General features: G+C 34.2%; 6 protein-coding genes across 8 annotated transcripts in view; 3 read left to right on the forward strand and 3 right to left on the reverse strand.

Annotated features, from left to right (window-relative positions):
* LOC147539129 (oxidoreductase/transition metal ion-binding protein (DUF3531)) overlaps positions 1 to 3,665 on the reverse strand; it is a 3,680-nt gene extending 15 nt beyond the window's left edge. Inside the window, exons 1-8 of one of the 2 annotated variants that reach the window (XM_086642661.1) lie at positions 3,439 to 3,665; positions 2,005 to 2,540; positions 1,830 to 1,915; positions 1,453 to 1,531; positions 1,316 to 1,375; positions 952 to 1,073; positions 680 to 751; positions 1 to 269 (exon numbers count right to left, since the gene is read on the reverse strand). The exon at positions 1 to 269 is cut by the window's left edge and continues 15 nt beyond it. In XM_086642661.1, the coding sequence (XP_086498787.1) occupies positions 167 to 269; positions 680 to 751; positions 952 to 1,073; positions 1,316 to 1,375; positions 1,453 to 1,531; positions 1,830 to 1,915; positions 2,005 to 2,355 (873 nt within the window). In that variant the 5' untranslated portion in view covers positions 2,356 to 2,540; positions 3,439 to 3,665 and the 3' untranslated portion in view covers positions 1 to 166. Of the gene's footprint in view, positions 270 to 679; positions 752 to 951; positions 1,074 to 1,315; positions 1,376 to 1,452; positions 1,532 to 1,829; positions 1,916 to 2,004; positions 2,541 to 3,408 lie in introns of both variants that reach the window. The other variant, XM_086642660.1, reaches the window with a different exon arrangement.
* Positions 3,666 to 34,551: 30,886 nt separating this feature from the next.
* On the forward strand, positions 34,552 to 36,665 carry LOC147539130 (putative protein phosphatase 2C 12). Its single transcript, XM_086638850.1, has 5 exons — positions 34,552 to 34,865; positions 34,996 to 35,325; positions 35,411 to 35,528; positions 35,636 to 35,859; positions 36,073 to 36,665. The coding sequence occupies exons 1-5, from the start codon at positions 34,695 to 34,697 to the stop codon at positions 36,244 to 36,246; spliced, it is 1,017 nt and encodes a 338-aa protein (XP_086494976.1). The 5' UTR covers positions 34,552 to 34,694; the 3' UTR covers positions 36,247 to 36,665.
* Positions 36,666 to 40,654: 3,989 nt separating this feature from the next.
* On the forward strand, positions 40,655 to 42,695 carry LOC147539131 (putative protein phosphatase 2C 12). The gene is made up of 5 exons (XM_086638851.1): positions 40,655 to 40,926; positions 41,056 to 41,385; positions 41,471 to 41,588; positions 41,689 to 41,912; positions 42,126 to 42,695. Exons 1-5 carry the CDS (start codon positions 40,759 to 40,761, stop codon positions 42,297 to 42,299), a joined length of 1,014 nt encoding a protein of 337 aa, XP_086494977.1. The 5' UTR covers positions 40,655 to 40,758; the 3' UTR covers positions 42,300 to 42,695.
* Positions 42,696 to 45,905: 3,210 nt separating this feature from the next.
* LOC147539132 (uncharacterized) lies at positions 45,906 to 50,611 on the forward strand. Of its 2 annotated transcripts, none has more exons than XM_086638852.1 (5): positions 45,906 to 46,015; positions 48,835 to 49,148; positions 49,250 to 49,355; positions 49,625 to 49,768; positions 50,154 to 50,611. In XM_086638852.1, the coding sequence occupies exons 2-5, from the start codon at positions 48,880 to 48,882 to the stop codon at positions 50,412 to 50,414; spliced, it is 780 nt and encodes a 259-aa protein (XP_086494978.1). In that variant the 5' UTR covers positions 45,906 to 46,015; positions 48,835 to 48,879; the 3' UTR covers positions 50,415 to 50,611. The 2 variants fall into 2 exon arrangements, with proteins under 2 accessions (XP_086494978.1, XP_086494979.1); XM_086638853.1 differs by having other exon boundaries at positions 45,935 to 46,015; positions 48,875 to 49,148.
* On the reverse strand, positions 50,481 to 52,368 carry LOC147539133 (jacalin-related lectin 19-like). The gene is made up of 3 exons (XM_086638854.1): positions 52,139 to 52,368; positions 51,747 to 51,965; positions 50,481 to 51,152 (listed from the first exon to the last, which is right to left on the reverse strand). Exons 1-3 carry the CDS (start codon positions 52,256 to 52,258, stop codon positions 50,769 to 50,771), a joined length of 723 nt encoding a protein of 240 aa, XP_086494980.1. The 5' UTR covers positions 52,259 to 52,368; the 3' UTR covers positions 50,481 to 50,768.
* A 2,586-nt stretch (positions 52,369 to 54,954) lies between these two features.
* Positions 54,955 to 56,842, reverse strand: LOC147539134 (Ribosomal protein S30 family protein). Its single transcript, XM_086642139.1, has 3 exons — positions 56,663 to 56,842; positions 56,436 to 56,573; positions 54,955 to 55,217 (listed from the first exon to the last, which is right to left on the reverse strand). The coding sequence occupies exons 1-3, from the start codon at positions 56,664 to 56,666 to the stop codon at positions 55,171 to 55,173; spliced, it is 189 nt and encodes a 62-aa protein (XP_086498265.1). The 5' UTR covers positions 56,667 to 56,842; the 3' UTR covers positions 54,955 to 55,170.
* Positions 56,843 to 60,948: the final 4,106 nt, after the last annotated feature.

Raw genomic sequence — 60,948 nt, forward strand, 5'->3', positions numbered from 1 at the left:
TAGATCGTTGCAACGTCAAATAAGATATTATCAATACTTTACAAGATTTGTAAGCAAATCTATTTGGAAACACAACTTAATAGGAGATACAAATGGATTGTTACAGAAGCCTGTGGATTTTACATCCAAGTTACAAAACTAAAATCAAACAGGTAATAGGAGATAGCTAGATCTTGTGAACACTGTAACCAGCATCTTCTGATTTCAAATTCTCTTTCCAATTCTCAAATTCAGATCCACCAAATACAAGTTGCTTTATTCCGACATAACTGTTACAATAAACAGGAAAACAGAACCCGGACAGGGATCAGTAAAGATTGATATATCAAAGTTTACATATGACTAGATAAGCTCATCAAGATTGTCAACTGTACTATATATGTCGGATTCAAAAGGTTCCAAGATCAATTAAATTGGGGTTCTCTCTCTGCCAATCGCAGAAGGCTTACTCTGTCGGCAACATGTTCATTGTTCCCTAACTTCTTGCTCTCTTTCTAACTTGCACAACGCAAAGTAATGATGGCCTGGCCGCGTGGGCATGATTGAAAATGTAAAAACAATTTTCGAACAGAATTATCAATTTTGAAGGGCAAATGGTCTACTAGTCAAAATATGGGAGTGCAATGGGAACTTAAAAGAACATACTGAATACGAAAGGGGAAGGTAATTGGGAGCTTACTCAGAGCTGATCTGTGATAAAGCATTTATCAAGACATCCAGCAGAAGTGGTTCACTTGTCCCAATATCCATCCTGAAATAAAGCATCAGTCCAACTCTCAGTAGTTAGATACAATCTGCTTGAAAGCATCTATTTTACTTTATGATATTCACCAGCACATAATCCTGGTATTGGATTTGGCAACTTCCGGCAACCTTAGCCCGAGGTTTACAATAATAAACTAGAGAAACAAATAATAGGTTTTTCTTTGAATAGAGGGGCTCGTGGTATACCATATCCGTGCTAAATTGTCTTGAATCTCAAGGTCTCCAATGTTGTAAAATGTGGTTGGTGACACATTTGCTCCTTGAATTGCGTCATAACTTGGTTTTTTATCCATAGGAGATTGTGATAACTGCAAGGATAGGAAGGAAAAGTGTTCAAGGTTTTAACTTGTATTTCCACTATTAAGAACAATAAATGTAGTTAAGACCCTCCCATTTTATCCTTCCGAGTGTAAACGGAGTGTAACAACAGCGAAGTAAAGTTAGTATTAACAAGAAGGAAAGATCCTATCTTACTAATACTATCTATTCTTCGCCTTTGTTATAGGGTTCACACTCCTTACCCCCAAATTTTTTTACTTCAAAATGCTACCTGCATGTTCATGGAATTGCATCCACCAAGACGTCCGATGATATGCCACGATCTAATTGTCTGCATATAAGTCAGAACTAGATTACAATTATGTCTATTTAAAGGATATTGATAATAATCTTGATGGTGCTACTTACATCACAAATTAAGGATACATCGTTTGGTAGAGGTGCATTATAGAATTCAAACCATATGTATGAGTTCGAAAAATCAAATCTGGCAGAGAATTGGACATAAAAGTTAGCAATGGTGGAAACAAGAAACACAGAATACAAGTTTCCCCACTGTGGGAAATATTCCGTGTCAGAGCAAAAAGAGAGGAAAAGTAACTGCTGGATACCACTTCTCAACTTGCAATATCCACATATCACAAATGTACATACATTATACACACAATTAAACACATTACGATCATTGAATTCAGGGCTTATATATTTAGTATTCAATGTCGAGTTTCTTAGCTTTTGTAGGTCATAAATCATAGCATGTCCTCTACATTAGTTCTAGGACTTACTTGTTGAATGTCACTTTCATGGGTAACGATGAACCGGTTTTAGCCTGCAATATTTTGTTTCTCTTTTGCCTTATTCTTTCTTCCACCTAAAACAAATACAAATCAGGCACAAGGCCAAAATATACCTAACTTAAATGTTTAGAATGAACGAAGGATAATCAGTGGGGCTGCTTACACGGGACTGTGCCTTCAGTGGGTCGTCAAAACAATTACCAAGGATTTCTGCAAACTCCGGATCTCGATCGTAGTCTTTCTCTTTATCACCCATGAATTTGGGCTGAAATGGAAAATCCTCTTCTTTGTTGTCATCACCAAGGTCATCAACTTCTAACGGAAAATCGTGAGTTCCATTCTGATCACTTAGATTTGTTTTTGCAACTAAGAGAGACATTTTAGGTTGAAAACTAGATAGACTAACAGAAATAGATGAAAATGGCATTGGAACTTTAGTTTCGTGGAGGAGGTAGCTCGATGTAATCTTTGGCGATTGGAGTAGCAGTGGGAAGCAAGAGCTTAGGACGAGCATTTTGTCTAGGAAAAATTCTACTTTCAAGAAGACCAGTGGTTTGCAGCAACAAAAGTTAGTTTGACCATATAAAACCCTCTTTATGGAATCTTTCTCTCAAGATGCTAATTTTTGCCTCTCTCGATAAACTCGGAAATGTAAAGGAGCTCTTTGAGGTGGGAAAATTGAGGGTGATCAGATACATTCTGAAAAGTATTAAGATAGTATTAGTACGATAAGATGTTTTATAGTCAACTCAATTCAAATGTAGCGAAAATAGTCTGGTTTACCGTTCCCAGTGTAAGGAGTGCTAACAGAGAGAGTAATGAGTCATAGCAACAATTACGAACACGGCAATCCAAAAATAATCAGAACATATCAAGTAGTAGTAACTAGTAAGTGATCGTATTCGTCAAAAGTTGAATTAAAACATAGGCATTGCAGCTTGTAATAGACGATTATGTGAATGCTACAAAAAGGTGGGAAAGAAATCCGAGGTCTTAATCGCAGATTGTAATAGACGATTATGAATGCAGAACTTTAGTTCGTCAAACTAAACATAATCTGTACATGGATAAAAAATATTAATATCAATATTTATGTTTAACTCAATTGTTTACACAACCCAATCCACAAACACAAATGAGACGGTTCAGAAAAGGATTTTTTTCGTTCACAGTAAAGTTGTGAGCAAGATGATAACTTTTTTCGTTCTATCATTCGAAATTTATTTTCATTCACCTTGGTGCCTACCTTATCAATGCTATGGTAATCCTGATCAAACCTACCCACCTCAAGGATTGAGGGGTTCTTAAGATTTGTGAAATATATGATTAGGTTTTGAATTCGACTTCAAGTAAGCTTACGCGTGAACTCGAGGTTGAGCTTTACCTTATCAAATCAAACAACCTCAAGGTTTGAAATTGTGTTATAAATAAACCATTCTCCATAACTACAAAATCTAAGTTGTATACTCAAGATTGTCATATTCTTGAGTAATTCAACTGAACTTAAAGTAGACAAGATCTAAGCTTTAAATCCAAGATAATATTTTTTAATGCTATCAAAACTAACCAGGGAAAAGTTGTGTATTTGAATGCTTACCAGCCATGAAGGCGCTTGTGAAGATTGACAGTCCAGTAACCAACTCTTCCTTTCTGCTCTTAATCTGAATTCAGAACCCTAGTAAAACAATCTTAATATGAAATGAAGATGCCTAGGTTAAAGGAAAATTCTAGAGCTAGAAAGAGAGAGAATGAGGGAGAGTAGGAAACGAAAACCCTTGCAATTTGCAAAAACCCTTTCACAGGCTGGGCGGACCAGTGTTGTTTACCTGTTCCGGGCTGGACCAGTGGTGTTTACATGTAGGGTCCGTTTGTTACGTGGGAAAATAAGGATTACAAAGTTGTTTTTGCGGGAAAGTTGATTTTCTGTTGTTTGTATAATAGTCCCACAATGCTCGCAAGAGTGTCCAAATACTGGGCTATAGGTGTACGCTCAAGCTTAGTAAGTACTGAGTCCTTTTGAGTGAGATCGTGGTGCCTTCGCCAAGAACATAGCCCCGTACTTGTGCGAGGTGGTCAAAGCGGGGACAATATCGATAACTGTTAAGGCTTGGGGCGTTAATGTGGTATCAGAGCCGAGGACGACTCTTCGCAGAGGGTGGGGGATTGTAATAGTCCCACATTCCTCGCAAGAGTGTCCAGAGACTGGGCTATAGGTGTACGCTCAAGTTTATTAAGTACCGAGGCCTTTCCGGGGGCTCGTGGAGCCTTCGCCAAGAACAAAACCCCGTACCTATGTGAGATGGTTAAAGCGAGGACAATATCGATAACTGCTGCTAAGGTTTGGGGTGTACAGTTTGATACACCAAAAATGTGTGAAAACTGATTTTCCACGGGAAAAAAATACGAAAATGAGATGATTTATTTTACCACCAAAAAGATGGTAAAACCTTTTTCCCACCCTCTTCATCAACAGGCTCTCTCTCCCGAAACTCTCCTCTAACCAGAAATATTCTCTCTCTTCAACAATAAAAAACCTAAAAATTCTCTCTCACTACTTCTCTTCTGTGCTTAGCTCTCTCATTCCTGGTAAGGGTTTAAACCTATTCCCGTTCTTCATCTCTACTTAAGAAAAAATCAAACCATCTTGCTCGTTAACTTCTTGAAATTCTGATGCAGGAGATTTTCAGAAGATACTCCAAGTATCTTAGATATCTTAGGACCTAGTTATTTTAGTAGTATAATATTTTTGTTAGTAGAGAATTACTATTTTTTCCACTTTTATATTTTTAGGTAACCTTTCTAAGTTTTAGATTTTGTATTTTGTTTATTTCGAAGTTCTTAATTAGAGTTTGATTTGGTTAAGGAAACTAGTATTTTATTTATTTAGAAGTTACTAATTAGAGTTTGATTAGGTTTAAGAAATCTCTAATGCTATAAAGAGTAGTTGTTTAATTCAAAAAGTTTTGATCAATAAAATTAAGTATTTAGTTTAATCTTGCTAGTTTCATGTTTTATAAGTCTTAGAGGAGATCTAAGGTCATGTTTAGCGCACGGGAATCACGTGGGGATGGAATGTGATTCCTAAGAATCATAATCCCGTTTACTGTTTGGCTCGCAGGAATGCAGAAGGAAACCGATTCTCGGGGGAATATGATTCCCCTTAAAACGGGGTAATAGCAAACCCAGGGTGCGGGTGAGTTTGTAATTCCCATTCTCAAGAATGATTTTTTTTAATATTTACGGACAAATTTATCCTTCATAAAATATTAGAATGAATATAATTGATATCGTCCTTAAAATAATATCACAACTACAAGAATTAAAAATCTAGGGTTTTAGCCACAACCATAACATCTCCCTCTCTCGCTCGTATGTTACTCTCTCTAATTTTTTCCTTCTCTCTAGTTCTTCGTTTATTTCAATCGATTTCATAATGTTTAAAAAGAAAAAAGAACTTAGCCAAGACCTTTTTCTATTTTAATTAAATTTTTTGAATATTACTTAAATTGGTGTATCTCATTATTAATTCATATCTACAAATTTGAATCGATAGTACTGATTAAATTACATAACAAAGTTGACGTTAAGTTTATGTAGTTTAAGTAAAAGGATATAACAAGACTTTTACAAAAATTAACAAGCATATTCATGTACGCACCAAACACCAAGTTAGGAATCTATAGGAAATCAAATTTCTATTCCTGGTCAACCCAAACATCAAACTAAAATAATCTGATTCACAAGAATCGCGTTGTGGGAATGCAAATCCCTGTAATCACATTCCATTCCGGGCGCCAAACATGACCTAAAGGCATTTTTCAGAGTTTTTTGCTCCGCCAAATTCCCCAAGGGGTTTTAGGTACCAAATACTGGAAAACCATTTGATCCTCTTACTCTTGTTCCTGGTGAGGGTCGTTCAAATTAAACCCAAAACACATTTGATCTTCCCTTTTTGATTAAATTGTTTGATTAGCTTTAACATATGTAGGTAATGGAGTAATAAGATACACGAATGTTAGACTTCATCATCCAAGGGGCCTTGAATACCAAATTTACAAAAAACTAAACTTTAAATTTGTCACCCTAAAACCCCAATTGATGTATTAAACCTCTAAATCGAAGAACTCAAAGCCCAAAATTAGTAAATCTAGAACCTATATAAATTTATCGTGTTTGCTTTAAAAGGGGGTGATTTTTACACTCTCTTATTGATTTAGTTAGTTAAACCTGCAATACTTGACTAACTTGAGCGTTTAATTAATTGTCCTTTTTGCGCGTCCCTTCCCCCCGTATTTCAAACATCATCATATCTCCTATTGTATTTTTAATTAACACTTATGTAGCTATAGGCGTTAAATAAAATAAACATAGTTTAAATGGACTATAACGGGCTTTAAGGGTCATTATACGACCTTTAATATAATGCAGTAAATGCTTACGTTGTATTTCAATATTAAGAATATACGCAGTATGTGTTTACCTAAGTTGTGAGTTGAGCTCTGTAAATACGACTGTAGTTAAATTAGTTTTGGGTAAATTTTGTTTTGGCCCTTTAAAGATGACCAACTCATCATAATGGCTCCCTAAAGATGACCAGCTTCCATTTTGGTCTTTTATTTTCATATTTTCGTCAGTCAACTTTAACAATTGACTTGTCTTTTCTTTTTTTACTTTCTTTTCAAAACTTTTTTTCGTCCTATTCCTTTTTCATTTATTTCTTACCAGTCGCTAATCGTCGGAGGTCGACCGTTCACTCGCCGACTACCATCATTAATTTTTTTTTTTATACTTCTGCTCTTTGAGTCTTTTCTTCCCTAAAACCATCACCACCACTTCCTCCCCCCAACCACTACCATCTCTCTTATATTGCTTCTTCTTTCTTTCTTCTTCTCTCTCCTGATTTATTTTGCTTCTAGTTCACTGTAATCCAAAATAATCATTTAATTACTAGGTATCTTCCAAATCAAATGTTAAGATAACAATATGAACAGCTTATTAAAGTTAAACTAATGGTGTGTTTGGATGACGAAATCATGAATTTGCGATTCCATGAGTCCTTCGGATTCGGATTTATGAATCCAAGTAATATTTTTTAGTTTGTTTGGCAACTTAAGAATCTTGTGATTTATTATTAATTTAGGTATTTTTAGACGCTTCTTTTAAAAAATATTGAAGAAACGTTTTTCTCGAAACTCGTTTTTTCAAATAGCAATTCATTCGAGAACTCTTTTTTTTCTTCATAATTTTTTTTCGAAAATCGTTTTTCCATTTTTTTTTTCGTAAACAAATTTCTTTTTTCAAAAACCCTTTTTCCCGAAAACAAATTTTCTCCCGAAATTACTATTTTTCGAAAACCATTTTTTTTCAGTAACAGAGGTTTTACGAAACCATTTTTTTTTTCACGAAAACATTTTTTTTCCCGAAGACCGATTTTTTTCAAAAATGAAAGAATGATTTTCGAGAAAGAAAATAACGGTTTTCGAGAAGGAAAAGTGATTTTCGAGAAAGAAAATAACGGTTTTCGAGAAAGAAAAATGATTTTCGAGAAAAAAATATTTTTTCGGTAAAAAACGTGTTTGGAGAAAAAACAGTTTTCAAGGAAAAATATATTTTCGGGAAAAAAAATCGGATTTTCAAAAAAATGTTATGTAGGGAAGAATCTGGTTTTGGGAGTAAAGTTTGTTAGCGGAAAATTCGGGTTTTGGGGAAAAAAATGAATTTTTGGGAAAAACACTTTCTAAAAAAAAAACGATTGTTGAAAAAAAAAAATTTATCATTATTTTGTTGAAGGAAATATATTTTGTTGATTTTAAGTTTGAAATCTAGTTTATTAATCTAAAATCCTAGCAAATCTTAGGGGATAGGGTGAGATTTTGGTCCGATACAAATTTTGGAATTAGGATTCAAGAGTCTTAGGATTCTTGGTAGCCAAATAGACCAAGAATTTTTTATTCCTGTCAAATCTCACTTTTGATAGGAATCCTACAACCAAACACACCATAAAAGAACAAACATTCTTAGTTCAGCAGGAACATGGATTTGATGGAAGAAACAGGTTTTCCCGGTGAATCTTCTGAAGTTCTCATGGTAAAAACTTCAAAACCATGACTTTCAATCTTACAATTCTAATTAACATCTTTAATTTGTCTGAATCCCTAAATTCTTATTTACAAAGTTTAGGTTTGTGCCCCAGAGTTGAAGATCAAAGCAAACCCTAAAATCTTCATCATTTTTGCTCTTCTAACGAATCCAAAATTAATTTCACCCATTTTTGAATCCATCCTAAGTTTACTTGTGATTTCAGCCATTACCAAAAGTTATTTATTCTTCCTCTAACAGTCACAGAAATCTTCCATTTTTTTGTTATTGGGTTTAATTAGCTTTTATGGAGATGACTTTTTCAATTTGTCACCTACCCAAGTAGTAATGAGTTTTCCAAATATCAATAAACTATATTTACCACTTACTTTGAGATTTGTTCAAATTTCTTTTGATAAATTGAATTGATTTAGTTATCTTTAACAACAAAGCTTGCAAACGTAAATCTGATTACAAAAAATGCAGTCTCTTTAGCCTTCTGATTATGACGTCGCGATTTGTAAACCCAATTAACGTTCATATCTTACTAGAGCCCTTTCTCTCTCTACTGTGATAAGAGATTGGCAGATTCAATCTCAATGGAAGGTTTCTTCTTCTCTCGTCTATTGTGTTCGAAAATGACACGAGGGAGAGAAAAGAAGCAGAGAGACAGAAAAAAAAAATTATAGTGATAGTCACTAGCGAGTGACAGCACTAACAGGTAAACTTCTAGCGTCTGGTAAGAAAAAAATGATAAAAGGATAAAGAGGGAAAGATTTTTGAAGAGAAGGTAAAATGGGAAAAGGTAAGTCAGCAGTTAAAGTTGATTGATGAAAATATGAAAAAGGAGGTCAAAATGGAAGTTAGTCATCTTATCATTTTGGTGAATTGGACATCTTTAAGGGCCAAAATAGAACTAACCAATTAGTTTTTGGGTTATTTCTCAAATGGCCCCCAACTTTGTGACCAGCTTCCTGCCTGGCCCCCTACTTTAGCAAATATTCCCCTATGCCCCCTTTTTCCGTTATCTTTAACTGTCCGTTACTCTCTCTCCTCCATTTCATTTTCTCTCTCTGCCAAGTCACCTATCACGGCCACATCATCATCTTCTCCGGCAGTGGTCGCCGGCCGGCCAAATTTCCGGCCGGCGACCTTCAAATATTAAAAAAAAAAAAAAAAAAATTTATTTTCTCTGTCTTCTCTCTCTCTAGAAAAAAAAAATTTCCTCACCCTCTCTCTCTCTCTAAAACTCCGGCGAAGGGGTTTCCCTTCGCCGGAGTTTTAGAGAGAGAAAGGGTGAGGAAAAAAAATTTTCTAGAGAGAGAGAGGAGAGAGAAATTTTTTTTTTTTTTTTTTATATTTGAAGGTCGCCGGCCGGAAATTTGGCCGGCCGGCGACCACTGCCGAAGAAGATGATGATGGTCGTGATATGTGACTTGGCAGAGAGAGAAAATGAAATGGAAGAGAAAGAGTAACGGACAGTTAAAGATAACGGAAAAAGGGGGTCATACGGGAATATTTGCTAAAGTAGGGAGCCAGGCAGGAAGCTGGTCACAAAGTTGGGGGCCATTTGGAAAATAACCCTTAGTTTTTCTATACTTTTCCGTTGCCTTGGGTGACTTCTTTTCATGCTTTATACTTGTCTATAATCAACAAAAAAAAAATGTTTGAGGTATTTTGAGTTTTGAGTCCACATACTAAAATCCATTTCTTAACAAAAACTTCAAATATAAGAGAAATATTCATGTTAAATTCACGATTATATAATAATCGGAGATATGATAAAGTCACGATTATATAAGAATCGGATATCTAAACATAAATGAAAGACACAATGTTTAATGTGGTTCGGTCGGATACTCTAGACCTACATCCACGGAGAAATACTTTATTTATTAATAATCACCACATACAATTGTATGTGGGGTTGATCGGTTACATAACTCAATAACTCGATAATTTAAACTTTGTAACCCAACTCATATTTATAGAGTGATTCGGGTTATCTAGTTTCCTAAGTTTCCTAACTAAACTTAGGAAAGAATACAATATAAGAGATATCTTGAATATATGAATATATCTTCTATTCTTCATATATCTTGGTCTCTTCTTTTATCGTCGGATCTCTTCATCTCGATCCGTCTCATATATTTTGTATCTTCCGATATCTTTCATATTTGATATATTAGTAGTCACCATATCTAATATATCATCCATATCTCAATACCCCACGCAAGTTGGAGCACGTAAATTTGAAGTGTCTGACTTGGAGAGAAGAAAAACTTGTTGACTTTTCTTATTTTTCTTCTTGCAATTCTTCGATTTTAGATGATTGGTGAAGATGATTGAATGATGATAAAGTCACAACGAAAACGTTGGTAAATACGGTCATAGATTGAACGAATAACAATGACAACGATAGTAAATTTATTGTTGTCATGTATTAGAATATGTCATTGTATAAACAATGGGAAGAAAATGTCGACAACAAAGTTGTGTTTGAAATTGACAAGGAAATCATTGTCAATTTGTCAAAAATGTGTAGAAATAACCATAATGATGGTTTCAGAAAAATTGTCGACAAAAAATTTCTTGTCTTAAAAATGTCGAAGTCGCGGGTATAATTCCGGAAGAAAACCAAAATAGATGAAACAAGTCTAATTTGGAGAAAAATATAAGTCATCACAAAGTAGGATCTTAAAAATGTCACGGTTGAATCCGAAATTAAAATCAAAATAGAGATTCCATTCGTTGAAAGAAAAATTCTATTCGGTGAAGAAATATTGCAAAATGTAATTTGGTAAGAACGACAAGTCATCACAAACAAAGTATGAGTTGGAAAATGTCACGGGAGAATCCGGAAATAAAGGTCAAAATAGATATACTCTATTCGTGGTAGGAAAAGTCCAAAATATAATTGGAAGAAAGAAAAGAATCATAAGAAAAATATGATTATGAAAATGTCGCGAGTTGAATTCCGGAATGAAAATCCAAAATAAGAATTCTTTTTCCGGGAAAGTCCAAAATTTGGTAGAGAAATGGAAGTCATCATATAGATTAAAACCGAGTTTTCTTTGTTCCGGAACGGGAAAAAATTGGTTTTGGTTAGTTGAAAGTGAACCAGTTCCCTGAATTGGTTCCGAACCTTCTATTTTTAGTTTCAGACCTATTTTAGGTCTAAAAAATTCGAAAAAAATTCGAAAATAAATGTAGAATCATACCTTTGTTGGATAAGAAGTGCGTCTTTGATGAATCTTTAATAGTCCCGTAAAATCATTGATAATCTGGGGCCTCCTATTCTTAGTTGAAAAAATCTTCTACTTTTACTTGATTTTCTCGTTATAATCACAAGACTAATCTTGGAAAAGTTAAAACAAATTGTATACGCGATTGAACAATAATATAATCACAACTAAAAAAAATAGTTGGAATTTTGACACAACAATGTAGAAATTGTGGGAAAAGCGGAAGCTAAAAAAAACACGAACAAATAACCTGCTCATGATACCATATTAAATTCACGATTATAAATCGGAGATAAATGAATATGAAATAGATGACACAATATTTAATGTGGTTCGGTCGGATGGTATCATGAGATGGATCTCTTCATCTCGATCTGTCTCATATATTTTGTATCTTCCAGTATCTTCCATATTTGATATATTAGTAATCACCATATCTAATATTTGATATATTAGTAATCACCATATCTAATATTTGATATATTAGTAATCACCATATCTAATATATCATCCATATCTCAGTAGTTCACTATGTGCCTCTCCCTTCAAGGAATATATTTCTCTCTTATGTTGTAATATTGGTCTCCCTAAGACCACTTCTCCCAAGAATGGAGGAGTGACGGATTCCCTTACCTATTATTTTTTGTGTCTCATGTAATATATAACTTATCAGCATATATGGATGATGAGATTTGAAATTCCTTATCTTATAGAATATTCATTTGAGATTTGAAATTCCTTATCTTATAGAATATTCATTTTATAATTACTAAAAAAAATAAAAAAAGAAGAAGAAGAAGAAGAAGTTGTAATGCCCCTCTTCGATTTCATTTGAGCCTTAGCTTTTATTTAATATTAAGTTACAACTTTGTTTCTTCTACAATTTTATCATATATGGTTTATCGGTTCAAATGAACAAAATAACACAAACAATAATTTTTGTTGTGAAAATAATTTTTTTTTTGTCATTAAATAAAAAACCTATGATTTTCAACTTCAAATTTGTTTGTTATTACCTTCACAAATAATGATTTGGAAAAAATATATATATATTTAGTGAACTTATGAGTCATCTCCACACGGAAACTTAATAAAATCTCATAAAACAAAGAAAAGAATACGTGCTGGCATATCATCTATAAATAAGTTACAATTTATGTCAAATAAAATATGTGTCCAAGTAGTTTATCAATTAATTTGTTTTTTCAAAATGTCTTGAATAATCATATTTCAGTTTAACAAGAGTTTCAATTTATGCTACAAAACATTTAAGACATCATAAACTTTATCAATTCCAACCATTGATGGAAAATAGTAATAAAGAGAGTTTGAAAATGGAACTAATTGTATTAACAAAATAGTCAATGGTTTCTTGAGATCCCAAAAGGCAAAGTTGGAAAGCTCATATTCATCAAATACAAAAAATCATAAAAGTAAATAATATTCATATGTTCGGACCGCCTGATATAAAATATTATCTCTGTATATATTATGGAGTAACAAATATATTTATATAAAAAACGTAGTAATAACTTCTTTTATGTGTTTAGGAAGAAATCAATCTCAATTTTTTATTTTTGGAAACCGATTATTACATTGTCGTACAATTGGCGTTGAATACATCAAAGATGTGATAAGCTTGCTACCCTCCCACTCAAACTCTAACATGACATGGCCTATAGCCCACTCAAACATAACCTGGCCTGTAGCCCAACTACACTATATTATTTATACCCTAATAATCCCAATTCAAATAACCAAAGATTCCACCTTCTCTGGGATTCGAACCTGGGACCTCCAGGGATTTTTGGAGTTTATGTCAACACCTTAGAACCACTTGGGCTACCAACTGTTGACCAATCTCAACTTTTTTAGTCCACAATATACAGGGCCGGCCCTGAACTTTAGGTGGCCCGAAGCAAAGTCAAAAAATGAGGCCCCTTAAATTATTAAATTCAAAATTTACCCTAGACCCTCATTAAACTACGTCGACTCCTAGGCAATCCCACAATATGTAGAAACTAAACATTTTTCCCCTTCATTCAAAAACACTTATGGGTGCAGTTTTTGGGATGTTAAAATGAGACCAGAGGATATTAGGACGATTTTATCTTTGGCATTTGAGACCACTTGCTTTAGGCATCACAGTCTTTTCCCCCTAGAGTGACTTCTTAAAACATTGAGTTTGATGAGATCTCATATTGAATTAAAATGAGATGTCTCCCAATAAAGGTGGTTAAGATAAAATAAAATTTATCAAAATTTATTTTGTTAACTATATTACGTATAAAAACAGTTTTACGTTTTATATTATCAGAAAGAAGACCAAAAAACATTTTCCAAGCGCCAAATTTCCCGACCTCCATTGATGACAGAATATAATTTGCTTGTAAATAGTAGTATTCGGAAGAGTTGAAAATTCCTAGTTTTTTGACAACTCTCATTTGACGTAACTTTAATAAGATAATGATGGAAACCATCCAAAAATAATAATTAAATTAATTGTACTTTGCAAGTAACGTTTCTGCGGAAAAAAAATAACAATAACAGTATAGAGAGATAAATTTAGTAATGAAGTCAAATTTAAAAAAAGAAAAGAAAAGAAAAGGTAAAACTACATATATTCTAAACCTATGTATTTTGTATCGATTTAAAAAACAATAAGAAATATTTAATATCATAGATAACAACTTAACTAATAAACACATACAGCTAAAAATGTGTGAGAGATGAAGCTGGGTGGAAAAGAATGAAACTAAAGAGTGGTGAGAAGTTAAAGTGGAGATAGAAGATGAAGAGCAAGGACTATATGTGCCAACTCAAGAGGCTAGAGAATATGGTGAAAAGTTGTATAATTTGGTGGGGCCCATTTGTTGAGTTACACGGCCAAGTGCCAACACATCCTGAACGTTGGCGCTCTCATGCTAGTTACGGGTTGGGCCAAGTTTAAAACATTTAGTTTGTAGAAATTCTTATGGACGCCCTCACAGATGTGGCCCCCAAATTTTGGTGGCCCAAAGCGAGGCATTGCTCGCTTTGGGCCAGGGCCGGCTCTGACAATATATTGATAATAAGGCGTCCCTAAAGCATCTGGTTTTTGTGCTATAAGCAGGTTTGACCACCCAAGACCTTGTTATTTCAAGAAAGCTGACCAAATGACTTAAAAACTAACACCATTTGAAAAGGAAAAGACTAATTAAAAAGAGAAATTCTATTCATCCCTCCATTTTGGTCCCTCCCCCAACCTTCCGTTGATGTGGCAACATATCACTTGAGTGTGGAGCAATTGGAGAGAGAATTGTGAGAAAATATATTCCAGTGATATGTCGCCACATCGGCAGAGGACTGGGGGAGGGACCAAAATGGAGGGATAAATAGAATTTTTGAATTAAAAATCCTAAGGTCTGAACCATTCAGACTACTTTAGAGACATGTTGACTAAGTACTGACCCTTTACTTTGATTTACAACTGTCTCAGACTCCTTCATTTCTCTTCTTCAAAACCCTATCATTTGAGATCTAAAACCCAAGAATTAGTACTATTAAAAGCAACACCATTGAAAACGGTATAAATTGATAACAAAAAAAACTCAAGAATTTACAAAAAAAATCCAAGAACAGAAACGACAACACCCCGTTCCTTTTCAGTATGGTTCGGTCCAAAACTCTCAAGAACTCTCCGATTGTCCTATCCGAAAGGTCTCGATGGTTAAGATCTCAACCCCACAATCCAAACAAAACGATGGGGTTGATCCGACAACCCTCAAGAACTTTCGGTAACAATGATCTGCAAGTTCTCGAGGGTTTTCGTATCGAACCAGCTCGAGAAACCCTCAAGAACAAAGAAGTTAACAGTGAGAAAGATAAAAGTTGGAGAGAGATAGGGAGAGATAATGAAATAGATAAGTTAGACAATGATAGGCAGTGGCTAATGCAGGATCTGAACACAAATACATTACATAGTATAGATAAGTTAGACACTTTCATGGCTATTTCCAGTCGCTCTTAATTTTGACTGTTTTATGTTTCGTCGGAAAAAGTCTTATTTCGATGGAAGGGGATTTGCTTGCCTCCAAAAACATTCTTCCCCAAAGGTGAGAAATAATTCTCCGTTACTAGAAGAAAACTTTCCAGACGCTAAAATTTTCTGCGAAAACTATTTTCGATGGCTTTATTGAAATACGCCGCCGAAAATATTAGGATATCTCGCCATCGCCACTATTGCCGACAACTTTTGTTATGCACATCGAAAATAAACATTTTCTGGTGGATAACTTTCGTTGGAAAAAAGTATTTTCCTGTGACACTATTTTCGACATAGTTTTTATTATTCTTGTAGATTTTTATCATGTCGCAAAAGACGTTATGCGACGTTTTCTGCCGTAAAAAATACGCTTCATTTATGTCCTGAGAGTATTATGGAAATATTTAACAGGGAAGATGGGTTTTAAGTCCAAAATCGAATGATCAATGGGTCTAGAGCACAAAGATAATCTAAAATAGAAAATAAATCCACTTAGAGTAAATTACATGTATAACCTTTGATTTTTTATTACTACCTAACCTATCCTAAGCTAAAAAATAAGGGATATTTTGTAAAAGGGGCAAAGTAATGTTCCAAGTGATGAGTTTGGAGCACAAATTTGAATTTTTTTGAGTTTGGAGCATTGACTAACTTTGACTTAATTTTTCATCTAAAAGTAACAAAAACTAACTTTTAACTTAACTTTCCATCCAAAGTTAATGGAGACTAACAGATGTTAGGGTCAATTTTTCACGACTCACATTAATTTGCATAAATGGTCGGAATTGATTCATAGTTTACGGCCAAAACTTTTTCTTTTGTAGAAGAAGTCCACTTTTAAACCAATGCAAATTCCATCAATTCATTAAGAAGTGACCCCAAAATTAGTAATCAAGGTGGATGCAACCCTGACTTGCTGAGAAAAAAAATGTTATTATCGACGATTAAACTAGATTAGTAGCTCTTACATTTCTTGATATTTTGGATAACATAAAGATACTTAACTAATTTAAAGATTGTTATTTTTTTGGACGAGCTAAGTTACTTTGATTTAAGTGTTTACGGTTGTAATTTTTTGACAAAACTAAATTCCTAGATGGATTAATGAATGTGAAAAAGTGTTGAGAACATTTATATAAAACAGAAAAAGTTTTGGTCGTAAACTATGAGTTAATTCCGACCATTTGATGCAAAATAATGTGAGTCGTCGATGCTAGAAACTAACGGTAATGAAAAATTGATAGTAACATCCGTTAGTCTCCATTAACCTTGATGAAAAGTTAAGTTAAAAGTTAGTTTTTGTTATGTTTGGATGGAAAGTTAAGTCAAAGTTAGTCAATGCTCCAAACTTAAAAAATTTCAAATTTGTGCTCCAAACTCATCACTTGGAACATTACTTTGCCCCTTTTGCAAAATATCCCAAAAAATAATCCAAATTAAAGATTCACTAAATTATTTCCTCAAAAAAGAAATTTTCTCCCGCAACAAAAAGTTTCCTTTTCCGTTTATCGTAATGACCACGCTTTTAGTTATACCTTTTTATATAGATTTGGTTAACATAATATAATTTCAGGAGAACTGTGTCAGAATAAATAAGATGCCAGATAAATATAAGTATTGCAGGAGAATCAATGAAATGCTAGAGAAACATAATTTAAGACATGTGCAGGAGAATCAGTGAAATGATAGAGAAATATTAAAAATTTGGTTAACATAATATAATTTCAGATAAATTTTGTTAGAATGAATAAGATGCTAGAGAAGTATAATTATTGCAGGAGAATCAAAGAAATTCTAGAGAAAAAATGGTCCTTCTTCTTAAATAATTTCTTAGAACGTTGTTAGAATCAATAAGATGCTAGAGAAATGCAATCCTAATTTCAGAAGAATTTATTTTTGTAAGTATAATTTTAAATTTTTAAAATAAATAAAATGCTAGAAAAAATTTGAGAGTTCTGTTATATATAAGAATGCTGTTAGAACTAATAAGATGCTAGCAAAATAATAAAATAACCATTAACCTACTTCTAGCATATTCATAACAGATGCTAATAGAATCAAGAAAATGCTAGTGAAATACTGAAAATATAGCAAAAACAAATTCTGTTTATATTTTTTTTTATGAGAACAAGATTACAGTGATAGAGATTTCAAAATTCACTGTGTACGAAAAAGTGTTACATTTTAAGTTTGTTGTTATAATAAAATAAATTTTTAACAAGATTCTAAGTTTAATCGACATATATACAATTTTCTTAATGATTTCTAAGGGAAAATATGTTTTAGAGATGGAAATATCGAGCTAGAAATAAAAAGCCAATCTCAAATTCACAATTTCTTCAAGTTCAAAGAACATAAAATTAGAGAGAGAGAGAGAGATATAAACTCGTTTTAGGTAAATCACGATTGTATTGGTAGGTTACTTTAGACAAATATAAGTTTTGGAAATAAATATTTCCAAAACTTAAATAAATATTAACTCAACCGTTAGAAAGTTTTGGTTTACCAATGTTTAAATATATATTTATGAAAGGGTAACGGGAGGAAATAAATGATTTGATGCATAGGGTCCACTAAATAGTAAATTTTTGAACTTATTTTTCATTTTCTGTTTATTTTGGTTTTATGTTATTTATTAATTTAGGAGTTGATATATGACTAATTACCTCCCCTATTTTTGGACTTTAAACTCAAAAATCCTATTTAAAATCAATGACAGAGCCATAATATTAGGTTTGGCATAACGGGCCATAAGTTAAAATGGTAGAAAATAAAATTGATTTTTATGACTAGTTTTGGAAGGGGCAATTTGTTTTTTTTTTTAATGCAGTCGCTTGACTAGATATGTTAATTGTCGAACAAATAATTTAATTTAATTTTTAAAGGTCACAGAAAAGGTTCGAAAGCCAAATTTCCAACCTCGAAAACCGTTCATCATATGACGTTATTGTTCTCTATGCCTCTCTCTAAGGTCCAATAATTGTTTGACCAGTTGGTTATGCATCTATCCTGAAAATCCAGAGGTCACAATTAATTTACGATGGAGATGGAATCCATCACTTATTGACATGTATTTAAGAGTTTATACAAAGTAAAGGTAGAAATTACTTTTACGCCCCTTGCAATAGACTTCCGGATCTTTATTTGGCATTTGTCCCAAAATATGTTTGAGGATGATACTTATGTGATTTATTCGTTCACGATGTGGTTTTCATACTATTCGTGATAATCCATGTCAAACCTAAATGAACATAGGAAAGAAGTAAACATCACTAAACATTAGTCGAGAGTTTTCAATTCCTCAAAAAATGTTTAGTGACGTTTACTTTTACGCCCCTTACGATAGTCTTAAGGATTATTGTATGGCTTTTTGTCGAACTGTCTTTGAAGATGGTACTTATGGAGTTTATTCGTTCACGATGTGGTTTCATACTATTTATGATAATCCATGTCAAACCTAAATGAACATAGGAAACAGGTTAACATGACTAAACAATACTCGAAAGTTTTAAAATTCCAAAAAAATGTAAGCGAAGAGTTTCGAACTTGTGCCTCAACTAAACTAAAAATCCTCAAATAAGTAGTAATTTTAGGACAATGTACTACATCTACATAATTATTAGACATAATTTATGTATTTTGTTACTCCTATTATCAAAGAAAATTGGGCAAATCGAGCGCTCCCCTCATTCCGCTCCTGGAAACAAGTTAGAAAGAAACAAAAGAGAGAGAGAGAGCTTAGGGAGAAAGAGTGAGCACTACAAAAAAAGGGGTCTTTAGCGACGGTTTTAGTCTATTAGAAACGTTTTGTACCGTCGCTAAAACTGTTTTGTTTCAGTGGTGCCTGAAAGAGAAGTTGGAAAGAGAAAAGTGTAAGAGAGCGAGAGTTAGAGAGAAAGAGGGCGTGCTTGAAATTTGACTTTTTTAACTTGTTAAGAAATAGCATGGCTATGTCAATGTCATAGCAAAGATGGGAACAAAGCTCTAGAAATAACTGTACAGAATTTCAAAATGGGTCCGTGGGTATATAGTCCAAATAATGTTCAAAAAGGGTTTAGGGTCAAATCTTCCCAAAAAATGGATTTTTAGTCCTTTTGCTCTTGGGACTAAAAACCCTTAATATATATTACATAATTCCTTCCATGTCCCAGTCGTTTTTCGCGGGATTTTAATATGTGGGCCCGGACAAAAATTTCAAACGGTTTAATGTACCTTGATTTTAGGATAAATTTAGGAAAAAACAGATAGATTCTCACGAAATTTTCTCTCTCTTCTATAATCTGTTTAGAAACAAAATCTAAACTTTTCCAAATCAATTTTCTCTCTCTTATTTACAGATTTAATATGGAGATTTATTAGCCAAAAATATGGAGATTTATTAGAAAAAAATGGATAGAAACAAATCATAATTTCTCTCTCTTCTAAACAGATTTGGAAATCAAAATTTTCCTTTTCTATTATCCGAATCAATCAGAAAACCAAAATCCTAACCAAAACCAAAACGTGATCACCACGGATATTTCCAAATCAATTTTCTCTCTCTTCTTTACAGATTTAGAAACCAAATCAATTTTTTCTATCTTACTATGTAAATTTATTTCGATTCACAACAATTTTCTCTCACTTAACTTTCAGATTTGGAAATAGTATATAATCTATGATCAATTTAGCGTCATTTGGGGTTAATATACAAAACATATATATCACTTTCTCTCACTTAACTTTCAGTTTTGAAAATAATATATTTTTCTGGGAACATTAAAGCAGCATTTGTTTTCGTTTTTACTCATACATAAATACACATCGAATACAAATTATGAAACAAATACGTAAATTATGTATTATTTATGACGAAGAAACCATCATTTGTCAAGTATACAACGTAATTTATCAAATGTATTTGGGTCTTGTTCAGTAAATTACACATAATTTCTTTTACATTACTACATAACACATCGTTTACATTCTGTTACAAAAAAAAACGTACAAAATCTTCTCTGGTTCAATAATGGTGCCCATCCATCTTGCCCTATTGCTTGGGATGCCAATGGAGGGGGCCGAATATGAGGCTTTTCCAAGGAATCATGATCGGGATCCATTCAAGTGTGCATTTCTTATGAAATATTTCGAGGAGCTAATAAAAAAGTCAAGTAACAAGAACAAGGGTATTTCAAGTTTGATTTGCTTATTTTGGTGTGATGATTCTGCCTGGAACTTCGTCTGTGATAACAAATGGAGAGAGATTAATACATATAAATTATATAGAAAAGTACATTATTTACAATAAATTACACGAACATTTACGTAAATTATATGTAATTTATTTCAAAGTACACGGAATTTACATATATAAGCGAAGTTGTTCTAATAATGAAACGAGTACTGTTTTGAGATTAAAGCATACATAATGTGCCATAAATTACGTATAATTTATGGACAATAATATAATATTCATGATATTCGTGATAAAGTATATATAATTTGTCAGAAAATACATATATCATGTTCTCATTTTGAAAAACATCGTAGGGGAGATGTTTGCATAATTTACAATAAATTATGGTAATTTATGATAAAGTACATGTACTGTTAATTCTGTTATGAGAAACCGTACGAAAAAACCACGTTTCATAAATCCGTACGGATTGAAAACTATATCTGAAGAAAAAGTACGAATATCATTAGGCTAAAACTACATATCTAAAGATATCTGAATATGATGATTGATTGCAACAATAAGTATACTCGATTTATAGGAATTCAGTAATGAAGGATTATCTCATCAATATCGAAATCATTAAAGAAATTTTTAGAGAGATAAATACAATAATAACATACTCGATTTGAACTAGAATCATTAAAGAAGAATTTTGTTTACCTGATTAACAATTAAGAAACTAATTTTGAAAAGCTCTAATGAATATGAAACAATTTCTTTGTTTTAATGGAAGATTTTCAGTAGATTAAGATGTAGAGAGAGATAATCAACTACCATAAACTGAAACAGAATCACAAAAACTTATAAATTGATTTATGTTTTACCTGATTAACAATGATGAAGATGATTTCAGCAACTCAAATGAATATGAAACAAGGTCTCTGATTTAATGGAGGATTTTCATTCGAATAAGATGTAGAGAGAGAGAGAGTGAGAAAACAAAAAGCTTTCGGTTACAAAAGTTTCTGATTTTCAGAAGATCACGGTTTCTTAATATAAAAACGTGATTGGAGAGAGAAACAAGGAGATAAAGATGGAAAATATATTTGGTGAATTTGAGATTAAATCTGTTTTTATATTTAAGGAAGGTTAGTTTAGGTATTAATATTTTATAATTATTCTAGGGATTTGTGTTTTCTCTCTAGATGACACCAAATGGACTAGATATCCATTTGTATTATTTTTTTTTGTTTTGAAACCCTTTATAGGATTAGAGAGGACTAAATGTCTTATTAGGGTCCGTTTTTTGGGCTATAAACCCAAAAATTCTTTCAAAATCTCTATTGATGGAACTCTTTCAAAAAAAGTATCAAATGAATAATTAAAAGATAGTAACAAAGTATATTCAAGAAAGTCCAATGAATTATTTCAATTTATCTAATAATTATATTTCTTTTAATGATTAACCTAATAAAAATTATCTTTCAAATACGTCAATAATGTCATATATATATATATATATATACTTAATATATGTCTGGCATTTTGTGAAGGGCAACGGGTGGGTGAGAAGCGAAAAAAAATTGCCGAAAACGAAAATGACCTAAATACTTATAGAAGAAAAGGTCAACTTATTTAGGCCCAATAGACTTATATTTGTGAAAGATTAATTACTCTATGCCTAGTCATAGTTCATATCGAATTCGGGCCGACACACTTTCTCTCACTAAATCTGGTCTGGCCACGTACCCTGCCAGAATTATAGTCGGACATAGTATCAGATGTTTGAAACTCCACGTCAAATATACGTTACCTCACTGAATCTGTAGGCAGGATGGAGTTATCATTTAGAGTTGGCCTCAAACTAAAATATCTCTGTTTTGGAATAGAATACATTTATGATTCTCTAGTGATGGGTAGGAATCCAGAAGAAGAAAGCATAGCCAGATAGATCCTAGTTGTCTGGATTAGGCTTGAACCATTCAACTTGGATGTGATTTCTGTTTGAGAAAAAAAGATCAATATTAACAAACACCCAAAACGCCGACCAAGTGCTGATATGATAATTTGCCACTCTGTAGATTGTTGATCTTTAATTTAATTTTGTGGAATTATTCAAAGATTGCCACCAAATACACATTCACATTTCCTCCACTTACAAATTTTATTTCAAACTTTTTTTTTATATTATAGTTGAAAGAACAATATCACCAAGATTATGTCACCTTAAATTTTTTTATCAAAAAGAGATAGGAGTATTTACCAATTTGTAGTGGTATTGGAGCATGTAATAGTTAATGATGTAATAGTTAAACGGAAAATTGTCTACGAAGAGAAATACGTGCTAATACACTTCTATTCTAATACGGCAATATACTTTTTTTTTTTTAAATAAATTACTTTTTGATTAATTATGTAATAGTTAAACGGAAAATTGTCTAGGAAGAGAAATTCTAGTTAGATTTTTGTCAACTCCTCTTGATTTGTGTCCTAAATTAAGAGAACATTTTGATCGTTGATATAAGTTTGTCTCCCAACTCTGCCTACAGTTTTACTTAGCTTTTGGTATAGGAAGAACACTATTTAGTAAAGGCAGTGCGTTAGAAAGGTCAGTTTATGTATTTGCTCTTCCTTTACCAAATTAGTTTAAGGAGAGCTTTATAAGGATGATGCAGGCACATAACGCGTGGGCCCACGTTCACGCGTGCCCACGACCCAGTCGGCTACATTAGTGGTCCTAGTTAGTTTAGGATTAGGAAGTTACCGTAAATTGGTATTTATTTTATTCAAGAGTTTCTATGTTTTAAGTATTTTATTATTTAGGAATCCTAGTTTGAGTCTATCTAGGAAAGTCTATTATCCTATAAAAGGAGGTCTAGTCTATTTTGTTATTCAGATTGAAGAGAAAAACCTTTGAAGTTAATTAAGTTTTAGTTTATTTATCGTTTTCATTACAGTTCTTCGTTTATTTTATTGTTCTTATTTTGATTCCGCTGCGTCTACATCAAGTGGTATTCAGAGCCATCAAAATTCTGGAAATTTTTTTTTTCTCACAAAAAAAAAATACAATAAAAATATCGATGGATACATCTCCTCTTGAATGTTGGAAAAATTTTCCACGTTTATGTTGGGATCCAATTAGAGATACAATTTAATTTTATATTGATCGGAAGGATGAAAGAAAAATTCATCAAGTTTCTAAAATTCCACTCTTCGAAGGTCAATTCCATATAAATTTCTGGATTCAACGCATGGAAGATTGGTTCAAAAATCAAGAAGTTCATGACAAAGATAAAGTTTTTTTGGTTGAATAACATATGCCCGAAAGAATTTATGAAGATTTCAATGCAATGCAATGGAGACTCCTTGACCAAGGTAAACAATTCATAGATAATTGGGTTATATTGAAAAGCATCCTCAGGTATGATTTTCTTCCTCTCGATGAATATTTTTCATATACGGAAACAAAGATTGAATCAAGTAGACAGTTCTCCAATGTTACTCCGGTCACCGTAATTGATGATATTGAAGGAGAAGTTATTGTCACAAACAGAAAAATTCGATCGACGACGAAGAAAGAAGAAGGAAGTAGTTTTCCTTCATTGAACCTAGACCCTAGTCGTGATCGGAAGAATCCATGCCTAGTCGAATTATTTGATACATATGCAGTTTCGGGAGACGACATCCTTGTTTCGAATCATAAAATTTTACCGCATCAATTATGTCTCACATCACCTCCGTACTCTTGTTATACACCACCACCGTATTCAACAACGTATTCACCACCACCACCTCCGTACTCTTATTATTCACCATCACCTCAATCATCTTGTTGTTCTACACCTACGACAGTTACTATAACTTTCGGACTCGAATGGGAGAACATTGAAAGAGAACCCTTAAGAGAAATTTCACCACCACCACCCATGTACTCTTATTATACTCCACCACCGTATTTAATACCAACTTCACCATCACCACCACCACCTCAATCATCTTATTATTCTACACATCCATATGCTCCAATTTGCAATTCTGAATGGGAGAATATTAGTCAAGGACTTTCAGTAATAACAAAATTGGACAAAGATTTGGCTCCACCCAATGAAGAAGACAACGAAAAGTTTGAGGGAATTCATCACCAACTTCGTGAACTTAAGGATACAATAAAAGATATTGATGAAAAACTTAGCGATATGTGTTCTAACTCAAGCCCTATGAGTACTCCATCTCCTAAAGAAAATGATACTACCATCACTGAAGTTGACACTGCAGAAGAAAAAGAAAAGATATCAATTCCATCTCCAGAACCAAGCAATATTGTTGAAAATATTGAAAAGAACAAAGATGATCGACAAGTTCCTACTCCTCGTCCTTTTCGTAGCCTCAACATAGAGATTGAGAAAGACTCATATTTGTCGATGAGTATCTTAATACTCCATCAACCAGATCTCCCAACCGAGAATAACAAGCAGGGTCTTAATAGTGCAATCTTGATTGGCTTTTCTAGTGAGGATCCAACTGACGACGTCCTCTTTAATATTATGGAAACCTTAGTTGAAGAAGATATTGCAACAAGTAAAGGTAGGGCAACTATCAAGAGATTAATGGCTGCAAAGGGTTGTAGGGATTTTGATGTGGTATTACACGATGGTTCACCTAATGTTGGTGGTGCTTGGGCTCAGGAAACTACCTCTCAAGCCTCCCTTGTTATTGATTATGTTAGACTTGCTACTGAATTTCTCTCACCCAAAGGAACCCTAGTCACCAAGGTTTTCAAGTCACAAGATTACAATGTCGTACTTTACTGTCTTAAGCAGTTATTTGATAAGGTTGAAGTGACCATATCAGCTGCAAAGTTAATTTTCTGTGATGATTTGGCTGCGATATTGCCTAACTTGAAAATTTATTATAGAGTTATGATTTGCAAACTTCATCAAGATGAACATGAGAAGATATTTCAAGTTGTTAGTGAAAGGGAAGATACGAAAAGAGTGATGAAGTGGTTGCCGATATTCAAAGTTGATTCTTCCATCAAGAAGGATGTGGTATTTTCAGTCCTTTTGTTCAAAGATGGTGGACTATGGTATTTTCAAGATCTTTACAACTCCGTCTTATGCGTTTCGGATGGGAGGACGTTATTCTTTGTTTTTCCAAGAACAAAAAAGGTGGTATATGTGGTTTCTTTCGTCAAATTGAAAGACGACGGCCGATGTCGCAATCTATTGGACCTTTATACGTTGATGTTGCTTTTGCAAGTATCTTGGCAATATATGATTCAGATTATAGTCGGTGATTTGGTACGTTTTTGTCTTCTTCGAATTTTCGGAAGCTTTCGTGAAAAATGGGAATTAAGGATCGGTATGGCGAAATTCTTCGTATGCAGTTGCGTCAAATTGTTTTCTTCATCGAAAAGGTTCGGGACAAACCTTCTGGGTAAAGGGGAGCTGATGCAGGCGCATAACGCGTGGGCCCACGTTCACGCGTGCCCACGACCCAGTCGGCTACATTAGTGGTCCTAGTTAGTTTAGGATTAGGAAGTTACCGTAAATTGGTATTTCTTTTATTTAGGAGTGTCTATGTTTTAAGTATTTTATTATTTAGGAATCCTAGTTTGAGTCTATCTAGGAAACTCTATTATCCTATAAAAGGAGGTCTAGTCTATTTTGTTATTCAGATTGAAGAGAAAAACCTTTGAAGTTAATTAAGTTTTAGTTTATTTATCGTTTTCTTTACAGTTCTTCGCTTATTTTATTGTTCTTATTTTAATTCCGTTGCGTCTACATCAAGGGATCATTTAATAAATAGTACCAAAATAGAAGGACTTCGATAAAAATTAATAATAAATCTAAAATTTTATTCACTTGTAGTTTCTCTCACATAAACAACCAAAACCCTAATATCGTCACTACTACCAACATCACCATTGATATTAAAAAACTTGCAAAGTTTACTATCACTATAGTCTTAGTTTCGAGCTTCTAATAATGCCTCAAAATCTCATGGATGAGGAACCACCGTTAATGAAGGAGGCAACCTACATCAAGAAAGAAGATTCCTTTGACTTAAACGTAGACATCGACTTAAAAGAAACCATCGACTTAAACAAGGACATCGACTTAAACGAAGTTATCGACTTAAACAAAGACCTTTATAATTAAGATAATATGTCTCAAGTAAAGAAATATCATGTTGTCTTCCTCTATGGTTAAACAAACGTTTTAGGGTTTTAGGTTGTTTTTTTTCGTAAAGAATTTTCGGTTGGATCGACTGAAAAAGACAACCAACTTCGGTAGGGTCGGCTGAAAAAGACAACAAATTTCGGTCGTAACGGTTGAAAAAGATCACAAATTTTGGTTGGGTCGATTGAAAAAGATAACAAATTTCAGCCGGTCCCGCTGAAAATAGTAATAAATTTCGGCTGAGATGGCTGAAATTAGTCTGTTTTTTCAACCGCTCTAGCCGATTTTTTTTACAACTTCCTCTATCTCTAGATCTAGAGAGAGGGGAAAGAAAAAAAATAAAAAAAAAATTTAGAGAGAGAGAGAGGAGAGAGAATTTTTTTTTTTTTTTTTTTTAAGGTTTGAAGGTCGCCGGCCGGCGACTTTGCCGGAGAAGACAATGAGGTGGCAGAGAGAGGTGATGAGATGGAGGAGAGAAGGCGATGACTAGTTAACGGTGTTATAACGGTAACTGAAAGAGGGGGTCATATGGGTATTTTTGCTAAAGTAGGGGGCTAGGCAGGAAGCTGGTCACAAAGTTGATGGCCATTTGGGAAATAACCCACTAAAAAACCCAGAAACAAAAACGACAACACACCATTTCTTTTGGCTCAGGTTCGGTCGGAGAATCCTCAAGAACTCTCAGATTGTCTCATTTGAAAGTTCTTGAAGGTTACTAGCTCAGCCCCACAATCCGAACAAAAATAATGGGGTTGATCTGACAACCCTAAAAAACTTTTGGTAAGGACGATCTGAAAGTTCTCAAGGATTCTTGTATCGAACCAACCCAAAAAACCCTCAAGAACAAAGAAGTTAGAATGAGAAAGATAGAAGTTGGAGATAGAAAAAGAAATAGATAAGTTAGACAGTGACAGGAAGTGGCTAATGCAAGATATGAACTTAAGGAGAGCTGAGTTATATACGAAACAAAAAGAATCGCAAACCTAATAATTAACAAAAGAAAAATTATCAACACAAATAATTACGTAGTACATACACTATGACGTTTATTTTTCTCCTGAACCAACGTAACACTTTCATGACTATTTTCAGGGAATGCTTAATTTTGACAGTTTCATGTTCCATCGGAAAAAGTCTTAATTCTATGGAAGAGGTTTCGCTTTCCTTCGAAAATACTCTTCTTCAACGGTGAGAAATTATTCTCCATTCGTAGAGGAACAATTTCCTTGCGCCAAAATTCTTGGAGGAAATTTTCGGTGAAATTTATTTAAACGGGTTTATTAAAACACACCAAAAATACTAGGATATCTCCCCCAGATCACCACTAATATCGTCAACGTTTGATTAGAATGCCGTCGAAAATAAAATTTTTTCTGGTGGATAACATTCGTCAAAAACAAATATTTCCTGCAACACTATTTCCGACAGATTTTTTTCTTATGTAATTCCACAGATTTTTGTTATTCTCAATCTCGCCCATTTTATCACGTCGCAAAAGACTTTTTGCGACGTTTTGCGTCGTCAAAAATACGCTTCATTTTTGTAGCGAGAGTATTATGAGAATATATATTAAATAAAGGGTAGAGCCATAATCTTACATTTGGCATAGTTGGCCATAAGTCAAAACAGTAGAAAATAAAAAATCGATTCTTATGACTAGTTTCGGAAGAGACAATTTGTATTTTGAATGCAGTTGCGCGCTTGACAAAATATATTAATTGCCAAACACATAATTTAATTTAATTTAATTTTTAAAGGCCAAAAGGCAGTTTCGAAAACCAAATTTTCAATCTTGAAAACCATTCATCATATGGCTTTATTAGTCCTTACACCTCTCTTTAATGTCCAACAACTGATCGGCCTGTTGGTTGTGCATTTACCCAAAAAAAAAAAATCACGGTCGAATTACGATGGAGGTGGATCCGTCACTTATTGACTTGTCTTAAGGGGTTGATAAGAAAATAAAGGTAGGAATTACTTTTACTCCCTTTACGGTAGCCTCAGAAATCTTTAATATGGTCTTTTTGTCCTAAAATGTCTTCGAGGATGGTACTTATGGGGTTTATTTGTTCACGATGTGGTTTCATACTATTCATGATAATCAATGTCTAGCCTAAATGAAACATAGGAAACAGGTAAACATCACCGAACCTTAGTCGAGAGTTTTAAAATTCCTCAAAAATAAAATAAAATGTTCAGTGGTGTTTACTTTTACGCCCCTTACGATAGCGTTAAAGGTCTTTAGATGGCTTTTTGTCCCAAAATGTCTTCGAAGATAATACTTATGCATGAGATTTGTTCGTTCACGACGTAGTTTCATAATATGCATAATAATCCATGTCAAACCTAAATGAACATAGGAAAGAGGTAAACATCATTGAATATTAGTCGAGAGTTACAAAATTCCTAAAAAAAATTCAAGGGAAGGAATTCGAACTTGAGTTCTTATGCCCAACTAAACCAGAAATCATCAAACAACCACTATTTTAAAGATAATTTACTACATAATATTTTTATTTTGTTACTCGTATAGTCGTATTATTAAAGAAAATTGGAAAGACCGAGCCCCCCCCCCCCCCCCCCCCCCCCCTTCCCTCCCTCCCTCCCTCCCTCCCTCCCTCATCTGCACCTGAAAACAAGTTAGAAAGAAACCAGTGAAGATGTAGAGAAGTTAGGGAGAAAGAGTTTTGTGCCTGAAAGAGAGGTCGAGAGAACGAAGTTAGAGATAAAGAGAGTGTGCTTGAAAGAGAAGTGAGAAGCGAAACAGAGTCGAAAGGGAATGAGAATGGGAAGTGGTATAGAAGATGGGGGTGAAGAAAACCTACCAATTTGGGGGCCAAGAGACACTGGGTGTCAGATGATATTTAATCTGAATCAAACTACATAGCCACCCGCTTATAACACAAATGTGGAGTGTTTTTAGCAGCGCCTTTGATAATATTACACTCATTTATTGGGGGAACATTACTTCTCAGCTAAGGTTAGAAATTTCATTTTTTTTTTTTTTGACAAAAATGAGGCAAAAGCTCTAGAAATAACAGTACCGAATTCCAAAATCTCTATTAATGGAACTCTTTTAAAAAATATCAGATGAGTAATTAAGAGATCTAGTAACAAAAGTATATTCGAAAAAGTCCCAATAAAAAGTAAAGATATTAATTCAATTTATCTAATTAGAATATATTTCTTTTAACTTGATGAAAATTATGATTCAAATATATAATATGTAAGACTGCCATTTCGTGAAGGCAATGGGCGGGTGAGAAGCGAAAAAAAACCATCGAAAATGAAAATGACACAAATATTTTTGGAAAAAAAAAAGTCAGCTTATTTGGGCCCAATGGGTTTATAATTGTGAAACTCCACCTCAAGTAGGCGTTTCTTCAATCAATCTATAAGCCAGATAGAGTTATCAACTATTGTTGACAAATTATAATATCTCTGTTTTGGAATATAATCAACCAATAAAATTGCTTAATACAATTGTGATTCTCTAGTTAGTGATGGGTAGGAATCCAGAAGAAAAATACTGGGATCCTAGTTGTCTGGACTAGGTTTGAACCATTCAACTTGGATTTGATTTCTGTTTTAGAAAAAAGGATCAATATTAACAAACACCCAAAACACCGACCAAGTGCTGGTATGATATATAATTTGCCACTCTGTAGATATTTAGTTTTTTTTTTTTGTTGAAAGCTGTAGATATCTAGTTGATCTTTGGTTAAATTTTTATGGAATTGTTCAGAGACCAAATTCACATTCACATTTCATCGACTTATAAATTTTCCTTCAACTACTCTACAATATCATCTCAACCTTAAGGCTTAAGAAAATCACACTAATTATACTATTATAGGCCCCATGGGGTCATGAAGGGTTTATATATATTTCAACGTGTATGACATATGTCACCAATTTAATTGGAGAAATCAATAAAATGGTTTGATAGTTTAAACAAAGAAGATTCTTTAGAGATGTGTACGGATGTAGAAGAATTCTTCTATCATATGTTGCATTATTTTGATAAGTCAACCAATCGAATTCCTAGTTGTCTGGATTAGGTAGGAAGTGACATTTTTGTTTATTTATTCATTTATTTATTTTAGAAAGAATACGTGAAAATCCCAAAATATAAGCTCAAATTGAAATAAAAACACACGAGAAAATTAATGCGAAAAAAATTCATTTTTACACATTTTTAAACTGTTGAAAACATATATAGTTATGTTGTTAACAAGACACGCATATTTTTCAATAATCCCTCTTTACTCTTTTGTGTTGACAACATATATAAATACGTTGTTATAAACTGTTGACAACATCTATAATAATGTCATGACTGGTTATTAAATGTTGTCAACAACTCATATATAATTGCCCTCACTTGTTATAAAATGTTAAAGGTATATATAATGCATTAGTCAAAACATTACATTTTTGTTAATGAGCGTTGGTCAAAAACATAGGATAATATGCATAATATTTTAATTTTTGCAATAGACAAATTAAAAAAATGCATTAGTCTAATTGTTTCTGTCGAAAAGCAAAACAAAAAATGCAGAAATCAATTCTTTTCACAAGATAAACCGTAAAATGTTTTAGCTAAAATGTTAGTGTCAGTCAATGTGTTTGTCAAATGCAAAAGAAGAGATGCAAAAGAAGAAATGCAAAACAATTTTTGAGCAAAATGAATATGTTCGAAATTTACAAAAATTTTGAGAGCAAGTTGAGATTTGTTCAAAAAATTCTAGAAATGTCTTTCACGTTAATTTGGGCGGGAAATTTCATTTTGGGGGTAAAATTGTACTTTTAAGAAATGGGTTTTTTCTCAAATATTAGTCAAGTTTGGGGCTAATTTTCTATTATCCCTCAAGTTATGGGTTTTCAAATTATCATCCTTTATTTTAATGGTCCAATTTTCGTTTAACACTAAAAAAACTAGAAAATAATTGAGTCACCTATGTTGGATTTATGTGTATCTAATACACTAACTAGTGTTGATAGCAGAATCTCAAACATCTAATGTTTAACACTAAGTTGTCCAGGATCTATACATGAACTAATAAGAACTAGAATCGGAAAATTTAACCTTTATCGCAATTTTTCCCTCGAACCTTTCCAATCGCGTGAGAAGATCCAGAGCTCCAATTGTTGCTCCTCTACTTGAGATACCGAGTAGTATAACTTGATCTCCCTTCTTTAATGTCTACTAAAACTTTAATGGAAGGTTGAGAAGAACCTTTCTTATTGACTAGAAAGATAGAATGAGAGCTTTTTCTCTTTTATCTTTTCTCTCTTTTATGTGTGAGAGAATTGATTATCTCAGAGAAAATTTCACACATTTTCTGAACTCATAATGGGGCTTTATATAGGCATTACTTTAGTAGAGTCCCACTCAAATAAGGAATCCTAAAAGTCCCTTCAGAAAAGATAAGCACAAGTTAGTGTTTAAACTAACTTGGACTCTTAATATGAGGAAAACCCTAATTAGAGTTTCCCCATGGTATGGCCGGCCAAAGCAGCCCTTAATGGGCTTGCTCTGTCCGACCCACCCCTTTAATTAGGTCGGCCAGGGATCTCCCCTTAAGGGAATCCCTAGTTGCCCCTTTAAAGTGGGATTTTACCTTTTCAGACTTCTCTTTCAAGCCCGATTCTTTCTATCTTTTGAGCATCTTTAGACTGGATCATATCCATCTATAACTCAACTCCCACTAATCAAATCACTCCGATCAAGTTACCTCTCTTATGAGTAACCCATTGTAGGATCCGGTCTATTTTAGCTGCGAATTACCGAAGTGATTCGACGATCGTAAGCGGCTTCTAGTAAAATATTACGACCCCTAATTGGACAGGATTGGATGATCTTTATGATTAGTTCATCGACCTGACAAATTGATCGCATTGTTACCTTGGTCGAAGGACACTCCTTCAGAAGGGCATCTCCTTCAGACTGAACGAATATATCCTTCAACCTATTCATCCGCTTATAAGTAGAAAATTGTTCAGTGTAAAAATTTTGGATTATGGTTGACAATAAAAATAAAAAGGTGAAAAATTGATGATCTTTTAACAAATTAAATAATATAATGCCCATATTTAACCCCTCCACTGGTCAATTGATTTTGAGTTGAATGACCACAAAATTAACATAACCCACACATAATAATTAGTAGGTCGAAAAAATTGACAAAGAAACCCCACAAGTGCATCTATTTACATTTTGGTCAGATTTTGAATAAATTATTTTTAAATAGAGAATGGTTAGTGGAGAAAAGGTAACACTTTTTTAATGGTGAATATCCGAATGCACAAACTTTCACTGTGATTGTAATATTGAATATTATATTTCTCTCTCGATTTTAAAAATAAGTTGTGTAGATGAATGAAACTTTTTAACTCCAGATACAAACTATCCAATTTTATAGAAAACCAAAAACTTAAGCATGTGATGTACTAAAAACTAAGCGCCAGATCTAACGCAATGAAAACTACATAGTACCAGTAAATCGAATAAATAGGTTGTGCAGATGAATGAAACTTTTTAGCCCCAGATACAAACTGTCCAGTTTTATAGAAAACCAAAAACTTGACCATGTGATGTACTAAAGACTAAGCGCCAGATCTAATGCAATGAAAACCACATAGTACCAGTAAATCGAATAAAGACGGCTAATAGTTTAATTTTAAATATATTTTCCATATTCTCAAGAAAATGCTAATCAAACTTGTCTTTTTTTTGTTTTTTGTTTAGGAATCAAACTTGTCTTTAAAATATGAAAAGGTATAACTTGTCCTTTATGGTAAACAAAGTTAAACAAGAAAATCATCCAAACAAAAAAAACTGTTACGTATAACAAAAATATATTTAAAAAAATATGAATATTGAATGGAGATGTTTTGAATAACAAAATCTTCAACTAAAAAAACGTAAGTTTAGATATGTGGTGGGGGGTGTATAATGGTGGTGGTAGTGGAGGTACGGTGGTGGTGTAGGTACAATGGTGATAGACCGATAGTGGTGGTTGAGATACATGATAGTGGTTAAGATACATTGGTGGCTGTGGTGGTGGAGGTACGATGATGGTAAAGGTACACTGGTTGTAGAGATATGGTAATGGTAGAGGTGTGGTGGTGGTGGTGGTGGTGGTGGTTGAGACTTGAGATACAGCGGTGGTGGTTGAGACTTGAGATACAGTGGTGGTGGAGGTTTGAGGTGAGGTGGTGGGAGAGGTGTATAGTGGTGATACAAAAGTGTGGTGGAAGTTTAGTTGTGGTAGTGGAGCGAAAAGAAACAAAAAAAAATTAGTAAAATTCGTGTATACGTTGAAGAAAAGTTGCTTAACTTTAAAGTCAAAAGTTAAAAATATGAACTTTAAAAGAAAGTTAAATTTTAACTTAAATAAAGTCAGAAATTTTCACGTTACCAAACTAACTTTTTTACCTTTCTACCTAGGAAAAATAATCTAATTTAAAATTGCCAAGCGACATTTTAAATTCATCTTGCCATTTACTTTATTTTTAGTTAACTAGACTTTAGTTAAAAATAGATCATTGGAATAATTATAGAACAAAACAATGAGTTTGAATCTTGGTAAAAGTAGTTTATTGTTAAGAGTGATTGATTTGGGAGTCTGAGTAGCACCATCCTATCACTCCCTACATGTGGATAAAAAAAATCTCAAATGATGTGATTGTCTTTGAAACAATAATCTTTTTTCCTTTATCCTCATTAAATGGGGTATGGGGAGGAGTAAAAAGAAGGTGTACTTGTATAACCAGGGAATCACCCACAGAAAGCAACTTTTAACAAAAAGTAAATCAAACAAAATGAATTCTTTATTGTTGGCCCACAACACAAGTTATACCAAAAATTATTAATTGATAGCTTCATCTTAATTTTATAATCTTATTAAGATACTTTAATTTAATTATGCACACATCATTTGCCCTTTGACATGAATCTTGGGGTAATCTAATTTAATTTCTTTAAAAACAAAATATGAAATATGTTTTCAATTCATTTGAAGGACAAAATATTTAACTAATACAAATATTTTATGCTAACAAGCACCTCTAAGGAAGTTATTGCTATAAATTCTTAAATCAAATCAAGAAGAATACATCAGAAATAATTTCGATTTTGAAGACACTAAATAGTTTTTGAAAATGGGTATCTGTATATCTGTTGAATCTTCTGATATCAAAGAAACAACTAAAGAAGATGGATATGGAAATGCTATACTCATTGAAGCAAGTAACAAAACCTCAAGAGTTAGTTCTGTTCATTCTCAACAAGGAAAGAAAGGATTAAACCAAGATACTGCTATACTTCATCAGGTACATATAAGTATATAGAATCTTATTTGAATTCCAACTTTGTTTTTCTTAAAAGTTCATTGATTTCATAAAACTTTCCGATTCGACTCTGTATTTATGCTTCTTCTAACTTATGTTATACTTTGTGAAGGAATTTGGTATGGAAGGTGGAGTTTTTGGTGGGGTATTTGATGGGCATGGTCAAAATGGTCGAATCGCGAGTATATTAGTAAGAAACAACTTACCCAAGATGCTACTAGACCAGAAAAATGCGCTTGTTTCGTTTAATCTCCCTAATGAGGATGATCATGTTGAAGATGAAGAAAATCTTGAGATTGAAACTTTGGTTTCAAATAGTTTTGTTGTTGAATGGAGAAGAGCTTGTATTGATGCTTTTAAGTTAATGGATAAAGAACTCAAACTTCAAGAGGAATTAGACTGTTCTAACAGTGGAACTACTGCAGTTGCCATCATAAAACAGGTAAAAGTCCAAACCCCATACTTGAATATCTGAATTCTTGTTGCAGATTTTCAATTCTTGTTCTGATCTAGAATGTTATAAGCAGGATCAAGATCTAGTTATCGCTAATCTTGGTGATTCGAGAGCTGTTTTGGGGACTTTGTCTGATAATGGCGAGCTAGTTGCGGTGCAGCTAACTACTGATCTAAAGCCTGGCTTACCAGGTATATTTCATAATTTTTCATGTTCTAAAGATCCTCAATTGTGATATATATAAACATAATAGATATAGTTGTCGTTTGGTAATTGATCAACGTGAATGATTATGCAGAAGAAGCAGCACGAATAAGGAAGAAAAACGGTCGGGTATTTGCACTAGAGGGAGAAGCTCACATACAACGAGTATGGCTACCTGACGAGGACCTCCCTGGACTTGCTATGGCCAGAGCTTTCGGAGACTTTCAGCTTAAGGACTATGGCGTAATTGCCATCCCACAAATATCTTACCGTCGGTTAAGCAACAACGACAAGTTTCTTCTTCTTGCTAGTGATGGAGTAAGGTTCTTAACTCTTAAGTTCAATATGTGGTGTTTGTTTTTCTTCTCAAATTCTGAATCTGAGTCGCCTAAATTTGACTCACCCGACATTCAAATGAATCAGATTCTTTAGCCAGCTTGAGTTAGATTGTAGATTTAAATCTGAAAAAACACTACCTAATAGCTAACTCTTTGCCTTCGAGTATTGATTGAATATGTTATGTCAATGAAGGTGTGGGATGTGCTAAGTAATGAACAAGTCGCAAAGATCGTATGGTCCACAAAGGAGAAGGAGACTGCCGCGAGAGCAGTGGTGGATGCAGCTGTTGCTTCATGGAAACACAAATACCCATTCTCAAAAATGGATGACTGCACTGCTGTTTGCCTTTTCTTACAGGATATCTAGCCAGTCAAAGCTTCAATACTCCCACATGGCCAAGAAAGATCAATACTAATAGGTTTTCTTTCGAAGTCTTTTACCTTCGGCTATCGAAGTGGTTATAGTTTTAGTGATGAATTTACTACACAAAAACAGTTCTTCCTCTAACTTCAAGGCAATGGTTCGACATGTCGAGAAATCTGAGGCTTGGGACGAGCAGCAATCGCTGCGATCCAAAGTTTTCTAGTATAAGAAGTTTAGTCCCAAAAGTGAGACATTATGATGTTGTATATATACTTTTGAAGGAGTAAGACTTGCTAATGATATACAGATTTGATGAATACTAATTTGTAATTAAAGGACTAGTTCAGATCGTAATAGCGCTCAACTCAAGGACTGAATCATATATCTAAAATTCTAAATATTTATTTGCTTGTACATTAAAATGCTCATCTCTATTTCGAAGAACTGATTTAATGTGGCAACATCTTAACTCTGGAAGTTTAATATGATGTGGCAATATTTGTCTGCACGATTGTCTAGTGGAGTCAATATGAAAGACCGAAAATCTTAGTATTCTCAACCATTTCTTATAACTTTCATCTAGTACCAGTTCTTCTAAGTAAATAAAACAAGAGTTGCAAGAAAGAAGTATCTCAATCAACAGCTTCTTCAATGACTTTTGTGCCCAACCTCTTCAGACCTTCTGCCGGGATTTCTGCGGTGAGAAATTCTATTTATCCCTCCTTTTGGTCCCTCCCCAGCCCTCCGACTGATGTGGCGACATATCACTTGAGCGTGGACCAAATGGAGAGAGACTATGCTCGAATCAAACGTCACCACATCAGTCGGAGGGCTGATGAATAGAATTTTTGGTCTGCGGCAGTGACAAGAAAGTAAAGCTCTTCTTTGGCATCTTCGTAATGGTTCCTCTTGTTGGACAAATTTGGTTAATTGTCCTTCTCGAATACACAATTCGACGTTGATTTCGTTCGACAAATTACAAGGACAAAATAATAATGATAGGTTTAATGTTATGACTGAGTCGAGTATTGGATATTCTCTCCTTAAGACGTTATTCGGCCCGCAATGGTGCTAAACCGGGTTGTATATACGAATCGTCTCCCAGGATAAAACAGTCTTACCTTCTTGAAGCGCAGCACTTTGTTCTTCAAGAAACTTCGAATAAAATATGTAGAGAACTCTCTTGATCACTTGGATTTCTAATGCAAACACTAATTGAATTTTCTCTATCTCTAAACTGAAATCTGAAGTATGTATATATAGAGATGATGGTGACTATATGGAGAGACATAATCCTAGAGATGTGTCTCTCCTAATATTAATTCAACCAAGGCAATGGTATATTATTGCCAACACCTCTTGCGTTCAATACGAACCCTAACTCTTCTTGGAATAGTTTGAATCCTCTGCTTCAGATGTGTTTGTTCAATTTCACGTCTACTCTCACATTGTTTGTTTCCGTCACTTTCTGAGCAAACTTCCTCATTTCCTTTCTGGCCTTTCGGAGCCATCTTCTTGAAGCTGTTGTAGTTCGAAAGGTTGCCATCAACAATTATTAACGACTTCGTTGACGAAGGCATAAATTAGATGAAACTTACAATTTGAATAAGCAATCTAAATTTACAATGTTCACAGTAATATCTATATTATTGTACGATACCCTCTCCAAACAACATCAAGAGACACGTTTAAATGAGTAAGCACTGTTTAAGAAGAATTCTTGTCAAAGTAATAATTGTTAGGTTAATCCCACATTGGTCGTGGAATGAGCAAGGGGGTGTGTTAATAAGTGTGGAAGAAGCCTTACTTCTTGAGCTAGCTTTTCAGGTGAGAGAGGCCCAAGACCACCCAACAATAATATATTAATATCGACGGCCATCAAAATCGAATATTAGAGTTATTTTGAAATGTAACACCACATCTGACACAAATAAATAATCTTGAATATGATAAATATAGGTTTAAATTGTCTTTGGAATGCATACTAAACTTTCTATGATGTCTAGAAGAACAAAAATATAATTTGTCTTTTTAACAAAATAGGAAATTAAATTTGACCTTCGGCCAATTTCTTGTTTCTTTTAACCTAATGAAAAATAGGTTAGTAACGTCACTAGAGAACAACTATATATAAGACTGCCATTTGGAGAAGGCAATGGGTGAGTGAGAAGCAAAAAAAGTGAGCCGAAAAACAAAAATTACCCAAATAGTTTTAAAATAAAAATCAGCTTATCTGGGCCCAATAGGCTTATATTTGTGAAACTTATACGTCAATAGACGTTCCCTCAATTAATCTATATAGAGTTATCAACTATCGAATTAAAATATCTTTGCTTTAGAATATAATCAACCAACAAAATTGCTTCATACAATTGTGATTCACTAATGAAGGGTAGGAATCCACAAGAAGAGTAGTCAGCTCCTAGTTGTCTGGATTAGGTTTGATCCATTCTTCTTGGATTTGATTATAAGGTGAAGTTATATGTGCTAACACTATTTTATTTTAATTTGGCAATAATCCTCTTTCTAATATTTTCCTTCTCACTACAAATTTTTCTTTTTGGTTAACAACACCAACAATTAAACGGAAAATAATCTGGCAAGACAAATCTTAGGTAGACTTTTGAGATAATGTCGAATTAACGATACGAGTTCATCTATCAATTCCTTAAAGTTTTTCTTTGCTTTATCATAACTCTTATTAAAAACTTTCAACAAAAAAAAAAAAAAATAACTCTTAATAAAAATAGTCCATTTAAACATAATATTATAATCATCTCAGCCTTAGGGCTTAAGAAAATCACACTAATTATAGGCCCCATGGGGTCATATATATGATTCAATCTATGACATATGTCACCAATATAAGTGGACAAACCAATAAGATGGCTTGATAGTTTAAACAAAGAAGTTGAGTTAGAGATGTGTACGGATGTAGAAGAATTCCTGTTTCATACTTTGCATCATTTTGATAAGTCAACTAATTCAATTCCAAGTTGCCTGGATTAGGTAGGAAGTGACGTTTTTATTTATTTATATTAATGGTCAATTTTTTTTCTTTTTCTCATCTCACAAATTAGATTTGACAATCTAAACACTTTTAACATTAAACAACTAGAAATAATTAAGTCATCTATTCATTCGCTTCTAAGTAAAAACTTGTTCCGTGTAAAAAGTTCTGAATTGTGGTTGACAAGGGACAAAAAAGGGTGAAAAATGACGATCCCTTAACAAATTATATAATATAATGTCGGTGTTTAACATCCCCTCCACTTTACGAAGTAACCTTACAAATCTATTTTTATATATTTTTTGAAAATTTTAGAAAAATTATATTTAAAACAGAGATTGATTACAGGAGAAAATGTAACATTTTTTATAAGCAAAGTAGATCCAAAAAAATCATCCAAACAAAAAACTTGTTAAGCATAACAAAAATAAATTTGAGAAAATATGAATATCCAATGGGATACTTTTAAAGAACAAAATCTTCAACCAAAAAATATAGGTTTAATTTCATCTTGCCACTTACTTTATTTATTTATTTTTAAGTTTGAAGGTCAGCAGCCGGAAAATTGGTCGGCCGGCGACCTTCGCCGGTGAAGACGATGAGGCGGCGAGAAGGTTAGGTGGCAGAGAGGTGATGAGATGGAGGAAAAAGAAATGATGACTGGTTAACGGTGTTATAACGCAATCTAAAAGAGGGGGTCATCTGGGTATTTTTGATAAAGTAGGGGGCTAAGCAGGAAACGGGTCACAAAATTGGGAGCTATTTGGGGAATAACCCTTTAAAAACAGATCATTTGAGTCATTATAGAATAAAACAATAATCACTTTAACCGTAAACAAGTCTTTGGTCCAGTAGTGTGTATTTTCTCTGCAAATCCGAGATATCATGAGTTTGAATCTCCCTAAAAGTGGTTTACTCCCAAGATTTATCAAAATGAATAATAAATCAAAAAATCTCAAATGATGTGATTATCTTTGAAACAATAATCTTTTTTCTTTTATCCTATGCAAATGGAGTATGGCCGTATGGGGAGGAGTAAAAACAGTTGTACTTGTATGATCAGGAAATCACCCACTGAAAGCTAACTTTTAACAAAAAGTAAATCAAACAAAATGAATTCTTCATTGTTAACCCACAAGTTATAGCAAAAATTATTAATATTTTTTTTGTTGAAATGCAAAAAGAAAAAAAGAAAAAAAGAAAAAAGAAATTTATTAATTGATAGCTTCATCTTAATTTTATAATCTTATTAAGATACTTCAATTTACATATGCACACATCATTTGCCCTTTGACATGAATCTTGGGGTAATCTAATTTAAGTTCTTTAAAAACAAAATATGAAATATGTTTTCAATTCATTTGAAGGACAAAATATTTAACTAATATAAATATTTATGTTAACAAGCACCTCTAAGGAAGTTATTCCTATAAATTCTTAAATCAAATCAAGAATAATACATCACAAACAATTTCGATTTCGAAGACACTAAATAGTTTTTGAAAATGGGTATCTGTATTTCTGTCGAATCTTCTCATATTAAAGAAACTAAAGAAGATGGATATGGAAATGCTATACTCAATGAATCAATTAACAAAAGCTCAAGAGTTAGTTCTGTTCATTCTCAACAGGGAAAGAAAGGATTAAACCAAGATACTGCTATACTTCATGAGGTACATTTATGTATATAGAATCTTATTTGAATTCCAAACTTGTTTTTCTTAAAAGTTCATTGACTTCATACAACTTCCGATTCGATTCTGTATGTATGATTCTTCTAACTTATGTTATACTTTGTGAAGGAATTTGGTATGGAAGGTGGAGTTTTTGGTGGAGTATTTGATGGGCATGGTCAAAATGGTCGAATCGCGAGCATATTAGTAAGAGACAACTTACCCAAGATGCTACTAGAACCGAAAAACACGCTAGTTTCGATTAATCTCCCTATTGAGGATGATCATGTTGAAGATGAAGAAAATTTTGAGAGTGAAACTTTGGTTTCAAATATTTTTCTTGCTGAATGGAGAAGAACTTGTATTGATGCTTTTAAGTCAATGGATAAAGAACTCGAACTTCAAAAGGATTTAGATTGTTCTAACAGTGGAACAACTGCAGTTGCCATCATAAAACAGGTAAAAGTCCAAACCCCATACATGAATATCTAAATTCTTGTTGCGGATTTTCAATTCTTGTTCTAATTTAGAATGTTATAAGCAGGATCAAGATCTAGTTGTCGCTAATCTTGGTGATTCGAGAGCTGTTTTGGGGACTTTATCTGATAATGGTGAGCTAGTTGCTGTGCAGCTAACTACTGATCTAAAGCCTGGCTTACCAGGTATTTTTCATATTTTTCGTGTTCTAAAGATCATCCTTAATTGTGATATATATAGATATAGTTGTCGTTTTGTAATTGATCAACTTGAACGATTATGCAGAAGAAGCAGCACGAATAAGAAAGAAAAACGGTCGGGTATTTGCACTAGAGGGAGAAGCTCACATACAACGAGTATGGTTACCTGACGAGGACCTCCCTGGACTTGCTATGGCCAGAGCTTTCGGAGACTTTCAGCTTAAGGACTATGGCGTAATTGCCATCCCACAAATATCTTACCGTCGGTTAAACAACAACGACAAGTTCCTTCTTCTTGCTAGTGATGGAGTAAGGTTCTTAACTCTTAAGTTCAATATGTGGTGTTTGTTTTTCTTCTCAAATTCTGAATCTGAGTCGCCTAAATTTGACTCACCCGACATTCAAATGAATCAGATTCTTTAGCCAGCTTGAGTTAGATTGTAGATTTAAATCTGAAAAAACACTACCTAATAGCTAACTCTTTGCCTTCGAGTATTGATTGATTATGTTATGTCAATGAAGGTGTGGGATGTGCTAAGTAATGAACAAGTCGCAAAGATCGTATGGTCGACAAAGGAGAAGGAGACGGCCGCGAGAGCAGTGGTGGATGCAGCTGTTGCTTCATGGAAACACAAATACCCATTCTCAAAAATGGATGACTGCACTGCTGTTTGCCTTTTCTTAGAGGATATCTAGGCAGTGAAAGCTTCAATACTCCCACATGGCCAAGAATGATCAACACTAATAGGTTTTCTTTTGAAGTCTTTTACTTTCGGCTATCGGAGTGGTTATAGTTTTAGTGATGAATCTACTACACAAAAACAGTTCTTCCTCTAACTTCAAGGCAATGGTTCGTTATGTCGAGAAATCTGAGGCTTGGGACGAGCAGCTATCGCTGCGATCCAAAGTTTTCTAGTATAAGAAATTAAGTCCCACCAGTGAGACACTATGATGTTGTATATATATACTTTTGAAGGTTTGCTAATGATATACAGATTTGATGAATACTAATTTGTACTTTCCATTACTCTTGCATGTTGTAAATAAAATTAGATGAAATTTACAATTTGAATAAGCAATCTAAATTTACAATGTTCACAGTAATATCTATATTATTGTATGATACCCTCTCCAATCGGCATCAAGACAGGTTTAAAGAATTTTTGTCAAAGTAATAATATCGATGGCCATCAAAAAACGAAATATTGGGGTTATTCTTATCGAATCATTTTGTAATGTAATACCACATCTGACAGAAGCAAATAATCTTGAATATATATGAACCAACTAATCAGAAGGGCACAAAACACATTTACAATTTGTCCATTTCTATGTCATTGGCTCATTGCCATGTAATACAAAAGTCGATGAGAGAATGCTGTCACGTACTGACGTACACCACGCTCCACGCAAAGATGATGAATAAACTACGAAACACTCGAGTAAACTACCTCTAAAGATTTATCAAGGTTACAAGATATTTATTTAGCTTTCGGCCTTAAAAAAGGCTTGCCAATGGTATAATCCTGATGAAAGCAAACCACCTCATGGATTGAGTTCTTAAGATTTGTGAAATATATGATTAGGTTTTAATTTCGACTTCAAGGAAGCTTACGCTCGAACTCGAGGTTGAGCTTTACATTATCAAATCAAACAACCTTAAGGTTTGAAATTGTGTTATAAACAAACCATTCCCCATAACTGCAAAATCCAAGCTAGTTAACTGGAAAAGTTGTGTATTTGAATGCTTACGAGCCATGGAGACGCTGGTGAACATTGACAGTGTATTCCCTAGTTTTCTCAACCAATTTCACAAAAAAAAAATTCCAAAAATGCAGAGAACACTAATTTTTCAACAAAAACTAAGTTCTAGCTTTACACAATGAAAAAAAATTGTACAAAAACTAAAAGAATAAAAAGCTCAAATCAGACCATTGTAATCAATCTTAATTTGGAAAGAGAGAATGAATAGAGAAACTAACCTCACAAGAAAGACTAGAATGCAATGCCGCCCCCCTCACATTTTGGTGCACGAAGCTTGTTGATAATGTTTCTCTATACATTTTTCATGATTTTCATACGAACTTTTACAAAGTATTTGCTGAAACAAGTTTGGTGCTCAATGGAGATGAATAGATTCTGATTTTGAATGTAGATGTTCTAATTATCATTTGTGACAGTAAATTTTGCACACAATTGAACATTAGATGATTAATTAGACATCCTTTTATATTCTTTTACTCAAAAAATATGTCTCGGATTGACCCTCATTCTGGATTTTTCCGTCTAATACCTTTCATGTGTGATCGAGTTTTGAATAAAATACCTTTCATGAAATATTTAGAGTTATTTAGACACTGACACCCAACTATTAACCGATACTTGGCCTATACCACTAAAATGAAAATATGACTCGGGTTGACCCCATTCACAATTTACTCGTGAATTACCTATTAACTAGTTTGCCAACCAAATTAATCAAATACAGTTTCGAGAGAAAATTACTTTTAAGTATTCACATAACTAAGATGTTTTTTTTCTCATTGTTAGATTTTTGACTCGTCTTACTCAAATATACCAAAATCAACCCAAATAAGACTAGTTGAACATCGCCAGTCAAACCAAAGATAAACACTCTGAGATATGTGAGTCAAGTTTGTTTAGATGTGACTTTGAAAGAAAACAAACACTACTTTCAATTCACACCCCCCCCCCCCCCCCCTCCCCCCCACCCCACACACACACACACAAAAACAAATACCAAATTCTCAATGAGAATGGAATATCAAAATCATGTGTAATCGATTACCTTCTAGCCGGGTCTTTGTCTATGTTAGAGTTCAACTTTATACTTTTCTCCATACGATTCCTTTTTCCTCCTAGCATTCCTTTCATTTTTATAGGTTTTCAGAGATAGTTTTTACGACGAAAATTTCGTCATAATCTGACAACATAAGAATCTAAAATCTCAAATTGCATAATTTATAGAGAAATAATTGATTCATGAACTCGAAGCAGGTCGTGGCTGACAATTTTAGGGCCCAGTGCAAAATTTCAATCGGGCCCTTTTATATAAATTCGAGGAAAAAATATTTTACACACGAAGTAATAAGAGTAAATTTGAAACAAATACATGTAAAACGTTATAATAAGTCATTGATAAACCCTAATGAATGGGCTTCTTTGTCCTAACCAAATCAGAGTCCCATAATTTGTATAGGATTTTACAAAAATTAGAGTTTCGTTTTGTTTTCACATAATTTGAATGAAGGTTTGGAAAAATACTTAGATAGAGAAAAATTGTTAAGAAAGAAGGTTTTATAGAGATTTGAAAGTGGGAGAAGTCTAGAGAGTGAGTGAGAGAGTTGGGTATTACAACTTACAAAAAAAATTGTAAAAATGCTATTGTTGGGAATTGAACCTAGAATCTGCTGGGCCCATGCATCTTACCAGTTGGGCTGCCGTCCATTCACTTTATTAAACTATACCTCCTCTTTCCTAAATAAGTCAAATAGGCAGTCTAGAGAACAAATGGGCTCTTGTGGTTGGGGGGCCAGTGCGGGTGTCCTGCCCGCACTGGCCCAATCACAATGCTGACTCGAAGTTAGTCTTCCGACAAAAAAAAACTAATTTTTTTTAAGGAAAATAGACTACTAGAAGTCCGAGACGGGTTCGACCTATCTGGCCAAATAGATTAGTTAGGGTACCCATGAGAAACATATAAAAGACTTACCTCAGTATATGGCACGCCTAATATGCCTGGTTGATTAGAGAGATTAGAGAAGGTCTTGCATATATATTCTTTAGATACAATGTCTAGTCCTTAGTTTTAGGTTTGTTACTTATAATATAAAAACCTCAAGCATGTGGTTAGCACGCGACCCACTTATCTAATAGTTGACGGGAAATCGAGAATGTGAATCAATCACAAACATACTTTCATTTTGGAGGTGTAGTGTTAATATCGTTAAGAAAAAATTGGGGGTTGATGTCTAAATAACCCTACATACTTATAAAGGGTATTTTTGTCAAACATCACACATGTGGTTGGGACGTGGACCTTTAGTGATATTCGACTGAGAAATTGACTATCGGAGTTAATCCCAAACATATTTTCATTTTAGAGGTGTATTTATAACATTGCTAAATATGAGGGTGTAGATGTATAAATAACTCTTTTTTTTTTGCGAAGTTTTATAGGGCCTCCCCGTGAACCTTTTCACTTGGTAAATAATCATTGAGGGGGGCCTTTAACAAAAATGAGGGGCCTATAAAATTTCCCTTTTTTTTCCTTGTTAAATTACACCACCACTGTATTTTGGTTGCAAAACCAAAACGAGACAAACTAACAACAGTTCTAGGCTTGGCTTCTTTCTCTTTAGAAATTCCAAGTTGGTTTGTTGCAGTTAGAGGTACTCTCAATCCAATCTTTTACAGTTTCTGTTTCTAAACTGTGTAAAATTCATTGTTTAATACCTATCTTCAATCACTTTTAGGGTTTTAAGTGTCTTCCTTCTTTCCCATTTGTCATTGTTGGAATACTTTTCACGAAAACTTCGTTTACATATTAGTTTCTAGGCATCCTTTTGGTGTTCCTGGATTAGTTTACAAGGATTAGTTGTTTTTTATACTATGAAGTTTAATTTTGATTTTAATTTTTTGCCCTATCACAATTCACATTAGGTTTTTGATTGTAGCTGTTTTGTCTAAGAGCAAGTCCCGGGCTTGGGCTCCCAATTTTGGGAGCTTTCAACTCCAACGTCGAGCTCCCAAATCAAAATTTTCAATTGCTGTAATTAAAATTCATTAAAATACATTAAAGTTCATACATAATTAGAACAACTAAAATAAAATTCTAAAAAGAATAAATTAAAACTAATCTAAATCCCATTCACCCAGTTTGCCATCAATGTGTCATGAACAACAAGTTGTGTGGGAGACATGTATGAAGTATCTTTGTTCATCAATTCTAACCCTATTTGCGTCCGCTCATTTTCAGCATTTTGGCATTGAACGTCTATATTTTCTCTTTGCAAATCTATATTTTTGTTTCGCACATTTATGGACTCTTGCAGAAGTCTAATTCTAAACTCGTGACTCGCATTTCTCTCTTTCCAAAACGTAGCCACTGTAGAACTTTCACCACTTTTGGCTTTATTTTTTCCTTGCTTGCTTTTCTTCCCAGTGGTCTTTATTGGGTTGTAGAGGGAAATCCTTCGTCTTGGTCGAAAGAAGGTTTTCTTTTGTTTGATGAAGATTGAGATAAGTTTGTTGACCATTTGGGATGGTCTTTCAAAATTTTATAACAATGTTCGAACTTAAAACCTTTGTCGCCATTGTTTTGTTTAAACAATTCATGTGCAGACTTTAACTACAAAATAAAAAAAATTAAGTTCATAATGTTGTCAAAAAATAAGTAAAAAATAAAGACACTAGCCTAAAAAATGTAATATCAAGAGTAATTACCCTATCATTATCATTTTCTCCGCTTCTTGGCATTCTTTGCAACAATGCCGAATGACCACAAAACGTCGAGCATTGCTTGTTAATCTCGCTCCAATGATATTTAAGACCTTTGGAGCACGATTTTGGTTTGTACGTTCGTTGAAGTGTTCGACAATTTTGTTCCAAAAAGTGTTTCCTTTTTTATCGTTTCTAGTAATCACATTGGTAGCGACACGCAAATAACCAATAACAAGCACAATATCACAAACATGACTATAATGCTTAGCAGAAACTGATGAGTTCGACGTTTCATTAAAATCAAAAGTTTCTTCGATCCTATCATTCGATAAATCAACATCAGGACAAGTATTTAACAATCTAAAAAACTTTTGTTATTATATTCGGGGTTTGGATTAGACATTGAAGTGAATAGAGATGAAAAGAGAAGATGGATTGAATAGAGAGAAGATAGATTGAAAGAGAAGATAGAGGATGGAAGATATATTTGGGTGGATCCCCTTTAAATAGGGGATACGCCCCAATAGTTCCCAACAACACTATTTTGAGGTTGGGGGGCTCCCCGGTTGGAGTAAGCCTGGGTTGGGTTCCCAAATTCAAATTTGGGAGCCCAGCCCCACCCACGTTGGACTTGCTCTAAATAATACAACTTCTGTCAGGCCATGAAAACTAACCCTAAACAGGCCATGAACATATGGGTCAAAGGCCCATATGCAAAAGATGATTCACGGTGGAGGTGCAACCCATCATATTTATTGACTTGTGTTAAAGGTATACATAAAGTAAAGGTAGGAATGAGTTTTCATGCCCCTCGGATAGCCTTAAGGGTCTTCATATGCCCTTTAGGGCCCAAGATGTCTTTAATGATGGTAGTTATCTGGCTTATTCAATTCATGTATTTAATCATGATTTACTATACCTACTGAATGTCATGACTCTTGGAGTTCATATAAAAAAATCTTTGTTGTAGTTTCCCTATGATCACATTGAGCATTTCTTACACCATTCTTTTGGAAGGTAGATGACGTTGTTTCTGAAACCAATGTGATACTGCGCTGTTCCTTTGTTTTCCTTTTTCAACACCATTTTGGGCTCTTAGTTTTCCTTTCTGATGCTTTATTAAGTATATACAATCCTGTTTTAGGTAAATGTTAGATTTTTGTGTCTAAGTTTCTAAAAGTAAAACCACTTTGTAAGGAAAGTTTCCTTGACATTTTATGACCCAAATGTACTTCTTGTGATTTTCTATATGGATAATATTTCCACATGGACTTTGATTTGTTTGCTTTTAGGTTCCCGTTGTGTATCCAGATTTCAAAACACTTATGGTCCTTTAGGTTAAATTGATTTCACGGTTGCCGATTATCGTGATTTATGAAGACTATAGAAACACATAGAAAGGCAACTAGTTTCAATTTGATGTAAATTAAAAAATTGAGTACTACTTTAGATTTCAGTAGGGCTACTGTTGATATCGAGTTGTGAACTTGTTTATTCACTCTTTCGTTGTTTTTTAAAATTTTATTGTTTTGTCAAATTCAAGAACAAGAGTCTTTGCTTGTATTAGATGAACATATGTTGAAAAAAATGTATCCCACTCATTCAACATATAAAGGAAGTTGAGCTTTTCTTTTTTAAACTTCGGACTAATGTTAATGAAGCTTCTGAGAAGCTAAGGTCACAAATTATATCAGGAACTTGAGTTTTACTTTCTTACGTATTTCTTCAAGTACTTAAATTCGATCCTTTTCTTTCGTACAAAAAACAGATCTTGCAGCAAATGCCTTAAAACTATTGTGCTTCTCTAGGTTTCATGGAAGGAAGTGAGAATGTACTAGATGCAATTTTTGACGAGGAACATCTAGAAGATATACAAGATATTGAGATGCTTGACTCAGAGACGCTTGAGGAAGGAGAATGTAGAGAGAAGATTGGAGAATTGAAATTAGCAGAAACAGGCGGTGAAGATGATAAAGTAAATCAAGAATCTTCCGGCAAGAACCGTAGACGTAGGGCAAAGAAGAAGAAAAAGAAGAATAACAATAAGAGTGGTCCTGGACCAAATATTACAGACATAAACAAGTTTGTTTACCTTGCTTCTTACGTTTTCTAGTTTTTGTTTTCAAATTCAATGCCAAAGAATGTTACCTATCTAATTTGTGTTGGTTTGACTTTGTTTTTAGGTTCGTCATCGATACTTGTAGACGCTTAAAGGAGAGAAAACCTTACTTGGTATGGAATGCTGTGGGTTGCCTCGGTGTTTCTGCTTTGAGCGATCTTGTCAAAGAGGTAAGATTTCTTTTTGGCTTAGATATTGTCACAACAGCATTTTGTAACTTAGTTCTGTAAGGAACTACAACAATTTATTTTGGTATAAGCAATGAAGTTCTGGGTAAGTTACTTACGGCCCTCCATTCCTTTAGCATTGTTTATAAATGTTTATGTTCTTAAATTTTTGTCAAAATTTAGCTCTGACTTCTGAAAAGAGGTACATGTCTTTGTTCTTCGAATGAAATAGATCGTGGTCTGGGATTGTTTACTGAAACATTAGCTTGCAGGTAGATGCAATTCAGGCTTGCGGAGGTCAAAAAACTGCTGATGGCAAACGTTATCGCTTAGGTGGTGGTATATTGTGGGGAATTCTTAAAGCTCGTGATCCGAATGCATACAAAGAGATAATGACAAAGGGCAAGGAGTTTGAGGTATGAAAAGTACTAATCACTCTTTCACACACACTATATATATATGATTTAGGAATTCGTAGGGAGGGGGTAGACGACCTAGAGCGTTTGGGAGCGTCCTTTCTGATTCTGTGGAGAGGAGTAGTCAACTTGGGACCTGGAACTCAATTTCGATCAAAAGAAGCAAGAAAGTTTATGTATGCCTAAGATAAACGTAGGCTGTATGGCGTGTGTGGAAGGTGCTTTGTGCGTTTTATAGTGAAGTAAAGGGCACCTCCTTGGGGCCTACTAATGGGCCTCGAACGGTGTTCGAACAACTTCTTTCCTTGTCCGTTTACTTTACATATGCTTATTAGTACTCTGAAACTTTGATGACTTGAGTCGTAAACTTATTGCATCGTTGCAGAGTCAATTCAAGCCACAAAACAATAGACAAGCTCAAGAAAAAAGTAAAGATCCATCTTCTACCCAAAGAACTGCAGACTCGTCATTCAATCCAATGACTGACGAAGTTGTTTGTAATGGCCCTGAGGTTATACCTCCAGTGAAGAATGAGATCAAAGTTTCAAACAGTAAAGGAGAGCGAACATCTGTCTTGAACAGGATTAGAGTACCAGTTAAGTACCATGATTTGATTATTGGAGATGTCAAAGATTTGTTTATTTGAGTGTAAAGACTCTAGGATTCAGTTTTGCCAACATTCTTTTCGAGAAAAAAGTAGAACTGTAAAAGAGAGGCTGAACCTTAAACGGATTTTTTAGCTGATTTCTCTGATTACAAGTACTAGCGGCAACAAAAACAGAAGAAAATAAGGGTCCTTTGAGGCCCGGTTGAAATACACTTATACGACGGCTTAGTAGTTAACGATGTTTGCAGCATAGTCATATACTCAAATAATATGCAAATCATGAACCCTAAATCCTGTACTCATATATCTATATATGACTACAAATGTAAATTGAGGACAGATATCATCAATGTCCCCACCATCTTTCTTGATACAACCCCCCATACTACTTTCCTAATATGTATAATCCTTTCCAAGTATGTGTTTTGTATTAGTCTTGGTCTTGGCCTTGGACTTTGGAGTTTCTCCATCATTTTTTTGGGCCAAGAATTTTTGGATCTTTGATTGAACCATGTCGAAAAATGTTGATGTACGGGGACGAGACAAGCTAAACCCAATTGCATCCAAATACCAACCACTTCTTCCTCTAAAGCCCACAATCAAACCTCCATCCATGGGGAATGAAAATGGAGTCCCTTCTTCGATTCCATAAGGGCCAAAAGTTCTTTGATTACTCTTGAAAGTTAATGATCGAATCACCGGGGTACCACCATTCACAACCGGGCTGTAATACCCGCTGACAAACGTAAGAAATTCCTCCGGGTATCGTAATTTTATCTGATTCCACAAAGAGAAAAGGTTAGATTTTGGACCTTAATAGACTTAAATTTTATTTGAAGCACCTCCACTTTTAATCTTCATAGACCCTACAAGAAAATTGCAGCTAGATTTGAAGTTTCTATAAAGCTTAACTATGTGCACCCCTATAGTCATGAATCAACTTTTCAAATCATATGATAGGTCGGCCGAGGAAGACTAGGCCCCTAAACTTCTGCACCGAATTTAAACTCTTATAGAAGAGACTTAAAGCCCAACTAAACTACTAGTCTAAAACCCATCTAAGCTCTTTATTTACAACTTTAATTACGCAAATTCAATAAACTATGGACTTTCACTGTGCATCGAATCTAGAACCTCAAGATTTTGGAGTACATGCACTACCAACTGAACTATCAGTTGTTGGCTTTTCTTTCTTTGGTCTTGTGAGTTTAGCAATTGACTTGGTCCACTTGCACCGACAACTCAAGATTGAAAAAGGTAGAGTGGGTTGTGTGAAACTTGTAGTGCGTCGATATCTTCTAAGTTTATATTCCCAAATTTTTTAATGGCCAAGATTGAACAAATGGAATATAAAGTTATGGTAAATCTTACGTTGGCGGTCCGATTGCCACCGTTGCCTCCATGTTTTTCCTTGGTAACTGGCTTACCATTCTTATCGTACTCCACTCTAATCGAATCGATGCAACGATCATAAACAATCGTCATTTCCCTTATACCTGTGAAATTACCATCATCCCAACCAGTCCCACCTTGCCCTCCCCATGGCCCAACTTTGATGGTCCTCCTCCCCACCACTTTCTTCTCTCCCTCCTAAAATATTCAAAAAAAATAGCAAGAAAAAACCCATTAAATTAAGCAAATTTGAGTTAATAGTATATCCTATTTCTTCTATATATACATACAATACAATAACCATTTATAAACATTGGGTAAGATATGGATGAAGCACAAAAGAAATGTAAAGATTGAAGTAGTTCACTTACCATATTTAGATTGTAAGAGGCTCCACAAGAGAGGATATCACCAAGCAAAGGAAACCCTAGAAAAGAAGGAAACCTAGCTATAGAAAAAATGGGAAGTGAGTGGTTTGGGAGGAAATGCATGTGTAGTAGTAAATTTAAAGAATTGGAAAGTTGAAGAATCGGATTCTAACACATAACCTAAGGAATTGCGTATTCTTTTCTTCTTCTAATAGGTGTACCACATAAACATTAGTATGTGTCAAAAGATTCCTCCATTAAATAATAGTTGAAATTTTTAGCGGTCAATAAATATATGCTCGATTGTAGGTAAGATTCTACCACTTGGATTTGATGTCGTTAGGTTTTTAGTCATCAAACTCAAAATTAATTGGCATTGCAAAGACCCAGAAATTATATTCTTGATTAAGAGGTTATTTTCTTTGCATGGGGCTAATCAAGTCATGTCAATCTAAATTCTGGCCTACTCCATTGCTGAATGGGTTTGGTCACCTGCTAATCAGAGGTCCACATCAGGGATTTATGTCTATATGGACACAAATCTTAGCACATGGGTGTCTAAGACCAAGTCGATTTATGTTATACTTGACTCAACCACTTATCGCTGGAACTGGATTTTGCTTATCGGCACCCCCTAATATCTACTGCGATAATACCAACATCACCTACCCTGCAGTGAACCTGATAGTTCGTTCTCGCAGCAAGCCACCAAACATGTTTCTATTATTTCTATTTTGTACGATAACAAGTTAACTTTAGTCACCTTCGAGTTCATTACTTACCTGGAGAGGATCAAATTGCTAATATACTTACAAAGGCCTCTCTACCTCTCCGGTTTTACACTTCGGGACACAAGGTTAAGGTTTCGCTTGACATCTGGAGCGTATATACCATAATTGTAATTTATTGTTTTCATCATGGCTATATTTGACCTTTTACATTAGGTGGCCAATACGTGGACAACCGTTTTTCTTATATGGACAACTTTTTTATGTGGACAACCAAAATAACTATTTTTTTTATATGGACACCAGTTTCTAAGGAGACGACTCTCTATTATTTTCACTCAAGTCCTCTTAGAATTAGATGTATTATTTTAACACCTCCCTCTTTTCTCATAAACCTTAAGTAAGTTTGGTCTTCTTCTGCTACTTCATCTTCATAACCAACCCAAAATTCTAGAGAGAATTTTTTTTAGAGATGATTATGACATCAAACAAAGGGAAGGGAAATGTTGAAGGATATCCTAACCAGAAACATCAGATCTAGTTAAAAACCCTAAAACCCATTAAACTTTTAAAACCTAGAACTCAAAAATTTCAAAACCCTAGATTTTTTTTACAAACAAGTACAGTTGCTCGTGCTTCGTGGAAAATCGACAAAACACGAGAGATCTTAATTTCTGAATTTTTGTAAAAAAAAAAAAAAAATCTTACTTGCCAATTTCGTAGATTTCCTACGAAAATTTGACAAGACAGAAGGAAACATGCCACGAAAATCTAGCATATTTTCGTAGATTTTCCACGAAATTCTGGGAATTTCTTCTTCACTCCGATTTTTTGAATTGAAATCGTTTTGTATTCTTTCAAACTACCCAAACGAAAATACAAAATAAAATTAAAAAAGTTAGAGTTTACCTCATCAATGTAGGGTTTGATTAAAACACATCTAGGGTTTGATAAAAAACAAAGGGAAGTAGTAGAAACTATAGTTCATTAAAAAAACAAAGAGAAGTGGTAAAAACTATAGTTTACTAAAAAATAAGGGAAGTGGAGATTGATGAGTTTTATCTTTTTCATTCATCTAGGGTTTGATAAAAAAACAAAAGAAAGTGGTAGAAACTATAGTTCACTTTTAGTAGCAGTACAAGAATAAGAAGAAGGAAGAAGAAGAAGATGATGAAGAAGAAGACAACTTAGGTTTTCAATTTTGAACTATTATTTTGTTAATGATCCACAAATTAGTAACTGTTAGTATTTAAGATATTATGGAGTTGTCCCCTTATTAAACCAAAGTCAATTAAGTCAAGCATAATAGACTCGCACCGGTCCCGAAAATAGTTGTCCATATAAAGAAAACAGTTGTCCACGTATTGGCCGCCTTCCTTACATAATTACACTTTTCTATATAATACCATTTGAGCCACTTTTCTATATAATACCATTTGAGCCTTCCATTTTGAGAATCATGTCTCATTACATTTCTAATAGACACTCAGTAATAAAGTATAACCTTAACAGTTAGCACTAGAAGTTTCATTGTGACACTTCGAATATAAAACTCAAGGACTGTTTGATTATTCTGAGACAAGAATCATATTCAAGATTAGAAAAAGGTATGAAGGAGTGATTTTCTTCTTTAGAAGAAGGTGAACTTTTTCCCTGGTCATTCCTCAATTGTTGAAAAAAACATTTCTACTAGTAGTTCATCAGATAAACACAAGATCGATAACGTGCCCCAAACCTATGAGGGATAGCACTGCCTACAAACCTGTACCAGTTGAAACTATTCTTAATTCTTGGTTGGAAACCAAGAGCTATGAATCTGACAGAGAAGTTCAATTTTATAGTTAGGGCCTTATGGGAAAAGACTTGAATTCCTTCGACTAAGCCAATTAAGACAAAACAAGGAGCACAATTTTCTTTTTTTAGTAAGATCAACTAAGCCAAGTGCTTATTCGCTTCTTTATTGACGAAAAACTAGAAATTAGAAGAACTAGTATTATCATCGCTAAAATTAATAAGCATCGCTAAAATTAATGCTTAAATTCTTTAAGTATAATAATGGAGAAGCAATCTTAACAATGAGAGAGAGAGAAAGAGAGAAACCCGATAAAAATCCATTGGCTGAAATCAAACTTAAAATTCAATATTTAAACAATATCTCTATCAGCCATATATGAAGATAACATATCTTAAACTGAAGGAAATAAAAAACCATCCATAACTAAGAAATCTTGAAACTATCTTTAATTTCTAAACAAACAAAAGAAGGTTGCTAGTTGAAGAAGACTTTGATGGCCATCTTCAACCTCTCTACTTCTCGGATGAGTTGGGTCCTCTTTTCTTACCAAATCCAACAACTGAAACAAAGAAAAATTCATTAAGTACACAAATATTCAGAAATGGGCGAAATAGTACATTCTTCTACTAAGAAAAGTAACTTCTGAACAGGACAAAGACTAAAACGCCTAATCAGTGCTGAAGTGAACAACTCAAAACAAGAAAACCAGTTTTCGCCTTCTTTTCCAACGTTTAGATAAACTCCATATCACTTTATCAAAAAGTGTTAAAAAGGGGGGAAAATAATGTAATAGATTGTAGATGATTTCAAGTTATCAAACAAATTATAGAGATATTTCTGTAATTGTGTATCTATGATTCATGGTCGAGAGAAACTCATTGAAGAGCAATGTTTTAAAATATGTTTTTACACTTCAAGGCAGTTTGCTCCCACAAAGAGAAGCGACGCCTCGAGGCGTACGCCTTGTCGCGTAAAAGGGGAGTAAACTATTTGTTCTTTGAATGAAAATTATATCATTATGTAAAAGCAGAGCACAGTTTTATACTTAATTACCGTAATATAAAATCCTAAATGTTTAATAAACAAAATACCGATATTCTTTTGTTACCCAACAACTAAAAAATAACCGGTAGCGTCAAATACAAATGTTCTAGCCTAGATTTCAAATACGTACTCCTCGAGGAATCAGGTGACCTACTCAGCACAATGCGTATGCCTTCAAAGTTTTTAAAACATTGCTTAAGAGTTCTCTTTCCAACATTTCTACTAATCATATCTTAATCTTTTCTAACCAAATCAAATTGTTACTTATGGTCTGAGCGAATATGAGTTTGTTTACAACAACAATTCCACTTATTTCTCGAGGGCAATCCCCAAAAATAAACAGGTTCGCGCGATCCCCAAAAAAAATTAGGTTGAGGCGATTCTATCTTTTTCGCCTCACATGTAAGGAAACACTTGTAAATAGTAACCCTAGTCACCTTTTGGTTCTAAATTTAAGAAAAACATTCAAACCCTAAATCGAGGATAAGTTAAAGCTTAAACTAATAACGAGGCATATGAGAAACCCTAAAAGAACACCATTCCTAGACACTTGAAAGTTTAAATCTAATCCGTTTGAGCTCATATTTCATAGTCAAACACTCAACTGCACAAATCAGGTAAACACATCCATTTCTAGCAACAATTTGCTAAAACATACTAAAAAAAACCCTAATAAGTTCAATATGGAGAGTGCAAAGAGGTTAAAAATTAGAGAGAGAAAGAGAAATGATACCAGCTGTGACGAATCGTCTGTTGTATTGCATCCTCTTGTGAGCCCTACCTCTAGGCTTCTTCTTCTTGTCTTGCTTTGCTACCTTTGGTGTTTGACCTCTTACCTTACCAGCACGAGCTAAAGATCCGTGAACCTTACCTGCAAATAATAAAGATGAACAATCAAATTTTGAATAGATTGACACAACCAGAAACTAAGTAAAGAAGATGATTGATCATGATTCAGACCCATGGTTGATCGTTAGGGTTTTTCCGCTGTTATTTTTCTTTTCTGCCTTTTGGAGAGATGAGCTCGTAGAGGAGGACGACGGATCTTCCTTATAGTTAGGGTTAGGGTTCTAGTGATTGTTCGGGAATGACTTTTATATCGTAGGAATTCTATAGGCACTACAATTCTCGTCGGTTCCCATTTGGCCATTTGACCTAGATAGTACAAATAGTGGGTTGTTTAGTGACACCCCATGTTATTGCTAAAGACGCCTATTTACACATGAGTTTCTTAACACTTTTACTTATGTAAGGGCGCCCACCCCTCTCCTGGCACTCCCGTGCCCCTCGGACTAATAAGTATGAGGTCCACATACAAGATTATCCAAGAAAACTCAGTAAGACTGGGCTTAGCTCGTACTGTTTAAACCGAAACTGGAAGTCGATCATTACTCCAAAACCCAGTGCATGGTGACAATGTTGTACCTAGAACAATCAATGGGTTGAGATAGCTACCTTGAATGCCCCTATGTTCCTCACGATTAGGAGGCAAAACTTGCAAGGAACTCGAAAATTTTTCCGACCGCTCAAGACATTTAGATTGTCCTTGCAATTCAATATTAAGTGGATGACAGTCTTACATGCATGACATCTATATAGAAGAACAAATTATTCAAATGGATGACAAACTTACATTAGCAGATGCCACATCCACGCTCTTTCATATGATCAAGAGTTTGCAGATGAAGATTTAGTTTATTGGGATGAAGGATTTATTGGGGGCAAATACTGCCAATTCATTCGCACCAAACAGTTTCGCCATCAACTACGAAAGATCGCGATATTATTCAACGACTCAGAGATTCGACCTATTTATGGCAAACACGATCATTTCATTATCATACCACAAGGTGGGTTAACTTATTCTAAGAAAAGAGTGTTAAAGTCACGATTATATCATAATTGAAGATTGATGAACATAAATAAATAACACCATATTTAACAAGGTTCAGTCGGTATTCACGATCTACATTCTCGGGTAAAGCCACATTGGTGATTCGTTACAATAAATGAATTTAAACTAATGTAGTCTAATGAATTAACTCTTAAAACTAGATCTTATTTATTGAGAAATTTATGATTTCTTAGTTTCTCCTACCTAAACTAGATATTCTCTATTTAATATTACCGTTAAATAATTACAGAATATATCCTAATATAGGAAAACAAATCTTCCATATCCTGACTCATCTTGATCGTAGGATATCTTTATCTCGATTTGTCTCATATCTCAATACACGCCCCTCCCCCCCCCCCCCCCCCCCCCCCCCCCCCACCCCCACCCCCACACAAGTTGGAGCACGTAAATTTTGAACGTCCGACTTGGAGAAAGAAAACACAGTTAAAAGAAAATTGAACTCAAGTTGGTACGAATGACGTTGCTTCTAAAGATAAAAGTAGTCTTTGTGAAGGAATTAAGTTGTCTTGCCAGTAATTTACTTTTGAATAGTTGTTGGGTGATGATAGATAAAAAAACAAATAGTCCTTTGATAGGCCAAAAATGGGTTTTTTTTCCTGCAAGTATACAGGATCAAGTTATAGTAAGTCCGTTAGTTCGGAAATCGATCCAAGGATAAGTATTTTCGATTTAAATCTTAAATTAACACCCCTTTCGTAAAATTGGTTTTGTTGTTGAAAACGATTTAAAAAAGAAAAGGATAATAAACTAAGAAGAATGAGATCAAGATGGAAAAGAAATCTAAGATTTTTTATTCCACCACATAAATTAACTTTCTAAAACATGCACTTAATTAACTAATCCTTTTCTTTATTATAACTCAAAATTTAACATAATGAACTATTTAGATTTTGGAAGATAAGATGGGAAAGAAACCTAAGATTTTTTATTCCACCACATAAATTGACTTTCTAAAACATGCACTTAATTAACTAATCATTTTTTTCATTATAACTCAAAATTTAACATAAAGAACTATTTAGATTTTGGAAGATATTCTTGATCAACACATTTCATAATTATGCATTTCTAATTGACTATCACATAAAGACTATACCAATTTAACTATCATTCATCAGCTAACAAGCATATTCCATCTAACAACTTAATGAAAGCATGAGATATACTAATTATAAAATATGAACAATGAGAATATTATAAAATCTATATGGAAAGACAATCAATAGACATTAAAGCTCAAGTAAAGGATTCAATCAATCAATAACACATTTAAAAAAAACCCAAGTATGGGTTTCATCTATAACCCTAGATACAAAGTTAGCTACTCATTGAATTTAGAGACATACATTGATAAACAAAATACATGGAAATAAATGAGACAAAAAAGAGAAATCACTCAAATCCTTGCTCCAAATGCTCTCCAAGTATGATCCAAATTATGCTCCAAATCCCAATAATAGCACTTTGAGAATAGGTAAAGGAAGAAAGGTTCAGAAGAAAAATTAAAAAAACAAGGGTTAATTCCGTTTTGGCCCCCGATTTGTGACCAACTGGCCGTTTTAGCCCCCATAAGTGTCCGGCAGTTCGTTTTGGCCCCAAAAATTTCCTATTTGGCCCCAAATTTTATCCAACCTCCCAATTCTACCCCGGTGGCATTTCTGTAATTTTTATTTTTTCTTTTTGTTTTGTCCACCTCATCTAATCTCTCTCCTCCACCACACCACCTCCTCTCCACCTCACCCTTCTTCTCCGACAGGATGTTGCCGGCCGGAATAAAAAATTCCGGCCGGCCACTTTTTAAAAAAAAAAAAAAATTCTCTCTCTTCTTCTTCCTTTCTCTCTCTTCTTCCTCTCTCTTCTTCCTCCTTTCTCTCTCTTCTTCCTCCTTTCTCTCTCTCCTCTCTTTATCTCTCTCTATTCCGGCGAAGGTAATCCTTCGCCGGAAAATTCTGGATCTGGGATTTCCCCAGATCCAGATCCCCTTCGTCTGGGAAATCCCAGACGAAGAGAACCTTCTCTTCGTCTGGATTTCCCAGACGAAGAGAATCCTCTTCGTCTGGGATTCCAGACGAAGAACTCTTCGTCTGGAATCCCAGACGAAGAGAACCCTCTCTTCGTCTGGGAGATTCCAGACGAAGAGATCTGGATCTGGGGTTTGAAACCCCAGATCCAGAAATTTCCGGCGAAGGTTTACCTTCGCCGGAAATTGGGAGAGATAAAGAGAGGAGGGAGAGAGAAGAGGAGGGAGAGAGAAGAGGAGGGAGAGAGAAGAGGAGGGAGAGAGAAGAGGAGGGAGAGAGAAAGGAGGAAGAAGAGAGAGAGAGAGAGAAAGGAGGAAGAAGAGAGAGAAAGGAAGAAGAAGAGAGAGAATTTTTTTTTTTTTTACTAAAGTGGCCGGCCGGAATTTTTTATTCCGGCCGGCAACACTCCGCCGGAGAAGAAGGGTGAGGTGGAGAGGAGGTGGTGTGGTGGAGGAGTGATAAGATGAGGTGGATGATAAAGAAAGGTGTGATGTGGTTTTTTTTTGTTTTTAACCTTTTTCACAAATAATTCTGTTTTGGCCCCCGAGGATAATTTCGTCAAAAATTTAGCCCTTGGGGCCAAAACGAACTGCCGGACACTTATGGGGGCTAAAACGGCCAGTTGGTCACAAATCGGGGGCCAAAACGGAATTAACCCAAAAAACAATTGGATGTAGAAAAGAAATGGGAGAAGAAAAATGATAGAAAATAGAAAGTAGATGTAAAAAAAGAAAGTAGAAAGAAATTGGGTAGAAGAGGTGGTGGAGGTTAGAAAAAAGAGAAGAAGATAGTTTTAGGGTTTAACTACTAAAAAAGGGAGGGGGAGATAGAGGCTTAGAAGGTGGGTTAGAGAAAGAAAATAGGTTAGAGAAAATGAGAGAGGGATATCTAAGTTTACCAAATAATTGGTATTAAATGGTTATTTATATGGTTGGTGACTAAGGTTTTACAGGAGAATGTTTAAAAGGGTAAAAATTGAAAGATCTGGTCACTTTATCTCAAAAAAATAGACCCATGTTGGTTAAGAAATCAATGAGTACAATTGGGAGCAAATCTAAAATTTCTAGTGGAAGTTGTGGTGAATAGATGACCACTTGTCAATTAGTTATAGGCTGAAAATTGTGTGGGACAAAAAAGAGGGGCAATTCTGTAATTCCAGGGGCTTAAAAGTAGAAACCCCTAAAATAATGCACAAACACGTGGTGGCTGAGAAAATTCGGTCGATTCAGTGTGGCGGGGCTTCTGAAAACATGTGCTGCATCAATCAGAAGTCGTCGGATGTATAAATGTGGATCTGGGCGGTGATC

Source organism: Eschscholzia californica, unplaced genomic scaffold (genome assembly GCF_041429995.1).
Source record: "Eschscholzia californica isolate CP2 unplaced genomic scaffold, dmEscCali1.0.p SCAF_5, whole genome shotgun sequence".
NCBI lineage: Eukaryota > Viridiplantae > Streptophyta > Magnoliopsida > Ranunculales > Papaveraceae > Eschscholzia > Eschscholzia californica.

Bases quoted from the DNA above. Each gene is read 5' to 3' on its own strand.
- LOC147539130 (XM_086638850.1), top strand. From the start codon at position 34,695: ATGGGTATCTGTATATCTGTTGAATCTTCTGATATCAAAGAAACAACT. The intron at 35,326-35,410 runs GTAAAAGTCCAA...TGTTATAAGCAG, and splicing joins CAGTTGCCATCATAAAACAG to GATCAAGATCTAGTTATCGC. The intron at 35,860-36,072 runs GTAAGGTTCTTA...ATGTCAATGAAG, and splicing joins TTCTTCTTGCTAGTGATGGA to GTGTGGGATGTGCTAAGTAA.
- LOC147539131 (XM_086638851.1), top strand. From the start codon at position 40,759: ATGGGTATCTGTATTTCTGTCGAATCTTCTCATATTAAAGAAACTAAA. The intron at 40,927-41,055 runs GTACATTTATGT...TACTTTGTGAAG, and splicing joins ATACTGCTATACTTCATGAG to GAATTTGGTATGGAAGGTGG. The intron at 41,589-41,688 runs GTATTTTTCATA...ACGATTATGCAG, and splicing joins TCTAAAGCCTGGCTTACCAG to AAGAAGCAGCACGAATAAGA.
- LOC147539132 (XM_086638852.1), top strand. From the start codon at position 48,880: ATGGAAGGAAGTGAGAATGTACTAGATGCAATTTTTGACGAGGAACAT. The intron at 49,149-49,249 runs GTTTGTTTACCT...CTTTGTTTTTAG, and splicing joins AATATTACAGACATAAACAA to GTTCGTCATCGATACTTGTA. The intron at 49,356-49,624 runs GTAAGATTTCTT...ATTAGCTTGCAG, and splicing joins TGAGCGATCTTGTCAAAGAG to GTAGATGCAATTCAGGCTTG.
- LOC147539133 (XM_086638854.1), bottom strand. From the start codon at position 52,258: ATGCATTTCCTCCCAAACCACTCACTTCCCATTTTTTCTATAGCTAGG. The intron at 51,966-52,138 runs GTAAGTGAACTA...TGAATATTTTAG, and splicing joins CCTCTTACAATCTAAATATG to GAGGGAGAGAAGAAAGTGGT. The intron at 51,153-51,746 runs GTAAGATTTACC...TTGTGGAATCAG, and splicing joins GTGGCAATCGGACCGCCAAC to ATAAAATTACGATACCCGGA.
- LOC147539134 (XM_086642139.1), bottom strand. The intron at 55,218-56,435 runs GTATCATTTCTC...TCTTTGTTTCAG, and splicing joins CAGACGATTCGTCACAGCTG to TTGTTGGATTTGGTAAGAAA.